The sequence below is a fragment of the Saccopteryx leptura genome, chromosome 4 (genome assembly GCF_036850995.1).
Source record: "Saccopteryx leptura isolate mSacLep1 chromosome 4, mSacLep1_pri_phased_curated, whole genome shotgun sequence".
In the NCBI taxonomy this organism is placed as follows: domain Eukaryota; kingdom Metazoa; phylum Chordata; class Mammalia; order Chiroptera; family Emballonuridae; genus Saccopteryx; species Saccopteryx leptura.
Window position 1 is genome coordinate 181,830,804 of NC_089506.1, and position 72,089 is coordinate 181,902,892.

At 40.0% G+C, this 72,089-nt stretch overlaps 1 protein-coding gene and 1 long non-coding RNA gene across 2 annotated transcripts; both read left to right on the forward strand.

Annotated features, from left to right (window-relative positions):
* The first annotated feature begins 20,280 nt into the window (after nt 1-20,280).
* LOC136404098 (uncharacterized) lies at nt 20,281-38,585 on the forward strand. Its single transcript, XR_010751232.1, has 3 exons — nt 20,281-20,392; nt 36,593-36,729; nt 38,481-38,585. It is a non-coding gene; the product is annotated as an uncharacterized lncRNA (long non-coding RNA).
* Nucleotides 38,586-51,222: 12,637 nt separating this feature from the next.
* Nucleotides 51,223-52,748, forward strand: LOC136402460 (importin subunit alpha-8-like). The gene is given in 2 exon segments (XM_066379925.1): nt 51,223-51,670; nt 51,673-52,748. Coding segments are annotated over 2 exon segments (1,524 nt in total).
* Nucleotides 52,749-72,089: the final 19,341 nt, after the last annotated feature.

Here is a 72,089-nt window from a genome sequence, read left to right on the forward strand (position 1 = left end):
AACAATGTTGTTACCCTGCCTGGGTTACACTGCATGCCAAGAAGTCTGTGGTTGCTAGTCGACCTTACACTAGCCTCTCAGGGGATTATTTCTGAGTTTCAGAGGTTTTTAAAGAAACTCAGAGCTTGGAAAATTCCATATGAGTTTGATGAAATGCAATTTGACACTGATCAGATTTTTTTCTGGACCTCAGACCCAAATATATATACCGATTCTGCACATAGCTATTAAGCAGGTTTCTATAATGTCAATTAAATATTGAAAAAAAAAATCCCTGCTACTTGTAAAGGAAAGATTCACATGGATGAGAAAAGAAATGTTTAACTTTTTTAGAGAAAGTCTTTAGGACCCAGAATAACTCTAGTGTTTTCATTCGGTGAGAAACCTCATGTATTTGATGTACAGAAGAAAATAGCATCCTCTGTTTATGAGAAGTGAAATCAGTTGTGGAACAATATGTGTATCTACAATGACACTTGCGAGAGGCATTTAGCCTATGGTGTGTGGCAGCATTTTGCTGAGTGGAGGCTTATGAAGTAGGTATCTTATTTTGGAAGAAGAAACAAAAAGTAGCTGGTTTACCGATGTACCCCCCAAAATGAATAGATAACAAATAACTTGCTTGTAAATTGAGTCAGTAGACACACAATAATTGTTACTGGAGGCTTCTGGAGCATTGGAAATGGGAATACTCATGTTTTTCTTTGATTTCACCATTATATGTGTCCTTAGAGTGGCCTGGAAGTAATCAAAGTTCTCTGACATTTTGTAACCTAAGAAGTCTCTAGTGCTGGAGAGAAGATGGTGTCAAATTGATAACCACCAGTTATTTCTGCCTGCCATGAAGCCATATGCAATTCTTTCAAATTTAGAAGATGATGGCAGAAATATGTGATTGAAGCAAATAGAGCCTGACCTGTGGTGGCACAGTGGATAAAGTGTCAACCTGCGATGCTGAGGTTGCTGGTTCAAAACCCTGGGCTTGCCTGGTCAAGGCACATATAGGAAGCAACTACTATGAGTTGTTGCTTCCAGCTTCTCCCCCCTCTTTATTTCTCTCAATCTCTCTCTCTCTCCTCTCTCTAAATAATCAATAAATAAAATCTTTTTTTTTTAAAAGAAGCAAATGGAAACCAAGCACTGCTTTAAGTATCTGAATATATTCACATACCCCATTATTTATTTTCATTGGCTTACTTTGAGGAAGGTTTTAAGAAAGTTAAAAAATATAAGATATAACACATTTAAGGTAGTAAAGATGAAATGAGTCAATGAGAGCAGTAAGGGTGAGGAACGTTAGCGAGACTCAGTTCAGTACCTGTTCATTGGCGATGGAGCACACATTAAACTCTGAGCTCTCCTGTAACCAGCACTAAAGACAAAACATGATTGGCTCCATGTCTTAGAATGGCCATAAAAGTAAGACAAACCGATTGCTCAGCAAAAGCAAAGCTCTTCCTGCCACTAAGAAAGATTTCTCCTCTGGGTCCCCTTGAAGAGAACACTTTGTAGAATAACAAGTAGAATTCTCAATAGCATCCTTAGAGCAAAGTTGCTGTGAGGTTTTTGCAGGGCTCTCTCTGATAATGGTTCTCAATGTGAGTTGATGGCATTGCGCCAAAATGTAATTCAGGAAACAAATATATCTGGGCAAGGCCACTATAATGCACACAGGCACAGAACCCTCTGGTTTTCTAGCTTAATGCAGGAGTTTTTAATAGAATGGGGAGATCAGAACAGATAGACAAAATTTCCTTTGCAAACAGAAATAACATATTTCTCAGATAAAATTTTGATAAATATGAGGGGATAGTATATTCAACATTAGTCTCCCCAACAGATACATGGATTATAGAGATTTTAAATGCAGTGCTGTATTTAATTTTATCTTAACAATATTTCTTGAAGTTATATTTTATTATTCCCACTTTATAGAAGAGTAAACTGAGATGAAAATAAGAGATAATTTGCTAAAGGTCACCTAGTAAAAAAGCAACTGACATTGAGTTTAGGTGTTTTTATTCCAATGTCCATTTCTTTACTTATAAACATTCTGCTCCTGTTTCCCAAGTGTTTGGTGGTTGAGGGAAATGACCCTAAAAGCAGCATGGTTGGGACCATAAGAACCTGCTCACTTTTGTCCTTTTCCTTCCCAATACTGGACCCACTATGCCTCTAAAAAGGCACATCTGGCAAAGTGGGGCCTTGTGATAGAGATACGGTACGCCTTATACATTTCTGCTAGATAACCGTTATTATAAGACCATACACCCACGTATATTTAAATTTCAGTATCTTGAAAGTTGCTCATGATGACCTTTGGGGAACATAGAGGGTAGGGAGAAACCAGAAAGTAAAAGATAACATCTGTAAAATCTTGACTTGGGACAGCTTTTTCAACGTGATGTTACTAGGTATGATCATCACAGACCAACACAGGAAAGGTGATTTCTCTTTATCAGGACTGCTGAGAGCATTTAGAAGGCTAATGTGCTTTGTGAGATATCATGAGTACATATACCATGAGGAGCTCCCTAAATGTATTGGACACAGGACTTTTCTGAGGATTCTACAGGACCAGTAGAGTGCAGAGTGAATGTGGGAAATGTTACCTTATAAGACTGATTTGTATTTGGATTTACCTGGGGAGCCTTTATACCTACTGATTCCTGAGCCTTGAACCAGATCAATAAGTTGCAATCTTGGTGGTGGGAAGAGCACTGGTATTTTTTTTAGAGACTCTTCAAGTGATTCTAATGCACAATCAGGATTGAGAACAGACAGACAAGGAGGACTAGGTCTTTAGTAACTTGGAGACCTATTGAACCCTGTGTTCTTAAAGAATTTTTACCCCTCTAACAAGAGTGACCAGTTAGAAAGCTGAAGTCAGTGTCTTTATCAACATGATTATCTCAAATTCTACTTAACTTTGTTTACTTTTAGCTTCCATGCCTCTTATTTCCCCTTCCAGCCCAAGTCTCCAAAGCTCAGTCTATGCCAGGGGTCCCCAAACTATGGCCCGCAGGCTGCATGCGGCCCCCTGAGGCCATTTATCCGGCCCCCGCTGCACTTGCACTTCCAGAAGGGGCACCTCTTTCATTGGTGGTCAGTGATGCATCCTGTGCTCCTGGAGTGTACTGTATGTGGCAGCGCCGCAAAGCACGGCGTCGCTCAAGTACAGTACTACTTCCGGTGATGCGGACGCACGCGTCATGGCTCCAGAAGCGCGTCATATCACTTGTTATGGCTAGCAGTGACAAATATGAAACCAGACATTGACCATCTTATTAGCCAAAAGCAGGCCCATAGTTCCCATTGAAATACTGGTCAGTTTGTTGATTTAAATGTACTTGTTCTTTATTTTAAATATTGTATTTGTTCCCATTTTGTTTTTTAACTTTAATATAAGATATGTGCAGTGTGCATAGGGATTTGTTCATAGTTTTTTTTATAGTCTGGCCCTCCAACGGCCTGAGGGACAGTGAACTGGTTCCCTGTGTAAAAAGTTTTGGGACCCCTGGTCTATGCAACCTGTCTTATATAGCTCCCAGTCACTCCTAGGTCAAGAGAATTTTTGCTATTGTTCCTTACTTTCCTAAAATCGCTATTGACTGGATTAGCAACTAATAGCCACCTTGCCCAGGACAAGCTCAAACAGTTATAACTCTGGGATGTTATATATCTGAGATTTATATTGCAACATTATAACTTTCATTGGTATAGTATACATCAAATTCTCCTTTTCTTATAAGTTCTTAGTCACCTGACCTGATTTGGATATTAATGTAATACAACTTTATGAAATTTTTTTGATTTTCAGAAATATGTCATATATATCTACCATCAATTTCAATTCTACTGCATTTTACTTCTGATCAAATGTGTTTGACATCCTATTTACTACCATCTTATTATTTACTTCTGAGCCAAGATATCCACTGAGTTGATTGAGAACTAAAATATATTCTTAGGAGAAATTTTTGGTTTTTAAATGATGCTAAGGGTTATCTTTAATCAAAGTCTGGAGCATAAAGGCAAGCCACAGTGGAAAACATGGATTTTTAATACACTATGTTATTGCAAGAAACATAGACTGGTCTGGAAGAATAATGTCAACACAGGACCTAATTTGAACCTGAACATTATGGAAGAAAAGAAAAAGGTTATGAAGGCATCCATGAATTTCTATTTCATGTATTACAAAGTACATTCTGAATTTCAGGCTCTGAGGCATTCACTATAATAACAGTTTATGAAACCAGCACTAGGCTAAGAAAACATCTAAAAAATAAAATCCAGAAATGCATGTGAACTGTATTTGGGGAGTATTTGGGGATAACAGGGAGCCAAACGGGACAAATCACCAAGCATACCATCTAAACTCTTTGACTTCACACATGAACCCAAAAATACAGAAAGATGAATGTTGAGACTTCTCAGACTCTCCTAAATGTGTGACGAAAGAGAGGCAGAATCGCGTGAATCATTGGGTTGGCTAGATTTAGTTTGTTACAAGAGCCCTGGAAGAAAGAAATTGAGTTCTTGGGGTATGTAATCATGTCAGTCACAGAGCTAGGACTGATCTTGGCTTATAATGTCTCCAATAACCTAGAGTCAGAACAAGGGAAGGAAACAATAAGAAAGCAGAAGGACCGTGACAGGAGAGGGGCAATGAGTGACCTGTGCTGAGAACAGAAGCCCAGTGAGAGGGGGCATGAAGGGTAATGTGGAGCAGGATCTGGCTGAGAAGCCCCTTTCCTTCACAAGGTTTGACAAGGGGCTTACACTGTAAAGGCCAACTATGAGATGGCCAGTTGTCAAATAATTGAAAGCAAACTGGACTTAACTGAAATAAGCCAAATTGCTCAATGTTATTCTTGAAAACTGTTATTTTTCTGCTGAGAAAGGCTGACTTGGAGAAACAAAGTGCATAGAATGACACGTGAGAGCCAAGTTGAAGCGATAGCGAACATTTCCTCCAGGCCACTCCAGTGGCTGGTCAGGGGCAGATGGGTGCAGGGAGTGGGAAGTGGTGTGGGGGATGGACAGGACAGGATATCAGGCCAGAGGACCGAAGGGGTTTCTGGGATGTGTGAAAGTAAAGGGACTGACCACCTCCAGCTAGGTCAAATGCGTTGAATAACACTGATAGTTTTCTGAACTTTGGTTCTTCTATCAGGTGAATCATGTCTTCTAAAACTTAGAGGTTGAAGTCCTGACCTCCAGGGCCTCAGAATATGACTGTAATTGAAATAGTGTTGTGGAGGATGCAGTTAGCTCAGAGGAGGTCAGAGAGGAGTAGGGTAGATCCCAATCTTACTTGACTGGTGTCCTTGTAAAGGGAAACTTTGGACACAGGGATGTGACACAAGAAGACTGTCATGTGAAGACTGGAGTCGTGTGGCCATAAGCTGAGAAGCCTCCGGGCGCTGGGAGAGAAGCCTGGGGAAGACCTTTCTCTACAGGCTTCAGAGGTAGCATGGCCCTGTTGACGTCTTGCTCTTGGACTTTGGCCTCCAGAGTCGTGATACAATGAATTTCGGTTGTTTAAATTATTCAGTTGTGGCATTTGTTACGGAAGACCTAGGAAATGCAGCCAGGTTTCCATGGAGCCTCCGCCTTGAGCTCAGTCCTGGCTCTTCTACCTCTCTCAGCAGGCACAGAGGAAAACAGGGTTCCGGAGCAGGCGCACATTGGTTACGGAGCTTACAGGCAGAGTGGCGAGACTGTAACTGGTCAGCAGGATGCTAGTTTGGGGCAAAGATCAGAAAGGCTGTGTACAATGTGCATCATCAGCCACCTGATATGAGAAAAGCTCTCTGTAGGGAAAGCCTGGGACTAGAAGCAAGGGGTGCGCTTTTAGGGACGACAAGCCCATCATGCGCTGGACTGTCTCAGAGATGTTGAATGAACAGAGACAGTGAAAACTCTCGTCAGGATATATGGGAACTAAAATCCTCTGAATGGATTTTTGGAATTTCTTAAAATCTTATTATTTATTTACTTTGGTGAAAGTCACAAAAGCATGATAAAGTAATTTGTATCAGGCAAATGCTTAGCCAAGTATACTAAATTTACCCCTAAGTAACCTAAGAGATTCTGATGGTGAGTTCAAAGGGCCAGTAGCATTTAATGACAGAGAGGAGGGGGAGAGAATGGGCAGAGAACTCCCAGATACTATAGTCCACTAATTAACATACCTATCTAGAGATCATTGTCTTAATTAAAAAGCACCTTAAGTGACAAATTTACATGTGGTCTTTTAAAGATGTCAAGCAGCAAGAACAAATCCTTTGAACACCTTTTTTTTTGCACCTGTCTCCAGAAGGAAAGAAAATGACATAGACAGAAATTCACTAAGCTCTGCTTACATTGTAATTTTGCTGAATGTATTCTAGTTCATTTATAGACAGCTGTTTCAAAAGTCTTCCATGGTATGAATGATGTATAAATATATTAGAGAGGTATGAATAAGAGATACCAGAAGTATTAGTAAATAAGAGGAGATAAAGTATATTGAGGGCTTGATAGCACCTATGAGAGCTGGGTGGTGGGAGAGGAGGATGTCAGGGAACTAACAGTGTTCAAGAAGAATCTTAAGGATCGGTGAATTAACCAAATTTATTTAATTCTTTCAAACATCCTGTATGAAACAATTGTTCCTATTTCATAGATTATATACTTCAGCTTTGCGAGACTAAGTACTCTGAAATTCATACTCTTTCAACTGTATATTTGGCAATTTTTTTTGTCTTTGATCTATCCCTTTCATTATATTAAATACTTATGAACCTATTAAGAGTTATTTTAATCATCCTTTCATTTTTTTGCACATAAATTATTTTTAAAATTCTAAAATATCTTTACGTAAGTGTATTTTTAAAAATTTTCAGTTACAGTTTGCATTCAAACATATATATTTTGTATTTGTTTCAGATCTATAGCACAACAGATAGACATTAATATAAGTTACAAATAATTTAAGTGCTCACTTGGCTCAAGATAGTTATAATATTGTAACTGTATTCCCTATGCTCTACCTTACATCACCATGCCTATTTTGTGACTACCAATTAGGACCTCTTAATCCCATCACCTTATTTCATTCTGTCCCCAACAGCCCCCCCTCTGGCCTCTATCAATTTGTTTTAATTTTGCTTGGTAATTTTGTCCTTTAGATTTTATATATAAGTGATTGCATATGGCATTCATCTTTCTTTGTTTAGCTTATTTCACTTAGGCTAGGATGATCCCTTTAGGACCATCCATGTTGTTGTAAATGGTAAGATTTCCTTCCTTTTTATGACTGAATAATATTCCATTGTATATACGTACCACAAATTTTTATCTACTCATCCATTGAGGGGCACTTGGGTTGCTTACATATCTTGACTATTGTAAGTAACATTACAATGAACACAGGGATGCATATAGTCTTTCAAATTAGTGTTTTAGATTTCTTTGGGTGTATTCCCAGAAATGGAATTGCTGGGTCATAAGGGAGTTCCAGTTTTAATATTTTGAGGAGACTCCATACTGTTTTCATAGTGGCTGTACCAACCTGCATTCCCACCAACAGTGCACAAGGGTTTCCTTTTCTCCACATCCTCACTAATACTTGTTGTTTATTAATTTGATAATAGCATTTCTGACAGGTATGAGGTGGTTATCTTGTTGTGGTTTTAATTTGCATTTTTCTGATTAATGATGTTAAGCATCTTTTCATATGTCTTGGCCATCTGTATGTCCTCTTTGGGGAAGTGCCTATCCAAGTCCTTTGCCCACTTTTAAATTGGGTTTTTTTTTGGTGTTGAGTTGTCTGAGTTCTTTATAAATTTTGGATATTAACTCTTTTACAGGTGCATCATTGAAAAGTATATTTTCCCATTCAGTAGGTTGTTTTTTTATTTTGTTGATAGTTTCTGTGAGTGTATTATTAATGGCTATAGTGTTTACTTTAAATGTAATTTTTATAAACTTTGATTATATTTATATAATTAATATTATTATATAGTAAGTACTTCACCCTGTTTAATTTTCTAAAAAATAAAAAAATCATGATTTGGTCATAATTAAATATATTGGTATTAGATCATCTTTAATTTAGAAATTAAAACCATTTCATAAAATATAGATTTAGTTTAACTATGGATTATGGGTAAACAGTGGCCCCAAAATATCTTCATTTAATGTTTGGAAGTTTTGAATTTTACATTTAAAAATCAGTCAGTTAATTTTTGATAACTTTTATGTTTTAGTTCCAGAATAGGATAGAAGATATTAGTCTGCTATTTGCAATCATTTTCCATAAGCAAGACATTCCAGATGTTGGTAGCCTTTATTCCCAGTAAAGGAAAAGCTAAATCAATCATATTGTCACAGTGCTTTCTCTTTTCAGTATTTTCTTTATTAGCAGAGACACCTTCCCAGCCATATGAGCATATGCATCTGATATATACCTCTAATAGGAAGCATCAGCATCTTTGGGCACATGTCTTATTTAGCTCAGGCGAATATAACAAAATAACACAGGCTGGGTGGCGTAAGCATAGACATTTCTTTCTTACAGTTCTGGAGGCTGGAATTCCAAGATCAAGGTGCCAGCTGTTTTGGTTTCCAGGTAAGAGCCCCTTCCTGGTTTACAGAAGACTGCCTTCTCCCTGTGTCCTCACATGGTGAAGAGGAAAAGAGCTCTGGTCTCTCTTCTTCATCTTCTTCTAACAGCACTAATTTAATTATGGGGCCCCCAAACTCAGGACCTCATCTAAACCTAAATGCCGCCCAAGGACTCCATCTCCAAATATCGTCACACTGAGTCAAGGCTTCAGCATATGCATTTTGGGGAGACATACACCTTCAGTTTATCACACCACATTTGTAGAACTGCTTTGGCACGAACAAGAAGGGCCCTACGTCAGTCTCTGGGACCTGCTCTGGCCTTTTTATTCGAGTGAGGGATCTAGAGGGCCAAGAGAATAGGCCCAGTCAGAGTCCACACCATCCCTTCCTGATGACCGAGTGCCTGCCCAGGAGCCCCAAATTTCTACCCCTGCAAGGCCCTTTCCCAGACCACCCCTTCCCTCCCCCTGTGAACTGCACGGCCACTACAGAACTCTTCTACCTACCCAGAGATGACCAAGGGGTGGCGCTTTGGATTCTGGAGAGGAATGGTTAGAACTTTTTAAGTGCTGGCTGGGAGTTCATCGATGTGGATACACGATAGAATTAAGGATGGGAAGAGAAGGGAGAGAGAAGAGCTGGCTGTCCCTTGTCACTATGTTCCAGCACTGAATCCTGAAAAGTACAGGAGTCTACACTCAACCCTTGCCTCCAAGGTTACTGAAGGTATAGTTGTCAGGGTAGGAGATTAGAGCATTTTATTTCAGATGGTTAGGCTTTTAAATATTTAGACATTTGGTGTGTGGGTGTACTCTCGCTCTAGTCTTTTTTTTTTTTTTTTGTATTTTTCTGAAGCTAGAAATGGGGAGAGACAGACAGACTCCTGCATGCACCCAACCGGGATCCACCCGGCACGCCCACCAGGGGCGACGCTCTGCCCACCAGGGGCGACGCTCTGCCCACCAGGGGGCATCGCTCTGCTGTGACCAGAGTCACTCCAGTGCCTGGGGCAGAGGCCAAGGAGCCATCCCCAGCGCCCGGGCCATCTTTGCTCCAATGAAGCCTTGGCTGCGGGAGGGGAAGAGAGAGACAGAGAGGAAGGAGGGGTGGGGGTGGAAAAGCAAATGGGCGCTTCTCCTATGTGCCCTCGCCGGGAATCGAACCTGGGTCCCCCGCATGCCAGGCCGACGCTCTACCGCTGAGTCAACGGCCAGGGCTCTCGCTCTAGTCTTGATAAATGTTAGGACTGGGTTTGACGATGACTAATGCATCTCATTAATTTGTATTTTAATATTAATACAATAATAATAAAATAATAATTTTAAATGTATTTTCTCTTTAATTAATATTATGGATAGAAATTAAGTAATATATAACTGAGAATAAAAACAACTATAAACTGATAGTGGTTGAAATCATCTTGCGGCAGGTTGGGCTGACCTGAGTGATAAACTGAGTCATGACCTTGTTTATCAGAGTTCCACTAATAGTTATGAAGATAAATATAGTATATACTATAAGTATTCAAATTGCTCCATTTTGAATGGGAAAAATATACATAACAGTAATTTGATTCTTTAATTTACAAAAGGTTCATTCCAGACGGAGATTCCTGTTCCCAGCACCTATTTCCCTCATAGGCTGTCCCTCTAACTACTTGTCATATGACCTGTAATCTGGACTCTTATAAAGTATGCAGTGTTGTTTTCTAGATGTATTTTTTTTAATTTACACAAAATGCATTAAGCTTTTTTGTTATTTTTAAATTTTTATTAATTTTAATTTATTCTTTTTACATGGGTTCACGTGTCCCACTGAATACAACTCCCTCATCCCCCACTCCTGTGACCCTTTTTATACCTCCTTTTCCCCCTCCCCCAACTCCCTCCCTCCTTCCCTCTAGGATTTGCTGTCTTGTTATCTATATCTCTGTGTTATGTGCATATAATTTCACTAATCCCTTTACCTTCTCTGATTCTGTCCCCTCATCCCCCTTCCCTCTGACAGCTGGGATATATATATATCCCTCTGGTCCCTGTGACCTCACTTCTGCCTCTATTCCATTCCTCAGTTCATTTTGTTCATGAGATTCTACATATAAATGAGATCATATGATATTTGTCTTTCTCTGCCTGGCTTATTTCACTGAGCATAATAATCTCCAGGTCCATGCCATCACAAAAGGTAAGAGTTCCTTCTTTTTCACGGCCGTGTAGTATTCCATTGTGTATATGTACCACAGCTTTTCATCCACTCATCCACTGATGGATACTTGGGCTGTTTCCATATCTTAGGTATTGTAAACAATGCTGCAATAAACATGGGAATGCATATCTTCTTTTGAATCAGTAATTTGGTATTCTTAGATTATATTCCAAGAGGGATAGCTGGGTCAAAAGACAGTTCCATTTATAATTTTTTGAGGAAACCCCATACAGTTCTCCACAGTGGCTACACAAGTCTGCATTCCCACCGGCAATGCAGGAGGGTTCCCTTTTCTCCACACCCTCGCCAGCACAAAGCGCATTAAGCTTTACATCCTTATTTTTTTCTTGTTTTTTCTTCACTTAATGTTTTTAAGGTCTGTTCACACTGCTATATGGACTGAGTTTATTGCTTCTAGTTGCTGCATTGTGTCCATAGAACATACATATTTTACTTATCTACTCCACTAAGTATGGGCATCTAGGTAGCTTCCAACTCTTTATTATCATAAATTATGACCATAATGAACATATCACATTTGATCCTTGCCAACCTGTGTGAGAAACTCTCCAAAGTACTTACCTAGGAGTGGTATTGCTGATAGGGCATAAGCATATTTATTTCATTAAATTTCACTGCATTATTTTCCAGAAATTCTATACCCATTTGAACTCTCATGAGCAGTTTATGTGTTTCCACTTCTCTGTGTCTTTACCAATACTTGATATTATTCACTTTCCAAATTTTGTCATTCTGATGCATTCAAATTTTAACTCATTACACTTTTAATTTAGTGATTTTTTCTGTTTTATTGAGAAACAATTGAGATATATCACTGTATAGACATTTAAGGTGTATATTATGGTGGTTTAATTTACATATATTGTAAAATGTTTACCATAATAGATTAACATCCATCATCTCATACATATACAATGAAAAGAAAAAGTTTTTCCTTCTGATAAGAACTCTTAGGATTTATTCTCCTAACAACTTTACTATATATCATACAACAGTGTTAACTGTAATTATCATGCTGTACATTAAATACCTAGTAGTTATTTGTCTTATAACTAGAAGATTGTATATTTGACCACCTTATTCCAAGTCCCTCTCCCCCACATCTGCTACATCTAATCTGATCTTTTTCTTTTGTCCAAACAGATATAAAATTAAATGTATTGGGGTGACATTGGTTAATAGGATCATATAGGGTTCCACTGTACATTTCCAGGATACATGATTGTACATTGCATTGTGTGCCCATTGTCCAAAGTCAACCATCTTCCATCACCACATATTTGGCACCCTTTATCCCCTACGCCCCACTCCTCTCCCCGCCAGTAATCACCGCACTGTTGTATGTGTCTTTGTTTCAGTTTTACATCCCACATATGAGGGAAACCATGTAATTCCTAGTTTGTTCTGACTGACTTATTTTGCTTTGATAATATTCTCAAAGTCCATCCATGTTGTTACAAATGGCAGAATTTCATCTTTCCTTATGGCTGAGTAGTATTCCATAGTATACATGTACCACGACTTCTATGTCCAGTCCTCTATTGAAGGACACTTTGGTTGTCTCCATGTCTTGGCCACTGTGAATAATGCTACAATGAACATAAGGATGCATATATCTTTGCGATTAAATGATTTTGAGTTTTTCAGGCAGATACCCAGAAGAGGGATTGCTGCATCATATGGTTATCCTGTTCTTAATTTTTTGAGGAACTGCGAGATTGTTTTTCAGAGCACCAGTCTACATTCCCACTAGCAGTGAATGAGGGTTCCTTTTCCTCCACATCCTCACCAACACTTATTACTTGTCTTATTTATAAGTCACTTCACAGGTGTGAGGTGGTATCTCATAGTTTTGATTCATATTTCTCTAATAGTTAAAAAGTTGAATACCTTTTATATATCTGCTGGCTGCCTCCTTCGGAGAGGTCCCTGTTCAGTTTCACTGCCCATTTTTATTTATTCATTTTAGAGAGGAGAGGGAGAGACAGAGAGAGAGAGAGGAGAGAAGGAGCTGGAAGCATCAACTCCCATATGTGCCTTGACCGGGCAAGCCCAGGGTTTCAAACCAGCAACCTCAGCATTTCCAGGTCGACGCTTTATCCACTGCGCCACCACAGGTCAGGCACACTGCCCATTTTTAATTGGATTGTTTGGTGTTGAGTTTTGTGAGCTCTTTATATATTTTGGATATTAACACCTTGTCATAGCTGTTGTTTGTGAATATCAACTCCCATTTGGTTGGCTGCCTCCCTTTAGCATTTCTTGAAAGGCAGGTGGAGTGGTGATGAACTCCCTTAGCCTTTATTTGTTCAGGAAAGTGTTTACCCCTCCTTCATTTCTGAAGGACAGTTTCACCAGGTACAGAGATCTTGGTTCACAGTTTTTGGGTTTTTTCCCTTTCAATACTTTGACTATGTCATCCTATTCTCTCCTCACCTGAAAGGTTTCTGTTGAGAAATCCACTAATGGTCTTATGGAAGTTCCTTTGTAGGCAATTTCTCTATTCTTTTGCTGCCTTTATAATTCTTTCTTTGTGTTTGACTTTTGATTATTTAATTACAATGTGTCTCAGTACAGCTCTGGTCAGAATTAACCTATTTGAGGTCCTGTGGCCTCAAGGATCTGGATGTCCATTTCTTTTCCTAGATTTGGGAAGTTTTCAGCCATTATTGCTTTAAATATACTTTCTGTCCCTTTCTCTTTTCTGAAATTAGCACAATGCAATTATTGCTTCTTTTAATTGTGTCTCATAATTCCCTTAGAATTTGTTTATTCTTTTTCATCCTTTTCCTTTTTGTTCTTCTGACTAGGACATTTGAAATGCCTATCTTCCAGGTCACTGATTTTTATTCACGGTGAGCCTGCCTTTGAAATTCTCTATTGAATCCTTCAGTTCAGTTATTGTATTTTTAAATTATAGGATTTCTGTTTGTGGGATTTCTTTCCTATTGATGGTTTCTATTTCTTTGTCAAACTTCTCATTCTGTGCATACATTGTTTTCCTAACATCATTTAGTTGTTTTTGGTTTGTGTTCTTGGACTTTGCTAAACTTCCTTAAGAGTTATTTTGAATTCTTTTTTTTTTTTTTTTAGAGTGAGAGTCAGAGAGAGGGATAGATAGGGACAGACAGACAGGAACAGAGAGAGATGAGAAGCATCAATCATCAGTTTTTCATTGCGACACCTTAGTTGTTCATTGATTGCTTTCTCACATGTGCCTTGACCGTGGACCTTCAGCAGACCGAGTAACCCCTTGCTCAAGCCAGCGACCTTGGGTCCAAGCTGGTGAGCTTTGCTCAGACCAGATGAGCCCATGCTCAAGCTGGCGACCTTGGGGTCTCGAACCTGGGTCTTCCACAGCCCAGTCCAATGATCTATCCACTGTGCCACCACCTGGTCAGGCTATTTTGAATTCCTTGACAGTTTACAGATCTGTTTCTGTAAGAGTCAGGTATTGGAGGTTTATTCATTTCTTTTGGTGGTGTCATATTTAACTGATTTTTTAACTTTGATATCTGTACATTTTCATAATTGAGCTACTCTTCCAGACTTTACAGATTTGTTCAGCAGAAACACATTATTGCTGGTCAGCTCCGTTTGGGTTTATAGATGTGTCTGCTGATCGTGTCCTTGGATAGGTGGCACCTGCTGTTATGCCCTAGTTTTGTGTGAAGCAATTGTTCCAGCCCTGAGATTGGGGATGGGGGTGTGTGCCACTGTTTGAGAAGAATTAGATAAGACTCTTGGTTCTGTATCCAAGAGAGGCTGTAGCATGAGATCTGTATTTATTATTTTGTTTTGTTTTGCACTATCATTATTGACGGTAAAGAAAGTATAAGTTTTGTTCAGAATTGAACTTTCCTCTTCCATCCTCATGTTGTTTGCTTTGTTTGACTTGTGTCTCTTTTTGTATTTTCTTATTTTCAATGGATAATGTAAAATCATTCGATTACCTTTATTGTACATATATCCGCTATGTGCTTGGTATATAAAAATATTTTGGCATTCTTACAAAATAGGAAGTGGTGTTGGTGGTGGTATGTGTGTGTTTAATTTACAACGGGCACTGACCTAAATATTCTGTTTCTTGTTTTCATTATTTCCTTTTCTCCTTCTTCCCTTCTCTCCTCATTTTTTTTTGTTTTCCCTCCTTCTCTTTGTATCTTTTTTATGTTTTATCTAAAAGTATTTATTTTAAAAATCCATGTTGCTTTATGTACAAGTTACACCTAATTAATCTTTCAATTTTAATTTGATATTTTTAAGCATTCTTGAGCTTAGCCAGTGGAAGATTCTGCAGCTTAATTCCTTAGGGAAATGTGGGCTTATTGAATAAAAGGAAGCATAGTAAAGATTAGTAGTGAAACAATTCTGGGACAATTTTCCTTTAATGAGAGAATGGTTTGCATGGTATTAGAAGGAAAATTTTATCTACAATTTGGTCAGTTACTTCTTTTAGAAGGTAGTCTCTCTGAAAAAAAAGCAAAATCAGTGTAGTAACTGCTCCAAAACCTTCAAGGTTGTATTAGCACCTTTCTACATCATTTGAGATGACAATGCCCTAGCATGTTCCCCAGGAAAAGGTTTGATGTTGAATCAGAGAACTTGATGATGCAGTCAAATTGCACATCTATGTTCATTTATAGTCAACTCTGGTTTTTCTTTTTTTTATGTCCATGCCATGGGCCTTTAATTTGGATAATGCATATGCATGGCTTTTTCATGCTATCTGCTTTTTATACTACTGCTTAGCCAGATAACTTTTGAGATGCCTTTTCCCACAGCAACCAGAAAGAGTTTTGCAATTGGGTAGAGAAATGGGATTTCAAAATTCTGCTCGATATTTATCAATTTGTGGGTGGGTATTATTATGGAACCTATGATTTTTTTATTATTTTATTTTATTTTAATTTGTTGTGTTTATATAGTTACAAGTGTTCCTCCGAATATATCTCCCCCCTCCCTCTCCCATGTTCTCTTTGATACACCCTTTGCCCCCTCCCACCGCCTTCCCCCCTTCCTTCCATGATTTACTATCCTGCCCTCTATCTCTCTGTGTTATGTGTATATACATTCACTAATGTCTTTCCTTTCTTTGATCCCCTCCTCTCACCTCCTTTCCCTCTGGACTTTTTGACCCCTTCTCTGCCTCTCTTCCATTCCTCAGATCACATTGTTCATTGGATTCCTCATATGAGTGAGGTCATATGATTTTCTTTCTCTGCCTGGCTTATTGCACTTAGCATAATAGACTCCAGGTCCATCCACGTTGTTGCAAAGGATAAGTTTTCCTCTTTTCAAGGCCACATAGTATTCCATTGTATATATGTATCACAGCTTTTTAATCCACTCGTTTACTGATGGACACTTGAGCTGTTTCCAGATCTTGGCTATGTAAACAATGCTGCAATAAACATGGGGGTGTATTTCTTCTTTTGAATCAGTGATTTGTTATTTTTAGGATGTATTCCTAGAAGTGAGATAGCTGGGTCAAAGTGCAGTTTCACTTTTAATTTTTTTTGAGGAATCTCCATGCTGTTTTCCACAGTGGCTGCACCAGTCTGCATTCCCACCAGCAGTGCAGGAGGGTTCCTTTTTCTCCACACCCTCACCAGCACTTGGTATATGTTGTTTTGTTAATAAGTGCCATTCTGACAAGTATAAGGTGGTATATCATTGTAGTTTTAATTTGCATATCTCTAATGATTAGTGATGTTGAACATTTTCTTATATGCCCATTGGTCATCTGTATGTCTTCTTTGGAGAAGTGTCTATTCAGGTTTTAGGGGTTTTTTTGCCCAATTTTTGATTGGATTGTTTACTTTCCTGATGTTGAATTTTTTAAAGTTCTTTATAGATTTTGATTATTAACCCCTTATCAGATGTGTTGGCCAATATGTTCTTCCAGTGTATGGGTTGTCTTTTTATTTTGTTCTTGTTGTCTTTTGCTGTGCAAAAGCTTTTAGTTTGATATAGTCCCATTTGTTCATCCTGTCCCTTATTTCACTTGCCTGTGGAGTTAAATCAGCAAATATATTGCTGAAAGAGATGTCGGAGAGCTTGCTGCCTATGTTTTCTTCCAAGATGATCATAGTTTCGCAACTTACATTCAAGTCATTTATCCATTTTGAGTTTATTTTTGTGAATGGTGTAAGTTGGTTATCTAGTTTCATTTTTTTGCATGTATTTGTCCAATTTTCCCAGCTCCATTTGTTAAAGAAGCTGTCTTTGCTCTATTGTGTGCTCTTACCTCCTTTGTCAAATATCAATTGTCCATATAGGTGTGGGCTTATTTCTGGTTTCTCTGTTCTGTTCCACTGATCTGTATGCCTGTTCTTATGCCAGTACCAAGCTGTTTTGAGTACAATGGCCTTGTAGTATAAGTTGATATCAGGAAGTGTGATACCACCCACTTTATTTTTCTTTTTCAAGATTGCTGAGGCTATTTGTGTTCTTTTTCAGTTCCATATAAAGTTTTAGAATATTTGTTCTATATCTTTGAAGTTTGTCATTGGTATTTATTTCCTTCCTTCTACATCCTCTGGGCTTTACTTGATGTTCTTTTTCTACTTCTTTTAGGTGCAGGGTTAAGTTGTTAATTTGAGCTTTTTCTTGCTTCTTAAGGTATGCCTCTAATACTATGAACTTCCCTCTCAGGACTGCTTTTGCTGTGACCCATAAATTTTGAGTTGTTGTATGTTCATTTTCATCTATTTCAAGAAAGTTTTTTATTTCTTCCTTGATCTCATTGTTAACCCATTCATTATTTAATAGAATGCTATTTAGTCTCCAAGTGTTTGAATGTTTTCCAGTTCTTCTATTGTAGTGATTTCTAGTTTCATGCCTTTGTGATCAGATAAGATGCTGGATATAATTTCAATCTTCTTAAATTTATTAAGACTCATTTTGTGTCCTAACGTGTGGTCTACCCTAGAGAATGTACCATGAGTACTTTAAAAGAATGTATATTCTGCTGCTTTGGGGTGAAAGGTTCTGAAGATATCTATTAAATCTAGTTGATCTAGTGTGTCATTTAAGGCCACTGTTTCTTTGTTCATTTTCTGCCTGGAGGTTCTATCCATTGATGTTAGTGGGGTATTAAAATCCCCTACTATTATAGTATTGCTTTTGATGTCCCCCTTTTTGTCCATTAAAATCTGTTTTATATATTTAGGTGCTCCTATATTAGGCGTATATATATATTTATAATGGTTATATCTTCCTGTTGTAATGGTCCTTTTATCATTATGTAGTGACTTTCTTTAATTCCTACTAGAGTCTTTGTTTTAAAGTTTATTTTGTCAGATATTAGTATTGCTACCCCAGATTTCTTTTCCTTTCCATTTGCGTGAAATATTTTTTTCCATCCCTTTACTCTCAGTCTATGTGTATATTTTGTTCTGAGGTGTGTCTCTTGTAGACAGCAAATGTACGGATCCTATTTTCTTATCCATGCAGCTACCCTATGTCTTTTGATTAGAGCATTTAATCCATTTACATTTAAGGTTATTATTGATATGTAGTTGTTTATTGCCATTTTCTTCTTCAAATCTATAATCATCTTTTTCTTGATTTCTTTTTTCCTTTGCTCTTTTTACAGCAAGCCCCTTAACATTTCCTGCAGTACTGGTTTGGTTGTAATCAATTCCTTGAGGTTTTTTTTTTCTTGTCTGGGAAGCTTTTTATTTCTCCTTCAATTTTAAATGATAATCTTGCTGGATAAAGAAGTCTTTGTTGTAGGCTCTTGGTTCTCATTACTTTGAATATTTCTTGCCATTCCCTTCTGGCCTCAAGTGTTTCTGTTGAAAAGTCAGATGTCATCCTTATGGGGGCTCCTCTATAGGTAATTGACTTCTTATCTCTTGCTGCTTTTAGTATTTTTTCTTTATCTCTTAACTTTGGTATTTTAATTATGATGTGTCTTGATGCAGGTCTCACTGGGTTTCTCTTTATTGGGACTCTCTGTGCTTCTTAACTTGTATGACTTTTTCCTTCATCAATTTTGGAAAGTTTTCAGCTAGGATTTCTTCAAACAGGTTCTCTATCCCTTGTTTTTTCTCTACTCCTTCAGGAACCCCTATGATGCAAATGTTATTTCTCTTCATACTGTTACAGAGTTCTCTTATAGTTTCCTCAGCCTTTTTGAGCCTCTTTTCTTTTTGTGTGTTTTTATTTATCTTGTACTCTAAGTCACTGATTCAGTCCTCTGCTTCATCCAGCCTGCAGGTGAGTCCTTCTAGTGTAATCTTCATTTCTGATATGTAATTTTCATTTCTGATTGATTCTCTTTTATGATTTCAATGTCCTTTTTGATGTTTGCAATTTCTTTGTTTAGGTGCTCATTAAGTCCATCCATTGTAGCTCTAAGATCCTTAAGCATCCTGCCTGACCAGGCGGTGGTGCAGCAGATAGAGCATTGGAATGGGATGCAGAGGACCCAGATTTGAGACCCCAAGGTTGCCAGCTTAAGTGCGGGCTCATCTGGTTTGAGCAAAGCTCATGAGCTTGGACCCAAGGTCACTGGCTTGAGCAAGGGGTTACTTGGTCTGCTGATGGCCCAGGGTCAAGGCATATATGAGAAAACAATCAATGAACAACAAGGTGTTGCAACAAAAAACTGATGATTGATGTTTCTCATCTCTCTCTGTTCCTGTCTGTCTGTCTCTATCTATCCCTCTCTCTGACTCTCTGACTCTCTGTCTCTGTAAAAAATAAAATCCTTAAGCATCCTAACAATCATTATTTTAAAGTCTGCATCTGGTAAATTGATTACTTCCATCTCATTCAATTCTTTTTCTGGGGATTTCTCTTGTTGATACATATGAATTACATTTCTCTGTCTAATTTTTTCTGTGTGCAGTTTGCAAGCTTTGGGGGGTTGGGAAGCTGAGGTTAGTATATGGAATGTGGCCCCTCCTACAGGGCTTCATCCCTCAGCCTCTGCTGGTTGCTCAGATCTTAATTCTCCTTAACAAGTTGAGCCACATAAAAGTCTTAATTTCCCTGCTGTTTGTTTGCTGAGCCCAGCAGGGAGCTTCTGTGTTTAGGACAGGGGTAGTGGGCATATCTTGCTCTTTGGCCCCAGTTGAAACTCTATCCAGGCCATTTTTTTTCTTTCTTTTTCTTTTTCTGTATGGTAAGTCCACAGGAATGCAGTGGGTATGACCTCTGAGAACAAGAAGGTGTGGTCTGCCCAGTTATTCTCTGGGGGTGGGGTGCATTCTTCATATCAGAAGGGGGAGGTGTAGCTCAGGTCTCTCTAGAAACCTGAGTCACTGACCCTCCCCTTTACTTCCTCCTTTCTGAACATCCTTTTATGCTGATTGGAGCTGGAGAGCTTTCTGGAGGTGGGTCAATTGACCTTACACTAGGCTTGTGCTGGACGGAGGGAGTGCCCCTCCCCCTGCCTATGGCTGCCTCAGTATTGGAGAATGACTCAGCACAGGTATTCTTCTCCCTGTCACTGTTTGTGTCCTTGTGCCTCCATGCCCCCATGCTCCTCATGCAAGACCAGTCCTCTCAGCTCTCCTCATCCCCAGAGCCCCAGGTAAGTGGCTGTGAGTGAGATTTTCTGTGCTAGCCCTTTAAGGCAGCAACTTCTTCGTAAGCTGTTTCCTGCAGGCAGAAATCCCGTTCTTTTCCCCACTCAATGCTGTCAGACTGTCTCCTCCAGTCTCTGGGTCTCTAGATGAGGCTCCAGTCCTGGGACTGGGGACTCTTGCCTTTCAGCATCTCTCTCCCTGCAATGAGAATCCCTCTGGACCCTCAGCCACCCCTCACTCCCAGGAGCCCCCACCGCATCTCCACACATACTACCAGTCTCGGTGTGGTTTTTTCTGTGCTCCTTGGTTTTCAAGTCTTGTTCTTTTAGTTCAAAGTTGGCTTTTCATGATGATCGTTCTTAATTAATTTGTAATCCAGTTTGGTCCTGGGAGGTGGCAGTTTGTATGTCTGCCTACTCCACTGCCATCTTCTCGAATTCCCTATGAATATTTTGTAAGGCAAGGTCCTGTCTAAGGATAATCAGGAGTTTGTGCGGAAATTCATTTTTTTTTAAATTAAAAATTGTGTGGCTAGAATAAAATGTGTTTTCTGGATGTTTATAGAGCTACTCGACCTTAAGAACAAGGTTGATTAGCTTGAAAGTATATTATCTCCATTTCTTACTACTTATAACTCTCTCTTTTGCAATTGAAATTGTATAAACATCTATTTCATTTGTGGCCTCTCTTTTTGTGCAGAAGCTCCAGTGAGTAGAGCTTCACTTTACAACAGAGATGGAACTGTGGTCCCCATACAGCTACACGAACACTGGTTAAAGCAATTCATGTATCATGATTTGGAATCTGATCTGTGCTGGATAAGTTTGACTCATATGCTAAGTGATCTGCTACATTCTTATTTCTCAATGATAGTGCTTCACTAATAAACAATTTTCTCCTTTTGCTCAGTGTAGGAATCCCCAAGGGGCTGTTAAAATCTGGAAATAGAAAAGCAGTTCTCTTAGGCAGATAAAAATCTTAATGATAGATGAATCTCACTGGATTTAGCATATTGTTTTGATAGTCTTGGGATAAATCATTTAAATTAATATTTCTTTATTTTATAACTAGTTTGAAGAACTTAGTGCTTAAATAGAAATCTGCTAGTTTTTTATAGTAACATCACTTGTTTCTTCTGCCTCCCTGCTGTCCTTACCTATAACTCATTTTGCCTATTATGAAAATAAGCACCAATGTTGCTTCAGCCAATACCTGTTTTCTCAAAGCTTTGCTCATTAATAAACACTTCTAGAAAACAAATAAAAAAAACAGCCCCCTCCCCCCAAAAAAGCAGAAAGGATAGTCAATGTAGGTTCATCTCAAATTCACTTTTATTTTATTGACTTTTAATGTTAAATGAACATTTATTAACCACTTGCTATGCTCGGGCTCTGTGCTGGTGACTCGTGCATTGTTTCATGTTATCCTCCCAACTGGACCATAAAATTTTTACAGATAAGAAACCTGCCTGTGGTCCAGCTTAATTAAGTTAATTAAGCCAAATTCTTGTGAATAACAGATTTTCATGATTAGGATTGTGGGCACATTTGAACCTGGCTGTGCCAATGTCTAAAATTCACACACTACCAGCCAGGAGAGTGGGGGAGGTAAGCAGACACAGCCTGCCAGAGTCCATATATCCCACCTCTCTGTCAGCTCTGTGCCCTAGCACAAGAGCTTAAGCATTCTGGGTCTCATTTTTCTTTTATTGAATTTATTAGGATGACATTGGCTAATAAAATTATGTAGGTTTCAGGTGTACAACTCTATAATATATCACCTGCATATTGTATTGTGTGTTCACCACAGGTCAAGTCCCCATCACCATTTATTACCCCCTCTTCTCCCCACCCCCTTTCCCTCTTCTATTTACCATACTGTTGTCGAAGTGGTTTTATTTTATTTTGATTTATCTCTTCATCTTTTTTACCCCATCTACCAACCTCCTCTCTGACAGAGGTTTGTTCACTGTACCTGAGTCTGTTTCTATTTTGTTTGTTAGTTCATTTTTTCATTAGAGTCCATATATGAGTGAAATCATATGGTACATGTCTCACTGGCTTAGTTTATTTAGCATAAATACTCTCCACGTCCATCCATGCTGTTGCAAAGTGTAAGAGTTCCTTTTTTTTTTATGGCTGAGTACTATTCCATTGTGTAAATCTACCACAGCCTTTTTATCCATTCATTTACCTGTAGGCACTTAGGTTGCTTCTACATCTTGGCTATTGTAAATAGTGCTGCAGTGAAAATAGGGGTATGTATTTGTTTGAATTAGTGTTTCAGTTTACTTGGATATATTCCCAGAAGTGGAATTGCTGGGTCATAAGGCAGTTCCATTTTTATTTTTTTGAGGTAACTCCATCATCTATTTGTGAGTTTATTTTCATGACTGCTGTAGATAAATGATTTATTTCTCTGTTGGTAAGTCATGGTAGAAGTTTTTTTGGGTGTCTGAATAAATGAATCAGGTCTTACATCACATTGCCTAAGGACATGATTTCAGGGCGAAGGTCAGGCTTCCTCCCCTGCTGATGGCCCGGTGCTGCCCCCATCCTGTTAGTGGCTACTTGAGATTTAGCAATTACATTCCCCCTTTGTAAATGTGCTGATTAGCTATTTCTTTGAGGAAAGCATTTTCGAGGGGAAAGAGGGGAAAGCGGAGTACAGGTATTGGCTATATCTCAGGACAAGTGAAGATGCGAGCAAATTTCTGCCTGCCGCTGGGACTGCACCTCCATTCACATGGCCTCACATTCCAACTGGCTGCCTTTGTTTCTTACTAACGGTTCACGCACTGGTTGCAAATGGAAGGGGATTTAGTTTTCAAGTCTTAGCTCCCATCTAATCTGATGTTTTCTCTTCTATAAAATGAGAAGATGAAAGGTACTACTATTAATACTATTATTAATAAGTTATCAAAAATGTTCCGTTATTCAAATTTTCTCTTGGAAATGGTGTTTTTTTGCCACAACACTATCGACAATTCCTTGTTCCTCAGGGCACATTATAAGCTCCCACCACTCTGATATCAGTGTTTAGACATATTTGGTTTGCTGTTTGACAGCCCAGCTGTGGTTGTTGTTTGTCATGTCTTACAACATAGTTCCTGGCCGCATTAACTTGTGTTATGAATAAGAGATTTTTTCATTTAAAAAATATATTGAGAGGCCCTGGCTGGTTGGCTCAGCAGTAGAGTGTCGGCCCAGTATGTGGAAGTCCTGGGTTTGATTCCCAGCCAGGGCACACAGGAGAAGCGCCCATCTGCTTCTCCACCCTTCCTCCTCTCCTTTCTCTCTGTCTCTCTCTTCTCCTCCCGCAGCCAAGGCTCCATTGGAGCAGAGTTGACCCCAGGTGCTGAGGATGGCTCCATGGCTTCCACCTCAGGCACCAGAATGGCTCCGATTGCAATGGAGAAATACCCCAGAGGGGCCAAGCATCGCCCCCTGTTGGGCATGAGGGGTGGATCTGGGTCAGAGGCATGCAGGAGTATGTCTGCCTGCCCCCCACCCCCACTACTCACTTTAGAAAAATACAAAATATATATATTGAGATACAGAAATATTTAGGTGGAATTCCACGCACACAGGAAGAACATAGTCTCTTTTTTCAGTCTAGCTATACTTTTTAAGTACATCCAGAATTCAGGGGTCATCTTAGGTCCAGCTGACTTCCTACAATATCCCCTGAAGCACAACTGGGATTGTTAAAACAGTTTGTATTTATAGACAAGCACTAGCATAGTTCTGTTTCTTAGATGATCTTAGAAGAAACTAAGTTTGTTTGCATTTGTTAGCAGTTTATTAATAGTGTGGTAACTCATATTGTTAGTTTGTGGAACTCACATTCTGATGCCTATCTGATATAACTCGAGGTGGTTAGCAGTAATTAGACTTCCTAAAATACTGACTTTCCTTAGGTTAATGAAATATTTATATGCTAACACCTGCATCAAATTACAGCTGGCATGCCTTAGTCCCTCTCTACTCAGAGTGTGGCCCAGAATGACAGCACCAGAATGGAGCTGTTTGGAACGCAGAATCATAGGCCCACCCCAGACCTCCTGTGATCAGAATCCACATTTTAATAAGATGTCTGCTGGCGGTACATTAAAGTTCAAGAACACTGCCCCAGTAGACTTCATATTTAAGTTTTAAAAAGGGATGAAGAAGGCAACAATTATTTGCTGTTCTTGTCAGAGAAAAATCAGAATCAGCAAAGCAGCTGAATTAGTAACTTGCTCATCTGTGTAGACCAGCACCAGCCTGGCAACTATGTATTTAACCTCAGGTTAAAAAAATTAATTTTAATGCATTTTCTTTAAACCAATACATCTAAAATATCATTTACATAAACAAGGAAAAATACTATGAGATATTCAACTTCTTTCATAATATCAGAACTTCTCAGTTTGGACTAGCCACATTTCAAGTGTTCAGCAGACACACGTGGTGAGTAGCTGTCATACTGACAGAGCAATTGAGGATGATGACGTTTCTATCATCCCACTCCAGGGTGCCTTGAATTGCCCTTCCCTGTGGTGGTAAAAGGTGGAGGAAACTGCATACACTCCCTGCCTATTTATTTACTATTAGATGCCTACTATGTGTCAGACTTTGTATTAGATTGGAGGGAAGAAACAGTGAGAAAGACACATAGTTTTAAAAATAGTAACAGTCCACATGATAAGTGCAGAAGAAGAGATGGGTGTCAAATGCTTTGGAAACATGGTAGAGAAAGCATGGAACAGTGCCCAGTGCAGGAAGACAGCAGCAGGCTTAATGACCCGCATGCTGCAGATACGCTGAGCCTGGCTCAAGGACTCACCTCGGCAACTCTGGGCTCTCAAAAGGAGCTTATGACAAAACCTTCTCATGGTTGTTATAAAGATGACATAATTGGATATAAAGTATCTAAGTCATAGTTTGCTCTATTGATTAACAGTTACTATTAATAGGAAGGTAAGGGTAAAGTTGAGCATTTATTGATGAATGGAGTTTCATAGGTGTTTTCAGTTAGGGTTCACCAGTTGAACATTTGCCTTATTTCTCTATAGATGGATAGATATAGATGTGTGTGTGTGTTTATACCCATATATATGCCCTATACAGGTGTACCATTTTTTAATTTTATACACACACACACACACCTATGCTGTTCCTAAACCGTCGAAGAGTAACTTGTACACATCAAGTTCATGTATCTTGTGGGGCAGCTGTGTTATAACGGCTTGCTCTTGGGTTTACCGGCTGCAAGCACTGGACTTGATTAGGGCAGGAGCACGTGCAGAGGCACGAGTGCACGACCTCTCTAAGGCTGTGGGTGCTTCTCCTGGGCAGGGGTTCTCCCAGATCACTCCCCCCTACCAGGAGGTGCGATTTTCCTTACTCCCTTGCCTTTACTGTGAATAGCAGATTTTCCTCTGTTTCTTTCCCTTTTGTTGTTTATTTGCTTGCCTATCTTTGCAAGCCTCCAATAAATGGGAATGGCCCCATGCTTTCTGGCTCCACAGTTTTTCTACCGTCAGCCCAAATCCAACGGGAACCTGCCTGGCCTCGGCCACGGCATTACATATCCCTAAATATGTCAGTACATATTTCCTGAGAACAAAACCATTGTTATATAATTAGGACATAATTATCAAATTAGGAACTTTAAAACATAACACGTTTTTCTAATCCAAAGACCATATTCAAATTTTTCCAATTGTACGACTTTTCTTTTTTCCTTTTCAGTTCACAATTCAATAAGGATTACATACCACATTTAATTCTCCTATCTCTGAAATCTGGAACAGTTCCTCAGACTTTCTCTGGAGGGCAAAGGGGTAGATGTGTAAAGGGCCTTGACATTTTTAGAACAGCTTACTTAGTAGACTATATCCCTCAACTTGGGTTTATCTGGTGTTTCCTCATGATTAGAATCAGGTTATATATTTTGGCAGGTCAGCTAGGATTTTGAGAGATAACTGTTAATGAAGGACCTAGTAACAGCAGTAACCACCACTCCTCCCAGGCCTGCGGGCGGGGGCAGGAGCGATGCGGTCAGGTCCAACTTGGGAGCTGTCGCTGCGGACGGTAGAAGGGGCACCTGAGAGAAGCCGTAGTTATTCAGGGATGCCGCACGCCCAGAGCCATGGCAACGAGGGAGGGAGAGCGAGAGGAGTCAATACTCTGAGCTTGCTCTCTTTTTACCCTGGATCTTCTATAGTTGCTCTTTGTGACTCAACTCAACAAGACATGGACAAGCAAGGCGATCCAGGTAATTTAGTCTTTAGCAGCCAGCGTCCTGGAACAGGGAGAATGGTACCGAGAATAGACCTCAGCGAGATTAGGGAAAACAAAATATCCCCACCGCACCAAATAAAGAAATTGGGGAGAACACTCCAAGCAGAGGAATGAGGTATGAAATGCCAAAATGTGTTGAGGAACATTCTGGAATGTACTCAAGGAGGTTAAGAGGCTGGGCCCATTTTGTAAAATCATCACATATCAAGTGTATTGCCGGTGGCCGAGGCCAGCCAGGTTCACATTGGGTTTGGGCTGACGGTAGAGAAACTGCAGATCCAGAAAGCCTCGGGCCATACCCGTTTACTGGAGGCTCACAAAGACAGGCGAGCAAATAACAAAAGCGAAAGAGCTAGCAAAGGAAAACCTGCTATTTACAGTAAGGGCAAGAGAGCAAGGAAAACTGCCCCTCGCGGTGGTGGAAGAGCGATCTGGGAGAACCGCCGTCTGGGGGCAGCACCCAGAGCCTGATACAGACTATGCGCACGTGCCTCTGCCACTAATCAAGCAAAGCGCTTGCAGTTGCTAAACCCGCAAGCAAGCCTAACACAGCTGCCCCACATCAAGCTAAGGACTTCCTTGTTGCTCCTGCTGACAAAGAGTTCTAAGTGGGGGAGTCACTTAAACAGATTAGCATTCCAGGCAAAATTGCCACAGTAGCAATGGAGCAGAACTGCAAAGAGATGAAAAGGAGTTGCTGCAACAGTTCAGGGCAGAGATGAAGGAAGACAGCGTGCGGAGAAAAGAGCACAGGAGTCATTTGGGAACATTGAAATATTAGAACGAGGAACAGGTCAAAAATGCTTGAGGCTTAACTAATGATTAGCATTATTAATAATGGCAGCTAACAGGTAGTGGGCACCAACAATTTGACACTAGATTAGAGATCTCATTAATCTTCAGAGAAAGGCCAGGAGACAGGTGTTGTAATCAGTTTTAATTATAGTCATGTGTTGCATAACAACTTTTTGGTCAATGATGGACTGCATATATTACAGTGGTCCCATAAGATTATGATGAAGCTGAAAAATTCCATTGCCTAGGGATGTGGTAGCCATCATGACGTTGTAGCACAATGCATTCATTATGCATGCGTTTGTGATAGTGATGGACTACAGTATTTATAAAGTCTGTAGTAATGTCCATAATATCCCATGTCTGCCGATACACTCACCAACGCACCCAGAGCAACTTGCAGTCCTGCAAGCTCCATTCATAGTGAGTGCCCTATACAGTATAGGTAGGTGTACTAGTTAAGAAAATGTTTTATACTGTGTTTTCCCTGTACATTTTCTATATTTAGACAGAAATACTCACCATGATGATATAATTGACCGCAGTACTACTCATCAGAGGAACAGGCTGTGCAGGTTTGCAGCCTGAGAGCTATAAGTCATACCATAGGGCCTAGGTGTACAGTAGGTTATACTTCCTAGGTTTGTGTACATGCAGTCTGTGATGTTAACACAATGACAAAACCACTGAACAGTGCATTTCTCAGAATGTATCCCTGTTATTAACTGATACATGACTGCGTAAGAAATAAAAATGTCTGGGTGGGTGATACTACCATGAATGGAGGTAGAATGTTTGAAGTCACCAGTGGGACATACGGTGAGTCCTCACCAGTAAGCTGGTGGACAGTGGGACTTGGCCTTGTGTGGACAGATCTAGATGGGGCTGGGAACATGGGTGACATTGCACAGCTGAGGTGAGAGTTCAACCATAGAATCTAGGAGACCAACCAGGATAAATACTGAACAAGAAGAAACACTGCCATGTGATAAGGAGTATTTTAAGAAAAGCTAGAAACTGTCAGGTGTATGGTGGGAAAAAGGGAATACTACATGGAGAGATTTTTGTTGTTGATAGAATTGGCCCCTCCAACATTGGTCTAATCAGTGTTCCAGCTGGCCTAGACTTGTAAGGGACACACAGTTTACTACTTTGAAAACAGAAGTGTTGCTTCCCACATAGCCATGTAAGGTCCTGAACTTACCTCCTGTGAACACATTGAATCTACCGTCACATATGGAACAATTTCCTTCAAAAATCACAGGTTGAAGGGAGAGTCTGGGACATGCTCTTGAACTTACCTCCTGTGAACACATCGAATCTACTGTCACATATGGAACAATTTCCTTCAAAAATCACAGGTTGAAGCAAATGGGAGAGGCTGGGACATGCTCTTGCCCTGTGACTCGCAGTCAGGAGGGAACTCAAACCTGGAGCTTCTTCCAGATGAGCAGTGGGTATGAACCCCATATCAGGCACCCTAACTTGTAAGACCTGCACCTGAGAGACAAGCCCCCAAAACATCAAGCTTTGGAAAAAAATGTGGCTTGCTTCCATGACACACACAAGGTTACAGCAAATGAGAAACAGCTCTTAAAGGGCTCACCCAGCACAGAACCGCCTATTGAGAGGTGCCTCTTATGTGTAAGAGGCTCACTTACCTGAAAGCAGTGGCCTGAAGGGCAGGCATCTAACTCGACAGACATTAGGGACCTTGTTGGGGTGCGCTCAGGGGACGGAGGCTATTGGCCCCATGCCCAGAGCACATGAATCCGGTTCCCTGGTTTTCCTGGCTGCCCAGGGGATACCTGGCTCTGCTGGTCAGTGGGGCTTGTGTTCCTGAATCCCACAGGACTGTTACAGTAACAGAGACAGTTTCTGGCTGTCTGTCACTACTGGGATACCGCACCGAGAGCCTGACACCCACTCCTAGCCTTACTGCAAAGGAGATCTATTTTGCTTGTCCAACAGTTTTGGCCTGAGGGGCAGGTGCCCAGTTTGGCAGACATCGGGGGGCCTCGGGTGACCCCTCAGCGGGCAGAGGCTGGTGGACAGTCTCTGTGCTCCCTCTTGGCCCTGCTCTCGCTCACTGGCACCTCCCGGAAGGAAGTTAAATCCTAGTCTGGAGCCCTGCTTTTTATCGTTACTACCAGGGACAACGCCATGTTACGTGGCTCATCTTCCCAGGTCCCACAGGATGGTAACGAAGAAAGGGTTCTAAACCCGCTGCCACCCCAGGGCAGGCTTCTTACTGGGAACACGTGTAAGGACTGCCTGTAATCCTGTTGAGAGGCTTGAGAGAGCAACCATCGTCTTTGTCCTCTCCCTGTGTGGCACTCCTGCGGGCCAGAGTCCCCCAGAGGGGAACTTCTGCATGTGTCTGGGGCCCTGGTGTTTGCAGCTGTCACCCAGGGGACCCTCCTGGATAGGCTGGCTCTGCTGGCCAGGGGGGCTTGCGTTTCTGGGTTCCACAGGACTGAGTTAGAGAGTTGTTGGTAAGCTACCCCCCCTAACCTCCCCTACCAAGTCCCTGCATACAGACTAAGGCACACCCTCATTCTTTCTGTGAAGGAGGTTTGTGTGTCCTGCAGCTTTTGTCTGAGGGGCAGGATTCAGGTTGAGCATAAATCTAGAGGCCTACAGAGATGCTCTCACAGAACGTAGGCTGGTGGACCCCACCTTTGGGCACTCCCTTCACCTTGTTCCAGTTCCCTACTATCTCCCAGAAAGGAACCGTACACTTGCAACTGCCACTCAAGGGACACCTCTACACAGCCTGGCTGTGACTGTCAGTGGGGCTCAGGACTGTGGCTCCCATAGGACTGGATATATTTGCATGCAGTACTTACCCCATACCTGCAGGACATACGTTCTAAGAACCCTAGTGGCTGTCAGAAACCATAACAGTCCTGAACCCTATATATACTATGTTTTAAAATATATATTTATTGATTGATTTTTAAGAGGAAGGGGAAGAGGAACATCGATTTGTTGTTGCGCTTATGTGCCCTGACTAGGGATCAAACCCACAACCTTGGTGTATCAGCATGATGCTACTTAGTCAGGGCACTATGTTTTTTCCTATGCCTACATACCTGTGATACAGTCTCATTTATAAATTAGGCATCGTAAGGGAAATAGGGGTTACTTGAACATAAATACTGTGATAATGCGATGGTCAATCTGAGAACCAACCTGGCTACTAAGTGACTCATGGGCTGAGGGCATACACTGTGCAGGTACCAATGGACAAAATGATGCTTGTGTCCTGGGCAGGATGGAATGTGATTTCATCACGCTATTCAGAACGGTGTGCAATTTAAAACTTAATTATTTTTGGAATTTTCCATTTGTAATCAGACTGCTGTTGACCTCAGGAAATTGAGAGAGTGGAACCACAGATAAAGGGGACTAATGTACTTTAAAAGCTATTACTTGAGGGTCTGTCTTCCAATTGGCCTGAATCTAGGTGCTGACTGAGCTCCACCTAATCAAGGCACTGACAGGTATTGTGTAACACCTTCAACAACTGGGAGTGACTGAAAATAAAATTGGCTTAGACAGTCACATAGGTTTGTGAGACAAGAAAAGGCAAGGCTGAACAATAAGGCCCATCTCCTCTGCAAGGGCACTCCTTCCAGACAGGAAGAGGTGGTGGTTTTATCTAGTGCATAGAAACCAACATAGAATGTCACACAAAATGATGATGAATATGTTCCAACTAAATATTAAGGTAAAACCTCAGAAAAAAAAAAACCTTCATGAAATGGAGATGACTGATTTACTTTCTAAAGTAACTAACTCGTGGGAAAAATGAATAAAGACATGAAAACTTCAACAAGGAGAAAAGGATAAGAAAGTACCAAATAGACGTCACAGAGCTAAGGAATACAATAACTGACGTGAAAAACACACGGCGAAGGTTCAGCAGCAGACTCGATGAAGCAGAAGGGAGGACCTGGGGAATTATAGACAGGGCAGTGGGACTCACCCAATCAGAGCAGCAAAAAGAGTAGAGACAGATGAAATGGCTTATGGAAAAATGAGTGAACGAACATTTGCATTAGAGAGGTCCCAGAAAAAGAAGAGAGAGGGAGAAAAGAGCAGAAAACTTATTTGAACTAATGGCTGAGCACTTTCCTAACTTGATATAGACATCCATCTAGGAAACCCATAGAGTTCCAAATAAGATAAACCCAAAGACACTCTAAGACCCATTATAATTAAAACATCAAAAGTTAAAGACAATGAGAGAATCTTAAAAGCAGCAAGAGAAAAAGAACTTATTGTGGATAAGGGAACTCCCATAAGAGTATTTACATTCATTTTCAGCAGAAATGTTGCTAGACAGAAGAGCGTGGCATGATGTATTTACTTGGGGTTGGTAAACACACAATATAGCATACAGAAGATGTGTTGTAGAACTGTGCACCTGAAGTATGTATAGTTTTGTTAACTATGTCACCCCAATAAATTCAATTTTAAAAATCCCCAAAGACCGCCAAAATACTGTTAGAATAAATGAGTATAGTAAGTTGCAGGATACACTATCAATATACCAAAATATATTGTATATTTATACACTTATAACAAATATCAGAAAGAGGAATAAAGAAAAAATCCCACTTACAATTGCATCCGAGAGAAAATACATAGGAATAAATTTAACTAAGGAGGTGAAAAACCTGTAGACTGAAAACTATAAGACAATGAAGTAAATTGAAGAAGACACAAATAAATGGGAAGATATTGTGTGCTCATGGACTGGAAGAATTAATAATGTTAAAATGTCCATAGTGCCCTAAGCAATCTAGAGAGTCATTGTAATTCCTATCAAAATTCCAAAAGTATTTTTCACAGAAATAGAATAACAATTCAAAAATTTGTATAGAACTACAGAAGACTTTAAACAGCCAAAGAATCTTGAGAAAGAACAAAACTGAAGGTATCATGCTTTCTGAATTTAAACTATATTATAAAGTGATAGTAATTTAAACAGTATGTATTGTTCTAAGAACATACACATAGATTAATAGAACAGAACAGAGAGACCAGAAATAAACACACACATTAAGGTCAATTAATTTATGACAAAGAAGCCAAGATGTACAATGGGTAAAATAAAGACTCTTCAATAAATGATGCTGGGAAAACTGGACACCTACCTGCAAAAGAATAAAAATGGATCACTCTCTTATACCATACATGTGAATTAACTCAAAATAGATAAAAGACTTGAAGATGAGACCTAAAACCATAAAACTGCTAGAAGAGAACACAGGCAGTAAGGTCCTTGACAGTGGTCTTGGCAGTGATGTTCTGGATTTGACAGCAAAAGCAACATACACATAAAAAAATAAAAAGCAGAGACAACATAAGGACTCCATAAAATTAAAATGCTCTGCACAGTAAGAAACAACCAACCAAACAAAAGGCAACCTACTGAATGGGAGGAAATACCTGCAAATCAAATATCAGACAAAGGGTTAAATTCCAAAATACATTTAAAAGGACTGAAAATGAGCAGAGGATCTGACTAGACATTTTCCCAGAGAAGACATACAGATGGCCAACAAGTACATGAAAAGAGGCTTAGTATCACTAATCATCAGGGACATGCAAATCAAAACCTCAATGAGATATCCCCTCATAACTGTAAGAATTACTATTATAAAATAAACAAAAAAACACAAACAAGAAATAACAAGCATTGGTGAGGATGTGGAGAAAATCAAACCCTTGTGCACTGTTAATGAGACTATAATTAGCACAGCCACCATGGAAAACAGCACAGAAGCTTCTCAAAAAATTAAAAATAGAACATATGATCCAACAATTCCAATTTTGGGTTTTATCTGGTGAAAACACTAATTCAAAAAAATATCTTGGCAGCATTTACAGATAGCCAAGATATAGAAACAACCTAAGTGCCTTTGACAAATGAATATATATATATATATATATATATATATATATATACACACACATACACATATATATATATACACACACACACATATATGTACATGTACATATATATACATAATACATCACAATGAAATATTATTTGGGCATAAAAATAAGGAAATGTTGCCATATATGACAACATGGATGGACCTTGAAGGCATTATGCTAAGTGAAATAAGTTAGAGAAAGGCAAATACTGTATGAGCTCACTTATATCTGGAATCCAAACAAGAACAATAAAAACTGAGCTCATAGACACAGAATAGACTGCGAGTTATCAGAGATGGGGGCAGTGGGTTGAAGGTGGGAAAAATGGGTGAAAGAGTCAAAAGTTTCAAACTTCTAGTTGTAAAATAAGTCATGGAAAGGTAATGTTCAGCATGGTGACTATAGTTGATAATACCTAATTACATATTTTAAAGTTGTTAATAGATTAGATCTTAAAAGTTCTTATCAGAAGAAAAAAATTTTGGAACTTGATATGGTGACAGATGCCAACTAGACTTATTGTGGGCATTTCTCAATATGTACAAATGTTGAATCATTATGATATAAACCTGAAACTAATATCATGTTGTATGTCAGTTATATCTCAATTAAAATAAGAAAAATAACTACTATGACAAACAAGATATTTTCTGTAAGACATGACAATAACTCTAGCTCCTCACTGAAGGTTTAGTTTGACTTGAATGAAGTCTCCTGGTTGGACTCCACAACTATTTTGTTTTGTGACCTTTTATATACTATTGAACTTCTACCTGAGGATTTGTGCTTTTTAGCTCCTAAACAGAGAATGATAATTTCATATTAGAAGATTATTTTATCAAAATATTTTAAAGTCCTTAAAACATAATGCATACATTTTTAAAATTAGTTTTATCCAGGATTATGGCTAGATCTTAATCAAAATGCAAAGTTCATAACATTAACTAGATCCTAAATTAGTGTTTCTTAATAGCTTGAAGTAGACATATTATCTATTTTTCATTTTGAGGAATCAAGTTGAAAACATTTTTCATGTGGAGAAGGAATCATTTAAGGAACAATGGAAACCACTAATGTAGCTTAATGCTTCCCATTACTTTGAAAACATTTATTTCATCCGTTGGTTACTGGCAGTTCTATTATAGTTTAGAGACAACAGTAAGAAATTTTATGGTTTATGCTTCATTAGGAAACAGAATTTCAGATATTTGACCTCAGATAATTGTGAATCCCACTGAGGATGCATTACATATTTTCAGACTGTGTACTTTTAAACCACAAGAAAGTATGGAACACAATTTATCCTGGGAAATTTCTTTTAGGATCTGCAATATCTTTTTTGTGGATTGTTAATATATACTATACATGGCTGTATTGTATATTATATCTCTTATTAACTCTAGTGCCATCACTAATGTTTTAATATATAACTGTATGTGCCTCAAGGGAGCAGTTTGTGTGCCTTACTGGCAAGGAGCACACAAAAAAAATTCCCCCTGCTGTTCTCCTCTATTATAAATTAATATCCTCTACCAGGGGACCTCTTACGATATAAAATTGTCATCCTGTGAGTGGTATGGATGAAATTGCCATGGAGGAAAACTCAGCAGTAACCAGAGTATGAATAACGCAGCACCTTTTCTGCTGTACTTGGGACCCCTGGTGTCTTATATTAATGATAAATAATTTACTTTGCTAATTTCAAAGTTTAATAATCTGCGTTATCTTTTCAGTCACAATCTTTTCTTAATGTAAGTGTATTTTCTATTCTGAAATAAAATATTCTAATAACATGAAATCATTTTAGCCAGCTCCAGAGTATTGTGCAATTTCTGTAAGAGAAGATTGCAGCAAGTAATAGTACCTGGGGGATGGCTCCTTTCAAGTGACATTGCTGCCTGCATTGCTTTTCACTTTGGCAGCAAAGGCGTTTCAGGAGAAGGCAGCTGATCCATAATGACAGTCTTGTGTGTCGTAGTATGATGGTTGCCTGGCAACTCTACCTGTAGAAACTAAAGATTAGACTTGTATCTGTAATAATCCCTTTTTGTTGTCAAGATGTATAGGTACTTTATATATTGAGCTCAGAAAGTACTTAAAATCCTAACGGTTTGCTCATTTGATGTCCCTTCAGGAGTGTGTAAGACTGTTGGATGTCAACAAATAAGTTGTTGGGGAGTAAGTGATACACAATACTATAACTAGGTCTCGAGTGTGTTTGAATGATGTCTCTTAAATGAGTCTGAGCCTAACCTTGGCATCTCACATCCCTTACTTTTATCTCTTCCTAAGACATCTCTCTACACCTACAGAACTTTTATGGACTATATCAATGTGTTAGTTTCTGCAGGGTATAAATGTGAGAAAGTCAGAGCCGTTGATCTTTCTGTTTGGGGTGGACACTTTGTGATCTACTAGAGCATATACCTGGAGAGAGATGTTCTCCCTGTCACACCCAGGCCACATGCCCATCAGTATCAGCTATTCTTTTTACATACTTATAGAGATCAAGGTCAGCTGTGGATTATGCTCAATGCCCAGCCCACTACTTGGAGCTCCATCCATTCTCAGAGTATGCTATAATGTTGGTCATTACCTAGGACTAGTGATCTCCAAAACCCCATTCCTGTTTTCCATGCCTCAGATTTCACTTTTGGAGTCTATACTGTTTTTGACTATTACGTACCTACCTTAATGCCCAGAGTCTCACAGAAAACTTGTGAGGAAAAATTCACTAAAAGATTACATATTGTATTGATGAGAAAACTCCCCTAGGGATAGTGGAGTACATCCAAATTCTAAAAGCGGACAAGGTTTCAAGCTAAAATGTATTGTTTTTTAATGCATAGGCTAAGAACTTATATTGCTAATGATGTAAAGGACCATCCTTTATCATTCCAAACTGTTCCAAACGGGAATATTTTGTCATTATTCTTCCGTAGAGCCATTATCTTAGTGGACTGAGGAAGTTGAAAGTAGTTACTTCTTTGATTCTTGATATAATCTTAATAGTAAGCTACTTTTTTACTGGCCACCAACACACCCATGACTTCTATTAATTTTATCCCAAATTAGTATATCTGATCATAAGTAAGAGAGCTGCATAAAAATGATCTGTCTTTGCTGCCTCTGTCACTCACTAAGACAGCACAACATTTTCTGCCACAGCTCATCAAGAAGGCGTAAGTATTAGATGTGTTACCGAATTCATCAGGATTCAGCTGGGGAAGCTGAAGCAGTGCATTACGGAATAAAGGTTCCTTATGGCAATGAGACCTCCTGCAGTCGTCAGAGTAGCTAAGGAAGTAAGTATCCAGAAGGGAGAAATGAAGGATCAGAGAGAGGTCACCAGTCAGCGTTTCTAAAGCACTGGGGCTGGTGGGCAAGAACTTGCAGGGGAACCTCGGAAGCAGGGTGTTCAGTGGCCAGGGCAGGGCCATGGAGGCGAGCTGGGGAAGAGCCCATGGAAAGCTATCACCTACGGTGGCAACTGTTTGTGCAGCTGTCCAGGTAGCTGTCTGGGAGCCCGGGGCTGCTGCTGGTCAGCAGCAATGACAGTCATGAGGAAGAACTGGACAGGAAGCTGGAGGAAGTCAGGACAAGTTGGTATCCACTGACCCCTCTGAGTTGTTCTCCACATTTAACCACAACCTGCCTGCAGAAATAACGGTTGCTGTTTCCATACTGTCTTCCCATACTCATGTCAGTTCTTAGCCTGGGATCATATAGGGAAGAGGATTCCAGGCAATGTTCCATATTAACCAGGTTGACATAGTTGAACCTACCAAAGACTTTCTGTAGAGACCCTCTGTGGCAGACCCTTCAGGTAGGTGTCAGTGAGCTCCCTGAGAATAGAGGCCCGGTGTGTCATTCACCTTTTTTTATCCCTATGCTCAGGTTCAGAATCTACTATGGGAAGACAGAACAGAGGAAGATAAAGTAGGAAGGGTTGGCTATAGCCACGACTTTATAATCCCCCGCTGGTCATGCCACAGAATGACTGATTAGTGATGACCTTGAAAGTGAGTTCTCCAGCACATGCTTAATCGCTTCTTCTCTTCCCTCCACTGCCACCCAGCTCCCTGCAGATAGGTGACCAGTTAGCCTCTCCACGGCCACTGGAAAGTTAGCTACGCTCACAGGTTTCCCTGTGCTGGTCATGAGGAATACAGAGATAGACCTAAGTCAGTCACTTTTAAGGCTTTTTAAAGCAGCAATCCAGTGGGAGAAGGGTGACATAAAGTCATGGTAGGTTAAATATTAATAGAAATAGAAAATAAAAATTAGATGTTCACAAATACCACAGACACAGGAGGGAAATCACTGTGGGTTAGCACTGTGAGTAAAAGGTTTTTGGAGGGGGTGGCGAATGAGAAAGCCTTAAAGCCTTGGGGGGGATGTGATAAGCTCGGCACCTGCTGTTGTTGTCAGTCAGCTTTGGGAGCCAGAGAACCATGTGTGACCTCAGATGTTAAGGCTAGCAGCGGTTAAACTAGTCAAATTATTTAATTCTGCTGTACAAGGAGTACAAATCATAAGGACTAAGATCAGAATAACTCAGGAAGCAAAAATAGGACAAAGGTTATACAACGAGAACATAGAGATGGAAAAAATATATACCAATTTCAAATCTATTTAAAAATTCAATTAAAACGATAACATATATGCCTGAAAATAGCGGTGTGCTGTGGTAGAAGCAGTGTTCCCCTGACTGAGACTTTGGCCTTTAAATGATTAATGTGTCAAGTTGTGGGTTCATTCTCAGAATAAAGTTGTAATATTGGGTCAGCAATACCAGTTTTTAGCTCAGAATATAATTTGCATCAGAATTACATTAAAAATCCTATAGTTTAATTACTAATTCAGCAAAGTTCCAGAAATGACCAAGCAGAGTAAAAGTAGGCCGAGGATTATAATGAAATCAAAGTCCATGAAATAGGCCATCCTTTGAGAAGAACAGTTCCTTTCTCCTTCAATAGCATTTCCTTAAGAACCATCCTGACTCTTAAGTTGTCTTCTACTTCTCCCTAATTTTACTCTTCCTCTTTGTCATAAGGCCTGGATCATTTCCACAATAAACCAGCTTCACATTCATTTTGAAATATCCCCTAATTTTTGTGAGCAGTGGGCAGTATACTATTATCTCTATCAAAGCAAAAAATGGTAAGTGCTCTAATTTTCTCTGGCATTAATCCACTTTGGTTTATAGTTTATTTATTTATTTTTTTTTAAATTTTTTATTTATTCATTTTAGAGAGGAGAGGGAGAGACAGAGAGAGAGAGAGAAAGGAGAGACAGAGAGAGAGAGGGAGGGGAGGAGCTGGAAGCATCAACTCCCATATGTGCCTTGACCAGGCAAGCGCAGAGTTTCGAACCGGCGACCTCAGCATTTCCAGGTCGACGCTTTATCCACTGCGCCACCACAGGTCAGGCCTATAGTTTAAATCTACACAGAGACTACTGTTCTGAGCAGAATTGTGCACTCCTACAAATTCACCTTGCAACCTAAACCCCAGTACCTCCGATAATGACGGACAGTATCTGGAGATAGGATCTTTAAAATAACAATTAAATTAAAATGAGCTCTTACAGTGGGCTCTAATCCCAAACGACTGGTGTCTTTCTAAGAAGATATTTGCACGCAGACACACAACAGGAAGACCGTATGAAGACAAAGACCCTAGGAAGCCAAGGAGAAAAGGCTCAGGTTTTTTGACACCTTGATCTTGGACTTGCAGCCTTCAGAAATGTGGGAAAATACGCTTCTGTTATGGCAGCCCTAGTAAGCGAATATAACTGCTATTTTCAAACTGAAAGCAATGGATATTCTAAAATTACTTAGAAGCACTGTCACTCTGTCCTCTCAGATGCACCAAAGGGATGCAAAGCTATAAATTCCATATTTGGCCTCAAAATAAGACCACAGAGATGATATTCCCTATTTAGGGGCCAAGATCAATTTCAGAGTTAAGGCGGTTTAAAGAAACCTTCAGGAAATTTAGAGCTCTAGTTTTATGTTTGAGACTCCTCCCTCTGCAACTTAATTCTATGTGTGTGATATAACTCTTAAGGCAGTTTCTTTACTTGTTAAATATGGGTAAGAATCATCTGACAGGATTTCCGTTCAAGATGGTGACGTAGGAAAACACTGGACTCACCTTCTCACGTGAACACACCAAATCGATAGCTACGTATGGCACAATTTCTTTTGGAAAAACCCCACACACTAGCTGAGTGACTCCACCACAGTAGACAAGTAAGTTGGAGGGGCTAAGACACAATCTCATGATAAACCCCACCTTTACAGCGTGGCAACCCACAATTGAGAGGTGACGTAGAACTCCAAGCTTCTCCCTGATAAGTGAAGGGTTTAAAACCCACATCAGTCACCCCAACTTTTAAGACCTGCATCTAAGACGCGAGCCCCTAAAACATCTAGCTTTGAAAAGGAATGGGGCTCGCATGCACGAGACCAACAAGGCTTCACTGAAAGAGCTGGCACGTGGACCCACCCACCCCAGAGTCCAGTGCAGAGGCCGCCAATGGAAAAACACCCAGACTTTCTGTGAGAGCACATTATTCTCTTCTTTTAAAGTGTGAGCCTGAGGGGCAAGCATATGCTTACCACATATCTGGGGGCCCACAGACATACTTGCTGGTGACAGAGGCTAGTATGGACCCTACTTTTGCTTCCTGTCTGCCTTTCTCCAGCTCACTGGTATTTCCTGGATATGAGCTTCTACCCTTATCTTATCTGATACCTGGATTTTTATGGCAGCTGCCTATGGGCCACCTTCAGGATACCTAGCTCTAAGGCCAGGAGCCTTAATGCTTGCAGGTGCCACAGGACTATAAGAAATAAAGTTCTTAAGCAGCTACTACCCACTGGGTACAGCAAGAGGCAGCAAACAGAAATGCCTAGTTTTCCCATGAAAGAGACCTACTAGCTTACCTTTACAGCTGTGGCCAAGAGGCAAGCTTCTAAACAAACACATGTCTGAGGGCAGAGTGTAATCTGCTCCAGGGACCTCCGAGGGTGGCAGTGTCTTCACGCTTTCTCTCTGCTGTGCTCCAGAGCACCCATATCTCACAGTGGGGCTCTTTGACACATTGAATGCTTCATTTTTTACATCTGATTCTCTGCGTTGTGTGGCTGCTGCCCAGGGGAACACCCCTTGATTTGATTGCCCGGTTCTGGTGGGCAGAAAGCTTACCTATCTGGGTCCCGTGCGACTGTAACAATGAAGAGACAGTTCTTCACTGGATATCACATGTGGGCACAAAACAGGCAGGGGACTGAGACACACACTCCAGCCTTCTTTGAAACAGGCCCCTCTACTTGTCCTGGAGCTTTACCCTGAGGAGTAGGTTTGTGGTTTGTCACACACAAAACGGCCTCCTGAGCTGCTCTCTGGGATGCAGGCTGGTGGACCCCATCTTTGCATTGCTCTCTCCTTGCTGCAGGGAACTGATATCTCCTGGAAAGGAGCTTGTATACTTGTTGGGCACCTCGATTTTTGTGGCTGTCACCTAGGGGATACGTTTAGATCAGTTGGCTCTGGTGGCCCACAGGGCTGACACTTGCAGTCTCTCAGGTCTGTACATATTCGCATACTTTAATTTTCTTTTTTATTTATTCATTTTAGAGAGGAGAGAGAGAGAGAGAGAGAGAGAGAGAGAGAGAGAGAGAGAGAGAGAGAGAGAGAGAAAAGGGGGAGGAGCAGGAAGCATCAACTCCAATATGTGCCTTGACCAGACAAGTGCAGGTTTCAAACCGGCGACTTCAGCATTCCAGGTAGACGCTTTATCCACTGCGCCAGCACAGGTCAGGCATATTCGCATACTTTAAAAGCTTCTCCCTGAGGATCTGGTTTCCGATCAGCCGATCAGCCCGTATCTAGGTGTTGACTGAGATCCTCCCTGCTGGGACACTGACAGGTCTTGGCACACCCTCAACTACTGGAAGCTACTAAAAATAAAACTGGCTGTGTGGATGTGCACAAATGTTTGAGAGACAACAAGGAGTTAGGGCAGCGTTGAATGGTAAGGTTTATCTCCCACACAAGGGCGCTCCTTCAAGACTGGAAGAGGTGGCTGGTTTCTTCTAATGTGTAGAAACCAACAGAGTGTCAATCAAAATGAAGAAACTCCTTAATGAAATGGAAATGAGTGATTTACCCAATAAAGGGTTCCAAATAATGGTTTTTAAGTAGCTCATTGAAGTCAAGGGAAGAATGGGGGAATGCAGCGAGAACTTCAGCAGAGAAAATATAAAATGTATCAAATAGAAGTTAGTGAGCTGAAGAATATAATACTGTGCTGAAAAATATACTAGAGGGGTTCAGCATCAGACTAAATGAAGCAGAAGAAAAAAATCAATGAACTCAGAGACAGTAGAACTTATCCAATTAGAGCATCAAAAGAAAATAAAGAATGAAAACAAGTGAAGGTGGCCTAAGGGACTTAGGGGACAACATCAAGTGGACCAATATTCACATTATAAGGGTCCCAGAAGGAGAAGAAAGCAAAAGGGAAAGAAAATATATTTGAAAGAAATAATTGATTAATACTTCCCTAACCTAGGGAAAGAAATAGAAATCCACATCCTGGAAACTCAGAGAGTTTCCAGTAAGATATCCCAAAGACACCCATACTATGATACTTTTTTTTAAATGTAAAAATTTAAAGATAAGGAAGGAATCTTAAAATAAAGCAGGTGAAAATCAACTTGTTATGTACAAAGGAACCTCCATAAGTAGATTTTTCCAACAGAAACTTTGTAGGGGAAAGTAGAAAATACTCTATCCAGCAAGGATGTTATTCATAATTGAAGGAGAGAGAGAGAAAGTTCTTCAGAGAAGCAAAGGCTAAAGGAGTTCACCGCCAGTAGACTGGCCATACAGGAAATATTAAAAGAAGTTCTTTAAGCTGAAATTAAAGGGTATGAATTAGTAAATGGAAAATATATGCCAGTATAAAACACACTGGTACAGGCAAATATACATTAAACTTAGAAATAACCTAATATTGTAAAAGTAGTGGGTTAATCACATTTAAAGCTAAGATGAAGATAAAGAGGCAAAAGTAGTAATTATATATAACTACAATAATTTGTTAAGGGATACACAAGACAAAAATGCAAATTGTGACATCAGAAACATAAAATGAGGGAATAAAAATGTAGAATTTTAGAATGTGTTCAAAATTAAGTTATCAATCAACTATAAACAGACTTATCAACATGTTTTATGCATGCCTCAGAAAAGCCACAAATAAAAAATCTATAGTAGATACGTAAAATACAAATATAAAAGGATCTAAGTATTCCACTAAAGAAAATCATCAAATCACAAAAGAGAGTGCAAGAGAAGAAAAAACAAAGAAATTATAGCCATAAAACAATTAACAAAATGGCATAAGTACATACCTGTCAATAATTACTTCATATGTAAAGGGACTATTTCTCCAATCAAAAGATAGAGTAGCTAAATGCATTTAAAAAATGAGATCCATCTACATACTGACTACAAGAAAGTCATTTCAGAAATAAGGATACACAGAGCCTGCAAGTAAAAGCATAAAAATGTATTTCATGCAAATAAAAACCAAAAGAAGGCTGGAATAGTTATACTTTTATCAGACAAAATAGATTTTAAGACAAAGTCTATAAAAAGAGATAAGGAAAGACATCACATAATGATAATGGGACTAATCATAAAAGAGAATATAAAATATGTTCATATTTATGCCCTCAACATAGGAGTACCTAAATATATGAAGAAAATATTAACAGACCTAAGGGGAAAAATAAATAGCAATAAAATAATGATAGGGAGCTTTAATACCCCACTTTCACCAAGGGATAGCTCATCTAGACAGAAAATCAATGAAGAAACATTGCCTTCAAATGACACAGTAGACAGAACAGTCTTAGACATATATAGAATATTCCATCCAAAAGCAATAGAATATAAACTCTTCTCAAGAACACATGGAACATTTTTTTCCCAGAATAGATCATATTGCAGGCTACAAAACAAATCTTAATAAACTTAATATAAGAATTAACTTATATAAAGTTTCTTTTCCAACATCACAACAATGAACAAGAAATCAACTTAAAAGTTCACAAATACATGGGAAAAAAAACCATGCAACTGAACAACCAATGGGATAAAAAAAAATTCAAAAGTAAAAATTGCCTTGACACAAATAAAAATATAACATACTAAAATGTATGAAATACAGCAAAAGCAGACCTATGCGAGAAGTTCACAGCATTAAATGTTTACATCAAGAAATAAGGTAAATCTTAAATATAAACTAACTTTATACTTCAAAACCACCCAAAAGAACAAATGAAGCAAAGGTAGTAAAGGAAAGGAAATAACAATCAGAGTGGTGTGTGGCCAGTATCCACGGCCACCATCACAGCTGCCTGGCCCGTGCAGGTTCACATTGGATTCGGACAGATGATAATGAAACAACGGAGCCAAGAACTGGTGGGCTATTACCTTTAATCCTAGCTTGCACCCGGCGGGCAAGTAAAAACACACACTGGGCTCCAAAACTCACTCATTCAACGCTCACAAAGACACTGACTTATCTGAGTTTCCTGGAATCAAAGGTTTCTAACCTTACCAGTCTCATTCTCCTCTGTTCCTCATCTCCTCTCTGCACAAACTGGCTTCTCCTTCAACACTCTGCCATCTTGGCTGCTTCTCCTGGCCTCCTCCATGTGGTCTCTCTCTGCTCTCCTCTCTGCTCTCTCCTCTAATGCTAATCTCAGGAACCGAGAGAGAGCAAGCTCCCGGTCTGCCCCACTTTATAGTGCAGAAATCAAAACCTTTAATCCAATATACAAAATAGGGAAGTCTCTAATACAAAGTCACTTAGCTGAGGCATGATGGGATTGCACCACCCCACATCAAAAAGGGTGGGAAAGGCTTAGTCCTAAAACCAAGCCCCAGGCTACAAGGATCCTGCCTGCCCACAGCCCACCCCCAACACACCTATCACCTGGGCAACTGCCTTCCATGTGGGCAGTGCCATCCTTAACAAAGTGAGCATAATATATTTTATCTGTGCAATAAGTAGAAATAAATGAAATAAAAATGAAAAAGATCAGTGAAATTAAGAACAAGTTTTTTGAACAGATAAACAAAATTGACACACCTTCAGCTAGACACACCAAGAAAAAAAGAAAGACCTAAAAAAAATTGTGAAAGAGAAGATGTTACAACTGATACCACAGAGATACAAAGGCTCATAGGAGATTACTATTAGCAATATGTCAATAAATTTGACAACCTAGAAAAATAAATTTCTAGAAACATATATCCTACCAAGACTGATTCATGAAGAAACAGAAAACTCGACCAGAGTAAGATCAAATCAGTAATCAAAAATGTCACAATGTACAGAAGTCCATGACTAGAAGGCTTTACTGTATGTTATCAAATATTTAGAAAATCAATACCAAACCTCAAACTCTTCCACAAAATAGAAGAGGAGAAACAACTCCCAAACTAATTTTATGAGGCCAGTATTATCCTGACCAAAAACCTACAGGATGCCATAAGAAAAGAAAATTACCAATATCCCTGATAAAACATAGATGCAAAACTTCTCTAGGAAGTTTTAAAATTCAGCAAATGAAATTCAACAATACAGTAAAAGAATCATACACCACGCTCAAGTGTGATTTATTCCAGGAATGCAAGAATAGTTCAACGTAAGTAAATCAGTAAATATGATACATCATATTAACAAAATGAAGGGTAAAAATCATATGATCATCTCAGTCATCCATGATAACAATTCTTAACAAATTGGGTATAGAACGAATGTACCTCAACATAATAAACGTCATACATGACAAGCCCACAGCTAACAGAATACTCAGTCGTGAAAGGTTGGAAGCCTTTCTTCAAGAATCAAAATAAGAAAGCCTTCTCTCACACTACAAGCATTTTTCTTAAAATTACTAACAAGACAGGGATGGCCACTTTCACCACTCTTATTAAAGATAATACTAGAAGTCCTAGCCAGAACAATCAGGCCAGAATTTTTTTTAAAAAGTCATTCAAATTAGGAAGGAAGAAATAAAATCGTCTGTTTCCAGATGGCATGATTCTATATACAGAAAACCTTAAAGACTCCACCAATACCTCTTAGAGCTAATAAACAAATTCAGTAAATTTACAAGATACAAATCAACATACAAAAATAAGTTGTGTTTCTAATTTCTTATTTATTTATTTATTCATTTTAGAGAGGAGGGGGTGAGAGAGCAAGAGAGAGAGAGAGAGAGAGAGAGAGAGAAGGGGGAGGAGCAGGAAGCATCAACTCCCATATATGCCTTGACCAGGCAAGCCAGGGTTTTGAACCGCCAACCTCAGTGTTTTCAGGTTGATGCTTTATCCACTGTGCCACCACAGGTCAGGCCTAAGTTGTGTTTCTAAACATTAACAGTGAACTACCAGAAAAAGAAATAAAGAAAACCCCATTACAGTAATAGCAAAACCAATAAAATGCCTAATAATAAATTTAACCTAGGATTTTAAAAAGCCTGCACACAAACTATAACATATTGATTAAAGGAATTGAAACAAGCACAATAAATAAAAATATAGCTCATGTTCATGAATTAAAAAAAATTAATATTAAGATGTTCATACTAACCCAAGCAATTTATAAATTCATTAAAATTCCTATCAAAATTCCACTGCATTTTTTACAGAACTAGAAAAACACAATCCTAAAATTGATATGAAACCATAAATATGTCACATAACCAAAAAGCTATACTGTGAAAGAGGAAGAAATCTGGAGTCATTATATGTCCTCATTTCAAATGATTATTACAAAGCTATAATAATCAAAACAGCATGGTAATGACACAAAAACAGACATATAGACCAGTGGTTCTCAAAGTGTGCGCCAGGGCACACTGGCACACCCTAGAAGATTTCCAGGTGCACCCTATGGTATTCCAGAGAAATATGTGCCTGTTGGGGATCAAAAAACCAACAGGGTTTTTGGAGTTAAGATTTTTCAGGGACAGAGGTGTGGGGAATTGGTTGTAAGCAGACAGTCTGCCCAACCCCATACCTCACTTGCCCAATTTAGGTTGTAAAAGGCTGTTAAGCTGTGGTGCTGGATTGTCTATACTACCCTCCATGTTCCCCAGAAAGACTGGAGGCAAGTTTCTTCTATCCTTTGCTTGGTGTAAAGTTAAGATGGGGGTTTTCTGCACTCAACACAATTAAGAGTAAAAAGAGAGGAATTCTTTAATGTGTTGATGAGGAAATGAGAGTATTTCAAATATATGCCCAAACATTGAAGAAATCACTAGGACACATCAGGCTCATGTTTCTCATAAACACAAGAATGAAAAAACAACACATTCGCGCCAGGACCTGCCGAATTTACTAAATCTTACTAATTTTAATATTTGACTTAATTATTATAACATATTTCTCAGGAATTTGTATATAGTGCACCTACAATTATTTGTAGGATTTTAAATGTGCCCCAACTTCAAAATGTTTGAGAACCACTGATATAGACCAATGGAACACAATTGAGCACCCAGAAATAAACCCTCACCTCCATGGTAAAAGTAACATTTGACATTTGATACTTAATTGAGAGAACGTAGTCTCTTCAATAAACGATGCTGAGAACACTGGAATCCTATCTTACACCACTCACAGAAATTAACTTGAAATTTCCTACAAGACCAAAATGTATGACCTGAAACCATAATACTCCTAGAAAGAAATAGGGTAAAAGCTTCTTGATGTTGTAGACTCTTGTAGCTTCAGAAATACAAAAATCTGTGCAAGAAATTGTTGCTTGAATCCCTACCCATTATCAGGACTGCCATGATGATTAGCCAATCAAGTGTATGTTTTGTTTTTCCTTTCTAGGTGTATCAGGGTTTCTTTCCTACACTTCATTTCTGCAGCTCAAAAGCATGACCTCTGACTTTCTGAGCAGCTGTGTGTATTTTTCTACGATCAATAATGGGAAAATGCTACGAGTAATGGCAAGTGGATGGGACAGTTCTGCGCCATGTACATGACAGTGAATGACAAGTCAATGGTTGACAAAAATGCAGCCGCCAGTTCAGTTCACTGCTCAGTAACAAATGGCTCAGGTACTCAAGAGAGCCAAGCTACCCCAGGGGATATTCTGGCAGAACCTTTCTCTTTCCTTTTTTTTTTTTTAATTTTTGATATAAAGGGGGTAGGCAGATTGGAGACCCCAAATATTTGTTTCTATCTGTCAGAAATGGTCGGCTAAGAGAATGCTGTTACTAGAGTAAACCACTCACCATTGCTTTGAGCACAGAGGCCAGAGGTGGGTGTTTGTTTCATGACACTGGGTCCAGAGCTGCAGTCTGGGCTGTGGCTGGAGACAGCTAAAGAGGAGGGATTTGGCTTCTAGCAGAACAGAAAGCCAAGCTGACAACAAAGCTTTCCTTTCAAGCTATCCAAATGAACACATTTCTAATCTGAAATTCAAATACTTGACAACAGAGAGCCTGTGAGCTGGGCTTTGAACAGGAAATTGCTTCATGGTTTTAGCATAATGAATTAGGCAGTTAGACTAAATCCATTTAGTAGGAAAAGAATGCTTTCACATGCTTTCTGAAAGAAATGAGGGGGGAAAACCTTCTTAATGTCCCCAATTTTTCAAGACTTACAGACACAAATGCTCCATGTAAATTTTATCTGTTGTGTTCTATAATTGGTATGTAAAAAGCCATCCTAGTCCGGTTCTCAGAAATCACCTTTGTTAGAAAATGCAGTGCCTTTTAAGGTGGTGGAAACTGAAGGTGATGCATAAATGTTAGGGGGTCTCATCCTTCTCTGTGTCCTGTCCTTTGCCTGACAACGGTCATGCATTTGAATTCGAAAACCTGACTTAGTCACTGGCTGGGGTAGGTCCAGCAGACCCAGCACTGCACTCTGTTAGGGAACAGGGGAGAGGTGGGGGAAAGACAAAGCTGGGAGGAAGATCAAGACCAGGACAGACCGTGGGCTGCTCTCCCGCATTCCAAATCGCAGAGCTCAGAATGACACCACCCGCTCTCAGACGTGCACGCAGAAGCAGGCCATTCCATCGGCAGTGGGTGACAAAAGCAGCAGCAGTGAGACTTCCATGCGGGGAGGGTGAGGACTGCTATTAGGGGGAGGGGAGTAGAGCTCACTGGTGTCAGGTTCCTGTAATAAGGCTGAACTTGACAGGGACTGATGATAGACTTTCTTCAGGAAGGAGAGGACAAGAATAAAACAATCCAAAGGAAAAGAGTGACAACAGGATAAAGAAGAAGACAAAGTCCTAGAAGAGGAATAGGTTAAATTCCATCCTGGGCGAGCTGACCTGTGACCAAGCTCCACCAGCATCTCCTGGCCATGCTGAACACGGACGTGGTTCTGTGAGGCACTGCCTCCTCTGAGCTCGGGTACCACACAGCCAAGGGGACAGCGTTCTGTGTAATCACTCCTCCACCAGAGCAGACAAATATATAACGAGGTCTGACATCTTTGCATTCACAACTTGCTAGGTACTAGACCCCAAAGCGTTTCCTGTTCCTCACCGTTATGGAAACAAGATGTAAATAAATATGGCTTCTTTTTAGTCTTGTTTTCAACTTTCCTATCAGAGGGAACATTAAAGGCCTTCCAGTTGGCATGGTGATGAAGGCACTATGACAGATTACAGTACAAAGAGAGAGGACTTAAAAACTGATAATGTGTGCCAAACATCTAATTCAGGTTTACAGTTAAAAATAAAAAGGACTGTGTCCCAGTTTCCTCATTTCTAAGGAAGCATCCTTCTTGGCGGGGGAAGGCAGACGGCACACACACAGGCTGGCTATGGGATCACCTACCTGAATGGATGCATGATGCATTAGGCTGAGAAATATTGATGTTTAAATGCATCAGAACAGTTCTGATCTGGAATAGTAATGATCGCCCCAGGAGCAGAATATGAATATTTAATGGTACTATGCCTCATGAGTTGCGCCGAGGCACCAACTAGAGCTAGTCAAATTCATTCAGATAGTACTTCAGCCCAAGGAGTGAGAGATGGGCAGAGAGGAGAGTTTAATAGTCAAGAAGCTTGCATTTATCTAGGTAAAGCAGTGCAAAATTCTAAATGGAAGCCTGCTGCCAGATCGTGAGCTTTCCTACAGAATAATGTTCCGGAGCCTGTGGGGGAGATGTTTGAGTATGGGCGCATACACTAAGCCGGGGGTCCCCAAACTTTTTACACAGGGGGCCAGTTCACTGTCCCTCAGACCGTTGGAGGGCCAGACTATAAAAAAAAAAACTATGAACAAATCCCTATGCACACTGCACATATCTTATTTTAAAGTAAAAAAACAAAATGAGAACAAATACAATATTTAAAATAAAGAACAAGTAAATTTAAATCAACAAACTGACCAGTATTTCAATGGGAACTATGCTCCTCTCACCGACCACCAATGAAAAAGGTGCCCCTATCAGAAGTGCGGTGGGGGCCGGATAAATGGCCTCAGGCCCGCGGGCCGTAGTTTGGGGACCCCTGCACTAAGCAGTGGGTTGTCTCTCTTGCCTACAAAAGCCAAAATCACCTTAATTGGGCCAAAGACTTTAATTCTGTGATAAGAAATAAACTGTAAAGCGATATCTGAGCTTTATTCCGGGGTAGAGAGAAAGTTCCCAGGAGAAATTTCTTAATTATAAAGCCTTGCAGATGTCTTTGTGGACCCCTGATAGGTTTGTGAACCCCAGTTTAAGGCCAAGTGCACGAGGCTACAGGGGCTGGAAGGTGTGCCTGCAAGAGGGTGGCTGGAAGCACCAGAATCAGCAAACGACTCCTTAAAATTTTTCACGCACATCCTTGTTAGGGAAGAGATGGAGAAGAGGGTGTGTGTCCCCCTGGGGAAGTAGGAGGCATTGAGATTAAAGAAACATGTTTCAAGTTCAATATTTCTTTCAGATTTGGTGGCTAATCTTAAAAAAATGTGAGTAATTTATTTTCAATTCCAGTATATTTGTTTTGATTTACAAATGACTTAAAATGACTTACTGAGAAGCTGATCTGAGCTTTGGGAAGTGGGTTCCTCCACACTTACTCCGTGGTGGTGCCTGGCTGCCTGCCCGTGGGCCACATCCAAGTTGAGGAACATGGATCTGGGGCCAGTTCTTGACATAATTGTTACAAAGCAAGTTGCTAAAAGCCCAGATTTCACTGTTGTTTTCTTATTCAGTCCTAATTCAAAATTACTCAAAATAGGCCAAGTGATATGAGGAGAGCATACCCCTGCTTCCAGCCCTTCAATGCTACTTTTAAAGCATCAATTCAGTGGTAGAGCGTTGGCCTGGCATACGGGAGTCCCGGGTTCGATTCCCGGACAGGGCACACAGGAGAAGCGCCCATCTGCTTCTCCACCCCTCCCCCTCTCCTTCCTCTCTGTCTCTCTCTTCCCCTCCTGCAGCCAAGGCTCCATTGGAGCAAAGTTGGCCCCGGCTCTGAGGATGGCTCTGTGGCCTCTGCCTCAGGCGCTAGAATGGCTCTGGTCGCAGCAGAGCTACGTCCCGGATGGGCAGAGCATCGCCCCCTGGTGGGCGTGCCGGGTGGATCCCGGTCAGGCGCATGCGGGAGTCTGTCTGACTGCCTCCCCGTTTCCAGCTTCAGAAAAATACACACACACACAAAAATACAGGACATTTAAGGCCGACCAGGGTGTTGGGGGCTGCAGCTCTCTGCTAAGTGGTTTACTTCTTCCAGTCAACATGCAGACTTCAGAAGCTCCAGAAGAGAGGCTGAGGAAATTTAAGTACCGAGGCAAAGATGCATCTATGAGGCGACAACAGCGGATAGCAGTCAGCCTACAGCTCCGAAAGGCCAAGAAAGATGAGCAGGTCTTAAAGAGAAGAAACATCACCAATCTTTCCTCTGACCCAGTTTCTGAAGAAGGGACCAAAGGGGCCAGCCTCACCCTACAGGAAAGAATCAATGGAGTGAATGCTTCGGATCCAGACCTGTGTCTCCAGGCCACCAGGGCAGCCAGGAAAACACTGTCCCGGGAGAAGAACCCTCCTCTGAAACTGATTATTGAAGCGGGGCTCACTCCCAGGCTGGTGGAGTTCCTGAGGTCATCGCTCCACCCCTGCTTGCAGTTCGAGGCAGCCTGGGCTCTGACCAACGTTGCTTCCGGGACTTCGGAGCAGACTCAAGCTGTAGGGGAGGGGGCGCCGTCCAGCCCTGGGTGGAGCTCCTGTCTTCCCCCCAGATGGCTGTGCGCGAACAGGCAGTGTGGGCCCTTGGGAATATCGCAGGTGGTGGCCCAGAATTCAGAGACTTTGTCATCTCGAGCAATGCCATCCCACATCTGTTGGCCCTGATACCATCAACCATACCAATTACATTTCTGCGGAACATCACATGAACCCTGTCCAACCTGTGCCGGAACAAGAACCCGTACCCCTGAAAGAAAGCAGTGAAGCAACTGTTGCCCACCCTCTTCCGCCTCCTCCACCACCACGCCAGCGAGGTGCTCTCTGACACCTGCTGGGCCCTGTCCTACCTCACCGAGGGCTGTAATGGGCACATTGGCCGAGTGGTGGACATGGGGGTGCTGCCCAGGCTGGTGGAGCTCATGACCAGCTCAGAACTCAATGTCTTGACCCCATCTCTCCGGACCGTGGGGAACATCGTCACAGGAGCGGATTGCCAGACCCAGGTGGCTATTGATGCGGGCATCCTGAGCGTGCTGCCCGGGTTTCTGCTGCACCACAAGTCCTCCATCCAGAAGGAAGCAGCCTGGGCCCTGAGCAATGTGGATGCTGGGCCCTGCCAGCACACCCAGCAGCTGATCACCTGCAACGTTCTGCCCTCCTTGGTGTCTCTGCTAAAAAATGGAGATTTTAAAGTCCAGAAAGAGGCTATCTGGGTGGTAGCTAACTTCACAAGTGGGAGCAGCTTGGATCAGTTGATCCAGCTTGTTCAATCTGGAGTCTTGGAGCCACTGGTGAACCTCCTCACTGTCCCAGACACCAAATGTGTCATTGTCATCCTTGACATCATCTCTTTCGTCCTCCAGATAGCGGAGAAGCTTTCTGAGAAAGAGAGTCTGTGTCTGCTGATAGAGGAACTCGGTGGGGTGGATAGGATCAAGGCTTTGCAATTTCATGAGAACCATCAGGTTGCCATGACTGTGCTGAGCGATCTCGAGAACCACTTTTCTGAGGAAGAAGAAAATGACACAATGTTACCATCCCGAGACCAAGATCATGTATTCTTAAAGCACTTAACATAAAAATACCAGAGCTCCACAACTTCTAAACCAAGGACCAACTGCAAAGGGTAAGTTTTTTAAGAAGCAGCACTTTTATATCTCGGTATGCCATGGGTATAAAGCTTTTAAAACTGAATGTTAATAAAATTTTTGACACTTTCATCTCTAAAAAACAAACAAACAAACAAACAGCATTAACTGAAAAAAATACTTGGTGACTTCAATCTCTGTCCCTAGCCCAACTGCTAGAGATTTAGCATCTCCTTTGGGAGGATTCCCCCCCCCCCCCACACACACACAAGTTTGTAAAATATAGTTACAAACAAATCACTAGTAAGAAATACAAATTGATTGCAAATGCAAGTGTACCCCATCCACTGAAGTTATCTTCCTCTCTGATCCCACTGGAAAGAACAGATTTTAATTCCGTGTAGGCACAGGCACAGGGCAAGCCTTGCAAGCAAAATATTGAGGCAAACGCTCTGATGTTTGCACATCTGTTTAGCAGGATATTTCCCTCCTGGGTTCTACCATGTGGTCCCTTAACACGGGACTGAGAGTCGAGTCGCACTGGGCCTGTATGACAGACCCACACTTGTTGGGCTGATGGAGCTTTTCCAACATTGCAACAAATCATTCCCCTTTAAAAGTGACAACAAAACATAATGAAATATCAATGAAAACATGTCATCTATCTGTACCATTTCATTAGTATTCATTAAAGTTCTTAACGAAAAAGCTAATATTTAATGTTCACACATTGGCATTATTAAAAGTCACTTCTTCCTTTAATTATTTTCTTGAGTTATAAAATAGGAAAAATAATACCCTTATTCTCAGCCATAACTTTGAGTTCATCATGTAGTCAGGGTAGGATCACAGACTCAGACGTCACCTGTGTACTACCTTCATATTTATCATTTTATTTTTGTTTTCTTGAGCTTACTCTATGAAAAGTACCTACGAAATTATAGGTTTGATATGCTGATATGTTTCTAAGTATATTAAAATAGGTAAGTACACAACTATTAAAATACTGGAAGGAAATTTTTTCTGTTTGCCACCAGAATCATCCTGTGAAACCCCTGTAACACAGAAAACAGGTAACACCAGATAACATCATGTCCTACGCTGGCCAAGAGGCATTAAACACAGAAGAAGGAGGTGGGAGGGATGGCCTGTATTCTGCAGGTGGCAGCAACTCCTGGGGATAAGATTGAGTATTGAGTTCTAAGAATGAGGATTTGGGGCTGCAAATGGACGCAGAAGAGAAAGAATTGTGGTCTTCTATCAGACTTCTTTTTTTTTTTTTGTATTTTTCTGAAGCTGGAAACGGGGAGAGACAGTCAGACAGACTCCCGCATGCACCCGACCGGGATCCACCCGGCACGCCCACCAGGGGCGACGCTCTGCCCACCAGGGGCGACGCTCTGCCCACCAGGGGGCGATGCTCTGCCCCTCCGGGGCGCGACCAGAGCCACTCCAGCGCCTGGAGCAGAGACCAAGGAGCCATCCCCAGCGCCCAGGCCATCTTTGCTCCAATGGAGCCTCGGCTGCGGGAGGGGAAGAGAGAGACAGAGAGGAAGGAGGGGGGGGGGTGGAGAAGCAAATGGGCGCCTCTCTTATGTGCCCTGGCCAGGAATCGAGCCCCGGTCCCCTGCACGCCAGGCCGACACTCTACCACTGAGCCAACCGGCCAGGGCCTATCAGACTTCTTAAGGGAAGGTGGGGGCTAAAGAGGTGGATTGCTGAATCCACCGGTGTGCAGAGCTGACACTGAGGCACACTGGGCTAACCTTGCTACTTTTCCTTCTGGACCAGGGCTGTTGTGGGGATAGAGAAAGAATGAATTGCTTTCGGAGGAGGAAGCAGAAAGTGCCTACTGAAGAACACACCACTGAGTAACGAATGTTTTGAGCTGAAGACAATTGAGAAGAAGCAGATATTAGAATAGCCCTCCAGGCCCTGGCCGGTTGGCTAAGTGGTAGAGTGACGGTCCGGTGAGTGGAAGTCCTGGGTTCGATTTCTGGTCAGGGCACACAGGAGAAGCACCCATCTGCTTCTCCACCCTACCCCTCTCCTTTATCTCTCTCTTCCCTTCCTGCAGCCAAGGCTCCATTGGTGCAAAGTTCGCCCTGGGCACTGAGGATGGCTCCAGTGCCTCTGCTTCAGGCACTAGAATGGCTCCAGTTGCAACAGAGCAATGCCCCAGATGGGCAGAGCATCACCCCCTCGTGGGCATGCCAGGTGGATCCTGGTCAGGTGCATGCGGGAGTCTGTCTCTTTGCCTCCCCACTTCTCACTTTAAAAAAAAAAAAAAGAAAGAAAAGGAATAGCCTTCTATCCTATTTGCCTAAAGGCACAACATAGATTTGTAAAGGTGTCCCACCTCCCCTCACCGCCAGGAAGAACAGAAGTTTATCATCGGAGACAACTCTTATCAGCTCAGCTGGTGGAACTAGGTAACCGCTCTAGCTAAAAGCAGCCCTCGTCTAACTTTAGTTTCCTCCATGTAAAGTATATTTCCTTCCCACATTTGCTGCTCTTGGAAGCTCACAGTCTTTTTCCTTTGTCATGTCAGTTCTCTAAACTTTATTATCACTATTGTTATTACTATTATTATTTGTTAAGCTGCTACATAAACCCAAATTTCAGCCACCCCTTTGATTTACTTATCCCTAGCTGTATGTGATGTACATGCTAATAAACTTGTTTTTCTCTTCTTAATCAGTCTTATGTTAATCTAATTTTCCAGGTCATAGCCAGAGAACCTAAAACAGAAATGAGTAGAGGAATAGATTATTGTCTTCCCCTACACACCTGTTAGTTTCCTCTGGATTTGTGAATAGCTGTAGATGATTTTCTTCTTGCCATTACTGTGGCAATAGAATGGCATCTGTCGATTTAAACAAACAAAGAAAAAACGTCTCTTTTTTCTTTTTAAGTAATCTAGTATTATTATTATTATTATTATTTTTCATTTTTCTGAAGCTGGAAACGGAGAGACAGTCAGACAGACTCCCGCATGCGCCCGACCGGGATCCACCCGGCACGCCCACCATGGGGCGATGCTCTGCCCACCAGGGGGCGGTGCTCTGCCCATCCTGGGCGTCGCCATGTTGCGACCAGAGCCACTCTAGCGCCTGAGGCAGAGGCCACAGAGCCATCCCCAGCGCCTGGGCCATCTTTGCTCCAATGGAGCCTCGGCTGCGGGAGGGGAAGAGAGAGACAGAGAGGAAAGCGCGGCGGAGGGGTGGAGAAGCAAATGGGTGCTTCTCCTGTGTGCCCTGGCCAGGAATCGAACCCGGGTCCTCCGCACGCTAGGCCGACGCTCTACCGCTGAGCCAACCGGCCAGGGCAAGTAATCTAGTATTAAAGGCCAGGTAAACAATCCCTGTTTATGTGCCTACAGTCTCTCTAAACATGTAAATACATAGAAGGCTACTCTTCTGAGTTCTTTACCAATAGTAATTCATTTAATCCTCACCATAAATTATTTTCAATTTTACAGATGGAGAAACTAAGCCCAGAGTGGCTAATTTGCCCAAAGTCATGTAGTTAGTATGAGGCAGAGCCTTTTGAAAATCTTGGCAGCCTGGCTTCAGAGTCCATGTTCAGAAATACTATGCTATTCATCTTTGCTTACTAAATTTGGGAAGGAGGGAGGGAGGGGAAAATGGAAGGAAGGAAGGAAGGAAGGAAGGAAGGAAGGAAGGAAGGAAGGAAGGAAGGAAGGAAGGAAGGAGGGAAAGAAGGAAGGAAGGAAGGAAAGAGAGAGGGAGGGAGGGAAGGAGGGAGGGAGGGAGAGAGGGAGGGTGGAATAGTAGTTTATATGACTTACTGAGCTTCATGTGTCTGCTCCCATAAAAAACCAGAACTCAGTGGCTCTGACTCCTCTACTTGTGCTAGCAAGATTTCAGATTTCCTTTCCTCCCATATTCACAACCGAAATAAATGAATGGAAGGTTGAATTCAGGATTGCCTTTGAAGTGTTTGGGGAAAGTCTTTCCAGGTTCCTTTCAACAACAAACAACACTGTGTGGACAAATACTGCATGTCTCTTGACATTAGCATTTGTATTTAAAGCATTAGTGGTAATCAGTAAATTCAGGATTATGTGGGGGCTTTGTTGTTTTTGTTTGTTTCAGAAGAATAGACAAGATTCTTCATCTGTTTTCCTTGTTTTATCTCCTGATAGAAATCTGGTTATGATTGGCATGTTCTTTGAAACAGAGTATGTGCAGGTAAACTTTAATATTATAATTGGGTTGGAGCCATTTTGAAATTTAGAAACAATTGTCATCATTGGATCTTCAAATTAACGCTCTGGGTCAGAACTTGGACATTAACATGTTAAAAGAATAATATGGCCTGACCCCTCTTTTAGTGCTATTCAGAATCCATTATCAAAATACATCCCAGAGGGTAGTGCCCGGGGTTATGAGATACCCTAAATTGGAAATCCACTTGCAGGTTATGTGAGCTGAAGCAAATTACTAGACCTCTCTGTGCCTCTGTCTCTCCATGTGTAAAGTAGGCTAATATGACTACATGATGATGAGACAGTCTGTGTAATTATCTCTCAGTACAGTGTCTAATACATTTTAAGCACTCAGATGTTAGCTAAAATGAATAAATAAGCACACATTGTGCAATGTTCACTTATGCTATAATATGAATTTCACTCAATAAAAATACTTATATAGAAAAAGGTCTGGCTCCAGGTCTTTCCCAGAATGCAAGTTCACCAGGTGTTAAATCTGTATCATAATTATCCAATTGATAGCCACGTGGTGTTTGCTTTTACTGACATACTACCTATAAAATAATCCCCCTTGGGCATTTCACTGAATAAAGCTGGCCAATAATCTGAGCATGTCTCCTCTCCAGTAAGCATAATTGTGGTTTGGAAATAGCCTTTCAGTAACATAACATTTTTTTTTCTTAACTGTTTTACTCCTGCAGTCATCTAATAACATTGGAGCAGATTAATCCATTAAAAGATGTACACCTAGTGTTTAGTAATTGCCAGTAGAGTCTAATCAGATAGGACTGCTAGAGAAGAGCCTTCAAGAAATACCATAAGATAATTAAAACATAAAGGTTATGCAAAAGTAGCAAATCAATAGAGACAATAAACATGGTTTATCATCAGTCCTGAGAACATTTTTTCAATTCTAAAATGTAAATGGACCGGGGATAGAGCACATGGCTACGATGACAGATAGGACCTGATAACAGTTTAATTAACTCCAGTTTCCTGCATGTTAAAGGTTGCCTCAGCCCACTGGCTCATGTAACAAACCCTCTTAGGATTTCGTTAGCTGGTGTCTGATCTGAGGACCTGGCTGCCTTCCTTTCGTACAGGGTTACATGTTGCCCACCTCTTCTGGGGTCTTTATCAAAACATGACCCTCTGTTTTCTTTATAAATACACAGGGATTTTTCATTTCAGCTAAAATGGTTTGACTTTGTAATCAAGGGAAAAGAAACACACACACACACACACACACACACACACACACACACACACACACACACACTGCCTAAGTAATGAGAGGAGTTCACTAGGAAGAATTGCGTAATTAAAATGGCATTAAAATTCACGTGTGTATGTAGAATTTTAGCAAAAAACCATGGCAGCTCTCCAGGTGATTCAATTGCTGTTTTTAATTCTTCTATAATATAGGCTATTTTATACTTAGCTGCAGAGTTGTGCCACTTGGTTAGTTCCATCTGATGAAAGGGATAATAAGGGATATTTACTATTAATGGCTACTTGAAACTACAACTCTGAGCAGCCCCATAAAGATCAGTTATATTGTATATTGTTCTTAGCTAGACATTTTAAATGGGATATATCCAGTATAATGCTTGCAGTCATGAATTAGTTAAAACTATAGTAGAAAATGAAGGTAAGCTTCTTTTGAAGAATTACAATATTTAAAAAAAAATCACTGTGAGGGTTGAGCGTTAGTAAAAAAACAACAAACAACTCTCCTACCTGGTAGAATTAGGTTTCACACAATTAACTTTGCCATTAGTAAAGAAAGGAGTAACTTAACCTCTGCCCTCACAGAAGCTCTTGATATTTTGCTTAATAAAAGGCAAGAAACCTATTATGGTTTATGTATTCATTTTGTTAAAAGGTTATTCTGAAAGATTGTGATATACACTTCTCACCAAAATTAGGGGATTAGGGAACATGCAGATACTCCTGTACTTTTGTATAGTGCATTTTCACCAATGAAATAAAAGTTGGTTTTGCATCTTCTTTGCATAATTGAACAACTTTCTTTGACTTGTCGTTTGCTTTTCTGATGTTCTTGTTTAATTTTTAAAAAAAATTGAATGCTTATTTTTCTTATTGTTTCATGTTCATTTTGAAATACCCCCCTAATTTTTATGAGCAGTAGAAACATATAAACAGAATCATTTTTTTTTTCAGAAAGTTTTTAAAAAAATTATTGAATATATTAGGGTAACATTGGTTAATAAAATTATATAGGTTTCAGGTATACAATTCTATAATGTATCATCTATATGTTGTATTGTGTTTACCATGCCAAGTCATTTCCTTACATCACCATTGATTCCCTCTTCACCTTCTCATACCTTCCCTCATCCCCTTTCTTTCTGGTAATCACCATACTGCTGTTTGTGTCTATGAATTTTTTCTCAATTCTTTTACCTTTTGACCCAGTCTCCAGCCTCCCCTTCTTAACAGCTGTCAGTCTGTTCTCCATATCAATGAGTCTGTTTCTATTTTGTTTGTTATTTTGTTCATTGGATTTCACATATAAGTGAAATCATATGGTATTTGTCTTTCTCTGACTGGCTTATCTCACTTAGTATAATACTCTCCAGGTCCATCCATGCTGTCACAAAAGGTAAGTTGATAAAGATCTATTTACTCCACCATTTAAAGAAGCTGCTTATTATTATATGATGCTCATTAGTGTCAAAGAACAGGAGACCTTTTTCTGTTATTCCCAAGGGAAGGATTATCAAGCTGTTGGTAAAAAAAAACCTCATTTTCTTTAAATTAGAAATCACTGAGATAGAGGATATTAAAAGCAAGTATAGCCGTGCCATCTTATTGCAAGATGAGCTAGAGGTAAATATTGCTTATAGTTTGAAATGAGATGTCGAAAATGCCAACTACCTGTGATTTAAAAAATTTCTCTCTCTTGCAACACTTAAGAGTTTCATCCTGAAGCAGGAATCCAAGCTTGTCCTTTTAAACAATGATTTAGAGGAAGAAATCTAACATCCCTTGCTTGTAACATCCATTTCTCAATAAATCTATACCTTTCCTGGCCTCCTCTGCGTTATCAGTCATCCACATCCCAGAGGAACTGCTTCAGGTTTGGGGTTAAATTAAGGTCCTATCTCTAGTGATTGTCTAGAAAGCTGTCTACATTCTCAAACAAACTTATCTGCATTATATATGGCCATAAATGCTCCCTGACACGCAGAGGCCCTGTTTTTTTATTTCATTGATGTCAAAGGTAAGATTACTACTTGTCAGTTGAAAATGAAAAGGAAAGCCACAATTACATTTCATTATAAATGGTAAATAGGTTGAACTTCAATCAATCTAGCACTGTGATGCTCAAATCGACATGGGATATGGATGTCCTATATTCTTGCATAAAAAATAATAGATCTAATGAGATGCGCTGTCTTTACATTTCTCAAAATAATATTTCAAGTTATACTGCTTCATACTATCTTGTACTGACCATTCGGTGACACCCTTTCTGTTCATTTGGAATAAGTATGGCATCTGAAAAGACCATTGTTTCACAACTTCTTGCTTAACAAATATAAAACGGGAAAGCAAATCCAATATAAATTAGTTTTACTCAACAGAAGAATTGTCTCAGACATCAGGGTTAGTCAAGGCCAAAGACAGCTAGACTTTCTGATAAAAAAACAACAACAAATGAACAAAAAACACTAAACATATCACACACACACACTTTTTTTTAGCACTTAAACCAAACTCATTTAAATGTACTTTATAGATAAATACTGTGAAATTATATTTGATTTGATCACATTTAGTGAGAGAAATCACAACCATAATGACTAAGAGCTAAACAAAGCCCAGTTTCCAAAATAAGAGGAGTCTACAATGATTTGCTGTAAAATCTCTGAGCTGAGGAGGGGGGAAATCACAGAGACGTATCTGTCTGGGAGGAGGCTAGCCTATCCTCACACAGCAGCAAACCACTGCATAGTTCAAGGGAAAGGAGACGAGGGGAGAGAAACTTTGTATTATATGTTTAAGCCACCAAATTCATCAACTCATTCATTCAATAAATACACATTAAGTGGCTACTCTGTGACAGGCACAGTTCTAGGCCCTGGGGATATATGAATTAACACAGTTGATGTCCTCACAGAACTTGTATTGTAGTGGGAGAAGAGAGAAGACAGGCATATATATATGCCTGAGGATGGTTAGTGCTATGGAGAAAAGGAGGTAGGGAAGGGCACTGTTTTGAAGATCTGACAACAATTATGTCTAATGTTAACTCATTCACACCAGATTTATTGATTTTAGTGAGAGAGAGGAGGAAGGGGAATAGAGGAGAGAGAGAGAGAGAGAGAGAGTCAGGAACAATGAGCTGTTCCTATGTGTGCCCTGACCGGTGATCGAAACGGCAACTTTGATGCACGTCCAACACTCTTCACAGAGTTAACTGGCAAGCACTGGAGGGCACTGTTTTGTATAAGGGGCTCAGGGAAGGTCTCAAAAATGGTGACATTTGAGCAGAGAGCTGAAGGAAATTGAGGGGGAAAGCCATGTGGATGCATGGGAGAAGAATACTGCAAACAGAGAAAACAGCAAGAATAAAGGCCCTGGTCCTATACTACAATCTGTTCCTTCATTTGGAGTTAACCCTCAAGGACTCCTACCAGGACAACTTTGGCAAATGGAGGTTACTCATATACTTTCATTTGGCGAACAGCCTTATGTCCACGTTACAGTGGATACCTATTCTGGATTTATAGTAACCTCTGTCAGAACAGGAGAGGCTGTTAAGCATGTTTTAGCTCATTGTCTGTATGCATTTTTCTATTATTGGATTTCCTAAACTGGTTAAAACTGACAATGCTCCTGCATATGTAGCAAAAACATTTATTGTATTTTGTCAAACCTTTTGAATTATGGGTATTTCTTACAATCTTTAAAGTCAAGGTATTATTAAAGTGTACCCAGCAAATATTTTAAGGTCAATTTAAAAAAATTTAAAAGGGGGGAGTCATATCCTGGAACTCCTACAGGTCTACCATATCATGCTTTTTACTTAAAAAAATTTAAATTTCTTTTGAATGCTGATGAACAGGAGACACCAAATCTTCTTCTCCTGCAAACTTCTACCTTCTTTTATTTGATCCAGCTAATAACACTGTTTTGTCTTTTTCTAAATAGCTCCAGATATATGAAAAAGGTTTATATAGATGGATGGGGATCCTCAAACCCCTCAGTGAGAACTTCTAAGCATGGCTTTTAAGGTACCAAGAGGCAGAAAAAGCCCAATAGAGATCAGGGGAACTACCAGCTTTTAGGATACGCCCTTAAAGGCTCCAACGCCCCAAACTGGTCTCATAGGAATCCATCTGGGTCCTGCTTCAATAGTGAAAAGGAAGGTCATTGAGCTAAAGCCTGCCAGGCTTACATGCCTTTGCTGTGAGGAAAAAGGGACACTGGAAGGTAGGCTTCCCCCTTGCTCCTCTAAGGGAGGGTTCAGTCTCTTCCAGCCACCTATGACCTAACCTTGCCCAGAATGCTGGGGTTTGCCACTGAAGGCTGAAGGTGCCCAGGGCCGTTGGCCCCATCTACGACACTATGGATGAGCCTAGGGTATTTATTCCAAGAAGCAGGTAAACTGATCTCATTTGCACAAGGGCCACTTAACTATGTCTTGCCTGAATAGTCAGGTTTTTTATTCTTCCCTCGAAGATCTCTGTTGTGGGTGTTGATAGTCCTATTTTCTGCTGCTTTGTTTAATATATAGTGTTTCCTTTATTCCTCCTACCTCAATGCCCCACTCATATTTCAGGCTGGGACTTACTCCTAATTTAGAGCTCTCTCTCCCCCTTTTGCCAACTTCTATTGTGAATTTACCTTTGCCACCCAGCTTAGTGTATCCCAAGGTTCTCTTCACCATGCCACAGTTGCAGAGCTCCAGGGAAAAGCACCTGGTCTCATCTCTCCAGGCAGAGGAGAACAGAGGCTCCATCTCCACACTTGCTGTCGATGGCTTTTCCAGTCTACTTGAATCATTACCAGCTAAAAGCAGTGGTCATTGGGACTTGGATGTGAACTGCAAAGTATAGAATTGTGACAATTCCAGTGCCATGTGAACTTTTCCTGGATGCGGACTTTTCCTGGATGTGGACTTTTTCTGGACTCCTGCTCCTTGTGATAGCTCCTAATGGACTGAACTGTGGTTGGGTTGCATTTTTCAGGGATCTGGAATGGTGTTGGTGCCAACTTGGACTTGGTGAACATGCTAAGGACACTACTCTTTTATGGATTCTTGTTGTATTGGCAAGAGTTTGCTTAAAGGCTTTAATCACTATAAAAATATATGTAGAAGACTGGATAAAGAAGATGTGGCACATATACACTATGGAATACTACTCAGCCATAAAAATGATGACATCGGATCATTTACAACAAAATGGTGGGATCTTGATAACATTATATGGAGTGAAATAAGTAAATCAGAAAAAAACAAGAACTGCAGGATTCCATACATTGGTGGGACATAGAAACGAGACTAAGAGACATGGACAAGAGTGTGGTGGTTATGGGGGGGGGGAGGGAAGGAGGGAGAGGGAAAGGAGGAGGGGGAAGGGCACAAAGAAAACTAGATAGAAGGTGACGGAGGACAATCTGACTTTGGGTGATGGATATGCAACATAATTGAATGACAAGATAACCTGGACATGTTTTCTTTGAATATATGTACCCTGATTTATTGATGTTACCCCATTAAAATTAATAAATATTTATTTAAAAAAAGGCCCTGGGGTGAGTACTCAAAGAGAAGGCATGCCAGTGTGGCTGGGTTAGGGGGAAGGTGGAAGGGATGAAGGCAGAAAGGTGGTGGTGGGCTGAGGATGATCTGTGGGTGTGCTTGGGGCACGTCATGCAGTACCTTGAAGGCCACTGTAAGTACTTTGAGCACAATGAACAGAGTAGTACTGTGATTTTCTAAAAGTACAAAGACTTTTAGAAAATGACCTTGTCTGCAGTGTGCTGAACAGACTAAGGGAAAAGGAGTGGAAACAGGAAGAATAGTGAGGGGACTATTGCAATCATCTAGAGAAGAGATGAGTGTGTTTTGAACCACAGTGTTGGCATCAGAGAAGGAGAGAAGCAGTTAAATTTTAGATATGTTTTCAAAGAGCCTAAAAAATTTACTCTTAGATTGGATACAGGCTTGTGAAAAAGATGTCTTTCAGATGTTTAGTTGGCAAGCATAAAAAAATACAACTGCCATTTACAGAGATTGGGGTGACTTCCAGAGGAGCAAGACTGCAGGGATGAGAGTAGCTGGAGTGAAAGCTGGATAGTGGAGTTACTTTTGAGAGGTCTATTAGACATCCAGGTAGAGGTGTCAGGTAGAAAACTGGATATATGAACCTAGAATACAGAAAAGAGGTCCAAGCTGGAGACATAAATTTGAAGTCATACAAATATAGATGGAACTTACATCCACGACACTGGGTAAACTCACCTAAGAAGCAGATGCAGACAGAGGAGAATTCTGAATGCTGAACTTGGCATACTCCATGGTTTAGCGGCTGAGAAGTGGGGAAGAACCAGTAAAGGAAACTGAGAGAAATGGCTGGTGAGATAAGATAATCAAGAGGGTTGTTGCAGAATCCAAATGAAAATGTTTCAATGGGTAATGCATTATGCCAATGCTGCCAATACAGAAAATAGAGTGGAACAGAGAAATGACCACTGGGTTTGGCACTAGAAAGCTAACTAGTGATCATGACAAAGATAGTATCAGTGGTGATGAGGACTAATGCATGATGGGAGTGGACTCAAGATAGGACAGAAGGAAAGGAGCTAGCAAATGTCTTGTAGGAGTTTTACTATCAAACTGAGTAGAAAAATAGGGTAGTACCTGAGAGGGATCTGGGTAGGCTCATTAAGATGGGAGATATTGCAGTACATTTGTATATTGATGCAAATGATCTAGGAGAAAGGGAAACACTGATGACACATGAGACAAGAGATAATGGCCCACCTATATTAGGTAAGCACTAAAAGATATTAGTAAATGCCACTCTACAGATTACAAATCACTTCTGGTCTTATAAATTCATTTAAGTTTATATAATGAAGAAAGAGGTTGGGATAGGACTAGGTGACTTCAAAGATCCTTAAATAGCTGACACTATATTTGTCTATGTTCACAAATCTAAATACATATCCAAAAATAGGGGTAACTGTAACTTTATAAAGAAACACAAATATGCCAAAGGCATCAGCAGTTCAGTTCGCCTACTTTAATCTGATAAAAGTCATTTTCAACTAGAAAAGATAAGTAGTGTGGTTGGTATTGCATTAAAAATATATGTGAATATTTCAGGTCATTTATCTTCGTGTGTTATTGGTTCAGATTGAATTCAGAACCCTGAAGACACGAAGAATGTAATTTTCCATGGCAGTACTGTAGCATAAGTTTTGTTGCATGATATCTTTGTAAGATTGACACAATCCAAAACTGCAAATGAAGTATTTTAATAAACAAAATTTCAGGGACCAATGTTGTATCATCTTATAACTAATGCCACAAGGTAAATCCTTCTTCTATGTGCCTCCCTCCTTCACCTCTGACTAACCCAGGGGTAGTCAACCTTTTTATACCTACCACCCACTTTTGTATCTCTGTTAGTAGTAAAATTTTCTAACCACTCACCGGTTCCACAGTAATGGTGATTTATAAAGTAGGGAAGTAACTTTACTTTATAAAATTTATAAAGCAGAGTTACAGCAAGTTAAAACATATAATAATAATTACTTACCAAGTACTTTATGTTGGATTTTTGCTAAGTTTGCCAGAATAAATCTTTATAAAACAACTTACTATAGTTAAATCTATCTTTTTATTTATACTTTAGTTGCTCCACTACCGCCCACCATGAAAGCCGGAACGCCCACTAGTGGGCGGTAGGGACCAGGTTGACTACCACTGGACTAACCCATACTTGAAGCTGTGGCCCCTTTTTGTGACCACCTATTGAGGTTATCTGATATAATCCATTACCCCTAGAATTTGTTCCACATTTAAATTATTTACATTCAAAGGTTCTTTCATAGTTTTTGTAATTTTTTTAAACTCACCTGGACAAAAGACTTAAAAGCAAGCACAATTTTCTGTAGTTCTTTAAGTAAGCTAACACTTGATTTTATTAAGCTTATACTTTCTAAATATGCTAGATGGGTCCTTTCAAGTGGCTAGAAAATATATACACTTATGTCACCTCAACTGAAAGGTATTTATTAAAAAGATACACAGGCAAATAAGAAAGACCAGAAATGGTTTCAAGTGGTATGTGTCCAAGTGTTAGGAGACTGCAATGCTGTTCAAGAAATAGAACATTGTTTAAAAATACACCATATCCACTGTGAATGTGAAACGCCGTTGACCCCACAAAAGCAAACATTTGTTGTCCTTATCTTTAGGTAATTTTATTCCTGTCTTTGTTTCAGTCATTTACAACAACAGCTTCTCTGTAGCCCTTCACTTTGGAGTTTGTGTTTGTGCATGGTTTTCCAACCATGGAGACATATGTATTTCTATATCTATGTATTTTGGTCTCTAAGTCTCCTAACAAATATCTAGTTTCTCCAAAAGAAAGGGTATAATTGATTTAATAATTTCCTGAATTTCCATCTACATCGCTGTCTGCTTCTTTATGGACTCATTTTCAGACCCAAAACCTTTCCAGTCAGTACATGTGTTATTTCATGAATATCAACCCTTATTTTCTCATTTTCTGCTATATTGTCCCCCAGGTGAATCCATTCAGCTTTGCTCCTTTTTTTTGTTTTTGTACTTTTCTTAAGTGAGAAGTGGGGAAGTAGAGAGACAGACACCTGAATGCGCCTGACAAACGCACTAGAGGGTGATACCCTGTCCATCTGGGATGTTGCTCTGTTGCAACCGGAGCCATTCTAGCACCTGAGGAAGAGGCCATGGAGCCATCCTCAGCACCCTGGCCAACTTTGCTCCAATGAAGCCTTGGCTGCAGGAAAGGAAGAGAGAGATAAAGGAGAGGGGGAAGGGTGGAGAAGCAGATGGGCACTTCTCCTGTGTGCCCTGGCCAGGAACTGAACCCAGGACTTCCACATGCTGGGCTGAGCCACTGAGCCAACTGGCCAGGGCTCATTTGGCTTTGCTCTTGGCTTTAACCAGTACCTATACCCATATGATTTCTTTGCTTAACTGCTCTTCCTTCAGATATCAGTTTATAAGCCACTTTCTCATAGAAGCCACATTTGACCAGTCTTCCCTTTCTCTATGACTGTCCTCCCTATACTCTTTTGTGACAAGGACACATTTCGACACATTTATAGAATACTTTGACTACTATCTATTTCTCTCACTAAACTGTAAGATTCAGGAGGGTAGAGCCTATGTCTGTTTGGGTTAAGCATTGTGTCACCAGTTCCCTGTAGAACATTTAGTACTTAGTATTGAATAAATCAACCTTTATATTTTCCCCACTGAACACAGTTATCATGCCAAATAATCTCACAGGCAGGCCCCCATGTCTGATCTTTCAGGAGGGATCAGGCAAGTAGAGTTACATGGAACAAAGCAAAGAATCTTTTCCATCTGTTTTTAGGGGGGAGGGGATTTGGGGAGTGGCAGACTCAGATTAATTTCAAATACATTATATTTTCTCTATTCAGAGCTTAACAATGTCCAGTTTTTCCTTACAGAATTGAGTCAGCAACTAAGAACATAATATATATTCCTCATTGTGACACCCAGTGTTAAACCCCTAGGAGATTAATGGATGTCAATGATTCAGTATACCTCATAAATGTTTATTGACATAATAGATACGCCAGGATAAATGTCATGGGAAAATACAGAAGACAGAATATTGTTTTATGTGTGCTTTGCTTTTCAGAATTTGGAGTCACTTGGATAAACAGGTGTTTGTTTGTTTTTTTAATTTTAAAAAAAGATTAGACTGGAGTAGGTATATCAATAGTCTAAGATTTAATGACCTTTTCTCCTTAGAGCTGAAGATAATCCCTACTCAGATCACTGAGTTCTACACTATTTTTTTTAATTTTTTTTATTTATTCATCTTACAGAGGAGAGGGAAAGACAGAGAGAGAGAGAGAGAGAGAGAAAGAGAGAGAGAGAGAGAGAGAGAGAGAGAGAGAGGAGAGACAGAGAGAGAGAAGGGGGGAGGAGCTGGAAGCATCAACTCCCATATGTGCCTTGACCAGGCAAGCCCAGGGTTTCAAACCGGCGACCTCAGCATTTCCAGGTCGATGCTTTATCCACTGTGCCACCACAGGTCAGGCTACACTATTTTTTTCTAAGATAATCATTTGGAATTTTGTTAGTTTGGGTTTAAACTTTATCAGCATTTGTGAACTGATTATAACAAAAACTGTTTAACAACAAGTTAATAGGTATAACTAACTCATAGTTGATAGAAATAACCTTTTCATTTGCATTAGTGTGCTGTTATTAATTTAACAATTTAACTTACATTTTTAAGGTCATTCCTGTCCCCATAAACTCTCTGGACTCCCTTAGTCAAACATACTGCATTACATCAAAATATAAAGATCAATAACTCAAATCCAAAGGCAATGAATCAATTTTATACAAGTAAATAATGTTACTCATATTGCTTTTGGAAAAAAAAGATTGTTGATAAATCTAAGCAATGTATACTGTATTTGGGAGGGGTGATATAAAGGGCTAATGCTAATTTTATTTTTTGTTTTTATACAAAAAGAATGATTTTATTAATGACATTAAAAATTAAACAGTTAAATTATATAAAATAAGAATTTATATTAATGAAAATATAATAATCCATATATTATCAGTGGACTATTTTGATAAACATGGACCTGCTATGAAAGATGCCGACTTTTGGACATTAGCACATTAAACCTTCCCCTCTAATTCTTTGTTCCTTATCTCCTGTCTGTTGATAGTTCTGAATTTTATATTGTCAAGTTTTATAATGTTTATATTATATTCTGTAGTCAGACTTCTCCAGTTTTTTAAGTTTGGATTCCAAATTCCTCTTCTTCTATATAGCCATTTCTTTATTCTCATGTTTTTATTATTTATTTTTTAAAAACCTATATTTTATATTTAAGTACTTATTTTAAAAATGTCTGTGGGTGGTTATTTCTGGAGTTTTTGCATGTACTGGAATGCTCATTTTATATGTATCAATCAAGGTCCATTAGGCTAACGTAGACTCAGTCCAATACAGAGGGAGTGAGAGGCTTACTATGTTGTTGAAAGGGCTGGAGCAGTGCAAGTCAGGGAAAGGGACGTTCAGGAAGTCAGGAAGGACAAAAATCTCAGGAAGCCATAGCTGATGACCTCAGAGACCACTAGCACCAAAATGAGTGATTTGCAGGAGAAACCCTAGAAGCTGCCACATGCCAAAGCCTATAAAATTAGCTGCAGCCAGCAGCAAGAAATGACAATGCTTTAAAAACAAACAAAAAACTAGCTACCAAAGGACTTTTTTATTTTTGAAGTTCAATAATGCCATTTAGAGTGCTATTTGTGGTGAATTATATTATTATTCCCATTATTATTTCCTTGTTAGAAGAGTCTGTTTTCTTAGCCCTTTCTCATGTTTGGCCACATGACTTCCATAGGTCAATGGAATGTAAGGAGAAAGAAAATGGTAGCATGGAGAATAAACATATCAAACTATTTCTAGGTATCACCTATCAGATTTTATAGTGCTGAACTATAAAACTGTAAGGCAGTGCAGAACTATAAACATGGATGTACATATAGGTGCACTGTTCATTTGTAGCAGTGGGACATTGGAAATAATCAAATATTTATCACTAATGTGATAGTTAAGTGAATTGTGGGAATATCCAGAATCTCAACTACATGCACCATGTTGACATAGGTCTTATACAGAAAGTCCTCACTTAAGGTTGATCTTTGGAAATTGCGACTTTAAATGAAACAATATAACAAGACCCATTTTACCATAAACTAACTGATATAAATAAGAGTTAAGTTCCTGTGGCATAATTCTGGCCACGAAATGTCACCAAACTTCTAAATAAAGACCCCAAAACACTTCTAATATTAAATATTGAAATAAATGTGACCTATACATACATTTAAAAAAGATGACTAAAAACAAGCAAAATTATTATTTTCCAATGTCCTTATTCCAGTGCAGGGTTTTGGGTGGTTGGAAACTCTCCCAGAAGCTCAGGGTCAAGCCCAGCATCAACCCCGGACAGGACACCATTTCATCTCAGGCTGCAATCACACCCACACCCACTCAGACTAAGACAAGTTTGAAATGCCACATATGCACATTTTGGGATGTGGAATGAATCCAGATAGTCAGAGAAAACCCATGCAGATGTAGGGGAAATGTTTAAACACCACCCAGTCAGTGGCCTGGCTACCAGAAATTAATTTTTTCCCTCATTAAATTTATATCAAAATGATGTTATTCAAGAACCTGCTATAGTTACTGACTTTGGTAGATCTTTGCCCTGGCCATCTGGCTCAACCGTAGAGCATCGGCCCAGCATGTGGAAGTCCTGGGTTCAATTCCCAGTAGGACACACAGGAGAAGCGACCATCTGCTTCTCCACCATTCCCCGCCCCCCTTCTCTTTCTCTCTCTCTCTCCCTCTCCTGCAGCCATGGCTCGAATGGTTTGAGCAATTTGGCCCTGGGTGCTGAGGATGGCTCCATAGCCTCCCTTCAGGCACTAAAATAGCTTGGTTGTCGAGCAACAGAGCAACGGCTCTACATGGGCAGTGCATTGCCCCAAAGGGGTCTTGCCTGGTGGATCCTAGTCAGTGTGCATGTGGGAGTCTGTCTCTCTGCCTCCCTGTCTCTCACTTAATAATAATAAAAAGATCTTTAAGACATATTGTTAAATTTTAATAGCAAGTTGCAAAAAAATATATAGGAAATTCCATGTATGTGAAATACCAAATTTCTGTGTTATACATGTATATAAATATCAAGAAAAGAAAGGAGAATAAATTTTAAAATGATAAATATGATTATTTCTGGAGTAGTGTTGGTTTTTGATGAGAAATGGAATAGAAAGTTATTTTACTCTATGTAATTCTGTGTTATTTTTACAATGGCAATATATTTATGTGTTATTATGTAATAAATAAAGTTAAAGATAAAAAGAAATCTTATTGTTTAATGGACAACCCTTAACCACTGTTGTGATAAGTAAGATGGGGAGACAATAGGAATAAAAAAGGCAAAGGAAAACCATTGTTTATTGAGTAGATATATGCCTGTTGCCGTCAGGCAATCTACTTAGATAAAGTGATATAATCCCCATGTTAAAGATGAGTAAACTATTTTAATGATCGTTAGTTCATTGACTTAGTTCATGATCAACTGGGATTTATTACTGGGATGCAAGGTTAGTTCAATAAACAAAAATCAATAAATGTGATACACCACATAAGATAAAAATTATATAATCATATCATAAATGAAGAAAAAGCATTTGACAAAATCAATCACCCATTTATGATAAAAACAGTCAGCAGAGGGGGAACTAAAGTAACATACCTCAATATAAAAAAAGCCATATATTACAAACCCACAGCTAACATCATACTCAAAAAGGAAAAGCTAAAAGAGTTTTCTTTAAGATCTAGAACAAGACAGAAATGTACACTTTCACCACTCTTATTCAACATTGAACTGGAATTACTGGCCATAGCAATTAGACAAGAAGAAGAAATAAAAGGCACCCAAATTGGAAAGGAAGAAGTAAAACTGTCATTATTTGCAGATGATATGATACTATATATATTTATATACTATATAAATATACTACATATGTACTGTATATACACACTATATGTTATATATATAATCGATACTATATAGAGAGAAACCTAAAGATTCCACCAAAAAACTATTAGAACTGATCAATTAATTCAGTAAAGTAGCACAATACAAAATAAATATTCAGAAATCAGTTGAATATTTATACACCAAGAATAAACTGGAAAGGGAAACTAAGAAACCAATCCCATTTAAAATTGCACCATAAATCTAAAATACCTAGAGTAAATTTT